Below are 72,089 nucleotides of genomic sequence, written 5' to 3'. Positions count from 1 at the left end.
TTTTAACTGTTAGTTTCTTGTGTACAATTTGGAGTTTAGTATGGCGTTCATTATCACTAAATTGGTATATATTTGTTTAAGGGGCAAGCTAAAGGACGCCTCCGAGTGCGGGAATTTCTCGTTGCATTGAAGACTTGTTGGTGACCTTCTACTGTTGTCTGCTCTATGGTCGGGTTGTTGTCTCTTTGGCACATTCCCCATGACCACTATATTTTATGTTATTTCTAACTAGTAGACAGAAAACCAATACCGACATTCCTTAAAATTTAATTACAAATTTCATTTAAAATCATGAAAAACGTTGTTAACCCTCACATGACAGAACTGTGTATGAGCTGATAGACAAAACATTGTCAGGCAACCTAAAGACGCGTTATATCCCATTTTTGTTTTGTCCAAACCGTGTTCTATTTGGTGATAAATCTGTATATAACACAAAAAGTCAGTAAAATTAAGAAGACATTATGAAGTCTCTAAATTTAAATAAATGAATAAAATATAACCTATCCAAAATTCTCCATTAATGTCTCCAAAACCGGCTTCATAATTCTGCCAGCCCCTGAAGAAATGTTCGCTACCATCAGATCGCCTCTGAAACACCTAAATGTACAAAAAGCGATTGCCAATTAGTCTTGTTCACATTGCGGTTGAGTATTAAATAACAACTGTATACCGTTGTTTAAAAGTCATCAATCGATTAATTGAAAACAAATCCGGGTTACAAACTAAAAACTAGACAAACACATCAACTACATGTAACAGAGGGAAACAACGGAACAACAGAAATACTAAAGTAAAAAAAAAGCAAATGTCAACATACATAGAAACGAACTATAAGATAAGAACTGTAATATTTCTGACTTGGTACAGGGTATTCTAAGGTATAATACCACTATTGATTTCCCCCTATTAGTCTTTTTGTTAAATTTGCACTTAAAAAAATGTGCAGAATTTATCTTTGTATCAAATAAAGAAATACTTGGCATGAGTAAAGTTGTATCCTTAATACTATAGAAAACATTTCACATAACATTTCATTGCATAAAAGAAAATCACCTTCACTGGAAGTTAACCAATCAAATGACTCCCTTATTTAGACTGTGAACAAGGTATAGTAACCATGTTACCTCAAGTTTACGAAATATTCGATAGAAATCCCCCCCAAAAAAATAATGGTGCTTAGAAATACCCAAGACATATGTTTATGAAACAGAAATGTTTTACTGCAACTGTCAAACCCTCGTATACAACTGGATGTGATGCACCATTCTTGGTGGTAATACACCTTAATAAAAAAAAGTGCATTGAACTTTGCTTTATGGCTAGCCAAACCTCTTGCTTATATGACAATTTTAAAAATGTCGCTAAATAACAACGTGACAGAAGTATCCCACACACACCAAGGACAGAGAACGCACAAATAATTAATATAATTGTCATTAAACTATGTAAGCCGTAGAAAAGCAACGAATATCTTCCATTAACGACATCACAGGAAATCCCAAAGAGTGACGTATTTCTATAACGAATATATCATTGTATATTATCTTTAAATTCATACAATTACTTTAACAATGCTAGTCCAAACAATTATTACTAATATGACGGTATTAAAAGGCTAATTTAAATAAATGCTGTGACGACATCAGAACTATTTGGACTATTTTATCATGTAAAATGGAAATCAACTGGACTGTACTAAAAAATACAAACCACTAACGATAAGACATAACAATATATCCATCTGAAACCACAACAGAAACATTATAAATAAATACATGCAAGTCGGATGAATAAATACCCAGACAAGTCGTACAGCAATGCAATGCAAATTCTTCCACCGACATAGCAGTCATATACGGGATGAGGTCACGTTCGGTACTTAGCAGACAGACGACATAGATATTAATCCTCACCATCATTATCACCTTACACCGATCAAGATAGATTTCACAATACGGAAATAGAACATACTGTTATCCTTAACTGACAAAATTCAAATGTCAGTAACATCTAACTCAGTTACATCATACGTGTAGATCATTGCTAATTGAAAACATTTGTTTCTATAGAATCATTGTTTAGTCTTTCACGTTAACGACAGTAATCTTAAGTGTTGTTTTGTTAAGTTAATTTGAAAATTGATTACGTGGTCTGCATTAAGGTGGTAAATGTCCCTACAGGGAGGTAACTCTGTAAAAATCAGTTAAATGTTTTACTCATGTCTTTTGGTAATTAGGAAATATTAAGCTTCTCAATGATCGACAACAGTAATTGCCAAACTTCTATATACTAGTATTCAATGATATTTTCCCGATAAAGAGTGCGGTTCAAGTTGTTTGAAATTTCCATATTTTTGTCAAAAGGTCTAAGTGAATATATTGTCACAGTTTAGATAAACTATTGTTGTTCAGCAGAACCCCTACTTACAAACAAACCTTTTCAGTCTGTTGTCATATCCCAATATACGACTTATATCATTGTAATATTAAAAACAATACTTACGACCCATCCTCCTCCGTCTGTCGTCATATCACAGTATACATCTAGTATCGCTGTATCATCAGGATTAATACTATATACCCCATCGGTCAAGCTACTATTCTGTTTCCACGCTAGACAATCCCACATTTTGTAACATATATCTGTAGGTTGTATTTGCTCTGGAAATTGAAAATTAAGTGCGAGTATGTATATTGCAAATCAAAACTTGTTCCTTTGGGATTTAGCTTAAGAATAAGTAGAGAAATAAATATATTACTTAGAGTACTTTAACATTAGTCTAGCGCTCGGTCTTCACTTATGATAACACAGCTTGATTAATGTAAAGATTTAGTAAGTGTAAATTAATGGTCATGTAATTTGTGTCTGTTTTTTTAAATTTTTTCATAAATTATCAATCAGCATAAAACAAACTTCATAAAGCAGTATTCTGCTGTTGTCTGCTCTTTGGTCGGGATGTTGTCTCTTTGACACATTCCCCATTTCCATTCTCAATTTTATTAATATAATAATATCCTGTAGTTGTAACTTACCAATATGTCGAACTAGAACGAGGTCTGCCTTATTCATCTTTTTAAAGCAATAAGATCGAAACTTTGATAATCAATTTCAAGTGCCTATCAAGAAGTTAAGAAGAAATAAGAGAATAAGTGGATGATTGCATATCAAGCACTTTGTATTAATTCGGTGTTTCCCCCTGTAAGTTATCTGTTTTGACTTATGGGGTTTCCCACTTCCTTATTGTGATCTAAGTTAAGAATACAAGTTTCTGAATAAATCGAAAGTGATGAATTTTGATATGATCCGTAGGTGCACATACATATAAGATATACATCTCCAGTACCATGACGGTTTTATATCCGTTAAAAGTATCATGCAAAAAAAACTCGTTTTTGTTGCCAGCATAAATTATATGTGTTGTTTGAGACGAGGCGACTTGTTTGATGGTATATCGTTGACCTCGCCGTCATGTGTTTTAGGAAAAGGTTAATTGATATATCTGACAATTAGTTACGTTAAGAAATATTATACAAATATAGCCTTTGTATGAGGTCTATACAAGGATATATTGACCTGAAAGAAGTATATTGACTGAGGACGAAGTCCGAGGTCGATATACTTCTTTGGGTCGATATATCCTGTATTGACCTCATACAAAGGCTATATTTGTTATATTATTAATTTCCGACCATGTTTGTATCAAAATCGTCATTTAGGTTTGTTGGAATTTTATAGATATTACATTGTCTCCTTGACAATAACAACATATTAGTTGTTATTTCATTTACTTTTTTTTTGGACATCTTATGTATTTGAAGATTTTTTTTAGTCAAATAATCGATCACAGATATCATTTGTTTCAAAACGTAAAACAATATCCTGAAATTCATTACATGACGTCACAAAGTATATCGGTTTTTAGATATTCTAAAAATAACCGTGCAATATGCATTTTGCCGATCAATATGCTTTTTGCTATCCGCCGTTTTCTCTCTACCTTCGAAAATATAGTTTAACATGTGACTATCCCTAAACGAATCCAATTTGTTAAAATATACGAATTAATAATATAAATATATATCAATTTATTAATTATGTTAATTACATATCAATAAAACTTAATTAATATTTTCGCCCTTTTTTCTCAACATAAGGATGAACACGTGTCAATCGACTATAAAATAGAACCCGTGATACCTCACTTGCAATACAATTTTGACAAACTTTTCAAGTTGGAGTTAAATAAAGCCGTCAGTAGTTTCGCACTCAGCAAAATAATCACAGTTATCTACTACATGACATCAAATAACGAGGAAATTTACAAAAATTTTATAGTGTCTTACTTATATTTTTAACGCAATTTATGACACAATTCGAGCGAAATGTTAACGATAAATCGAAATCAATGTCAAAAAGTTTCTATAGTGTAATCTTAATGAGAAAACAAGCTTTTTAGTGGAAATTGGTATGTCAAACTCTTCACCGATGATAATTCGGTGTTTTCCCTCTATAAGTTTTTAATTCAGTCAAAAATAGATGTTCTTGAAAAATTTGAAAGCAATACAAAAGGAAAACTAACGTCAACAATGTATTTCACTAGGGGTAGCTTTTCTCATGGTCTTAACGTGTACTGAAATAGTAAGAGGTACATCTCTAATGCATTTACGATTTAGTATCGTCAAAAGAATCATGCCTTTAACTCGTATGTGTTGTTTGAGACAAGTTGGTTCAAGGATTACAATTATATATACATGTACATATTTTTATCATATATAATTACATCAACTGATGTTTATCCAGTTAAAATACCTGTTGAAATTAAATTTAGACGGAGAGCAATTTTTAGCATCGTTGTTAAAATTAAATAAATCTAAGGAAGTAGAAACTACAGGGTTAATTGACAGTTACCTTAGCATTTTAAAGTTAAGCATTGTTTTTTCCATCAAAGTTGAAAATCAACCAAAATATTACAAAAAAATCACCATCACAAAAAGGAAAATTAATGATAGGAAACGAAATATTGTCCCTTTTGTTTTAATTTTTAGTGTTTAGTTTCCCGTGTAATACAAAAATTTCTGAATCTAGTAAAGGACAGTTATTATCGTGTATATTTGATTTATCTAAAGTAAGTTTCTTTGGGTAAGTTCCTGAAGTATATTTATAAAAGTCTTCATTATATAAGGAAATAATATCATCAAGATAACGGTAAGTGTTGATGCATTTATCAATTAAATGTAATTTAAACGGGGCTTTACTTAGTTTGGACATACACTGTGATTCATAACAGTACTTAACAATTAATGAGTGATTATTTAAAGCTCCCTATTCTATTATGCTTATCTACAATATTTATACCGACGCATACCTGATTTGTCAATACATTCTGTAATGTTATCCCCGGCCACTCGCCCTTGTAACTCTTCCAATTTATCGACATCATTCCTCAGTTCTTCTATACTTTCGTTTAGATGATTAATCTCCGTGTTAGTATCAGTCAATGTGTGTTGCTGTTTGTTAGTGTTTTCATGTAACACGTTGATTTCACATGACAATTGACGCCTTTCGTTTTCAAGTTTGTATGTCAGATACTGATTTCCACTTTTAAGTGAAGAAATTTCGTTTTCGTTTTTAATAACTCTTTTAAGTAGCTCATGCATATCGTCTTTCAAAACATTAATGTCCGATTGGATGCTTCTCGTCTCCTTTGTGTTTGCCTTCACAAAACTGTGTGTACTAGGACCAAACACATTACCGTTGCAGATACATAGCAGAAAAGATAGTATCAGTACTACTATGAATTCCATTTCATAAACGTCTGCTTGTAAATATGTATTTTTTTTTAAATATAAGATACACGTCAAAAACAAAATTGACTGTATCAAAATGAACCAGTGAATGACTTAAACGGAGGGAAAATATTATATTTAAACTTAAGACATTGTTTTTATAAGATTTCCTCCTATAAATAAATGAGGAAGCTAAACTTACACAATGCTTATTGTAAGACATTTAACTTAGTTAATACAGTATGCAAGATTTCAAAGGATGCCCTCAAACAGAGGAAATGTCAATCTAATTAAAAACCGATCTCTCATTGCGCCTGTTTCTGATATGTCGCGTGGGAGATCTTACGAAACCCGCTTTGAGGTCACATGTGAGTGACCTCGTAGGTGTGTTTTCACGGAGTTCAGTATTTTTGTGTTTTTACTTCTTTTTTTTCGACCAATGTAATTGAGTCTTCTACGATCTTGAAAGTTTAACCTAAGGTAAAGGGATGTAACTCATTTTAATTACGACGAAATCATCAGTCAAAATAATTCATAAACTTTTTTGATTGGCTTTTCAATAGGTCGTCAACTCATTTGCATATAATTATAAATTCATAACTTTTAGTTCACTCACATGTGACCTCAAAGTCGTTTTCGTTAGATCTCCCACACGACATTTTTGTTAGATTGACATTTTCTCTGTTTGAGGGCATCCTTTGAAATCTTGCACTGTAAACACTTTAGTGTATTAACTAAGTTATTTTGGTTTTAAATACAAAATAGCTTAAATGGGTTTGTTACAAAAAGTAGATTTTTTAAAGTAATATATACATTTCTGTTAACCGTGGTAAAAGAGGGACGAAAGATACTAAAGGGACAGTCAACACTACATTCAATAAGCAGTTTGTAAAATGCTATGATTTTCAACCATCTACTATTTTATTTGATAACTTTTGAATTTCATAGATAATAATTGGCGGACATTTACATTTACCCTTCTGGAGCAGCTGAGATTAACCCCGTCTTTCAGTGCGCTTATTATTTGCTCAATTTGTTTTCCTTTTATATATTGTATTTTGAAAAGTATTATGTCCTTTGGTCATTTTTCTATTTTATATATAATAGCATTGTCAGTTCTTTTTACTTACGAGTTTGATTATCATTTGGTATCTCTTGCCTCTGTTTTAAAATAAAACATTAAGAATACTTAAAAATCAATTGTTCCGAAAACAATTGAAGGTCTTTTCACGTCAATTTTTAAATTTACTGAAAAGATGATCGTGTTTACTCAATATTAAAATTGGCATCAAATCATCAGTTTATTCCTACTGATGAGATAAATAATATATACTTTTTGAGCGAAATAAGGGAGATAATGTGCTACTTCCGGTGAAGTAAATGTCACTTCCATTCTCATATAACAGCTTTTTGTTACACTGATTCAAAAATATATAGGTTCTCTATACTTTTTTCAGTAACCAGTCTTTCTAGACCTTAGTGATAAGTTAATGTATATAAATTACCAAATTTACTGATTCCGGGTACTTGTTCATGAAAAAAGAACAAAGATGGCTACTTCCAGTTTTTTCAAGTTCACAACACTTCCGGTTGTCATTTTTCAAGATCATATGTCAACCAACCTTTTGTAAAACGTCATTTGACTTTATAATAAACAAAGTTGAAATGATAATCAATCAACTTTATAATCAGACATTTCAGGGGCACAAGCTCCTATAAGATGCCATTGGATTGTTTGTGATTAAAATTTTAAAAAGTCAAAATTGAGAACTTGACCTTTGACCTTGACCTCTTTTTCTAAGAGAGAACCTAAGGCTTATACAGTTAACGGTTTATGAGTTAAAAACACATATCGATAATTGTATTTGGTAATTGTAGATAACTCCTACAAAATATCATCGAATGTCTTCGATCCAAATTAGTAAAAAAAATTATGAGGATGTAACAAACAATTTGTTAAAAGAATTTTGTCGATTTCTTTTTTTGTTCCGAAGGAGATGCACATACATTTGTATTTTATAAACAGTGAATAGGGTGATACTGTAAATCTTACAGGCAGACATATTCGTACCTTACAATGAATCTACATATAATAAAGTGACTTACAAAACTTACATAGAAGGAAAATCACGATGTTACTCGTTAATGGATAGCACTGTCGTGATACCCAGACAGCAATGTTTACAAATCAATACTCATAATGATATATTTATTGATTATTGACTTTTGACGAGGTAAATATGTTATGCATGTCTGTTCATATTATATTGACCTAGGACGAAGTTTAGAACGTGTAAAATGAGTGAAAGTCCTCTATGTGTATGACACAAATGTGAATAGTGCAAGTTTGAAAATGACATTGATCCGATGTTACTATTTTTGGAAAAGATATTGGCTCGATGTTACTATTTTTGGAAAAGATAGTGGCTCGATGTTACTATTTTTGGAAAGATAGTGGCTCGAGGTTACTATTTTTGGAAATGATATTGGCTCGATGTTACTATTTTTGGAAATGAAATTGGCTCGATGTTACTATTTTTGGAAATGATTTTGGCTCGATGTTACTATTTTTGGAAAGGATAGTAGCTCGATGTTACTATTTTTGGAAATGATATTGGCTCGATGTTACTTTTTTTGGAATAGATAGTGACTCGATGTTACTATTTTTTTTAAATGATATTGGCTCGATGTTACTAATTTTGTAAATGATATTGGCTCGATGTTACTATTTTTGGAAAAGATAGTGGCTCGATGTTACTATTTTTTGAAATGATATTGGCTCCATGTTACTATTTTTGTAAATGATATTGGCTCGATGTTACTATTTTTGGAAGTGATATTGGCTCGATATTACTATTTTGGGAAATAATAGTGGCTCGATGTTACTATTATTGGAAATGATATTGGCTCGATGTTACTATTTTTGGAAATGATATTGGCTCGATGTTACTATTTTTGGAAATGATATTGGCTCGATGTTACTATTTTTGGAAAGGATAGTGGCTCGATGTTACTTTTTTTGGAAATGATATTAGCTCGATGTTACTTTTTTTGGAAAAGATAGTGGCTCGATGTTACTATTTTTTTTAAATGATATTGGCTCGATGTTACTATTTTTGTAAATGATATTGGCCCGATGTTACTATTTTTGGAAAAGATAGTGGCTCGATGTTACTATTTTTGGAAATGTTATTGGCTCGATGTTACTATTTCTAGTCACATGAAGTCAATATAATTATAAAACATTGTAACATCAAGTCAATATTTACAATAGAAAAAAAAAGAAATAAAAACAAGATTTATAGATAGCATATATAGGGAAACAAGTGACCAAATGTTAAAACCAATGAGAAACATCAAACATCAAACATCAGACATCAAACAATTTTTTTTTTCTTTTACTCTTATTAACAAAAAACTTTTTCTTTTTTAGTCTTTGAACCATGAAAAATTTCACAATTGCCAGACAGTCAATTTAGTTAAAGCTCAAACATTATTCACAGTATGCATTATCTTGTTATCTACTTTCTATATATGTCAAGCATATTATTTTTACATTTTGTAGGTAAATTGTTGTGTGCTCTTTAGTCGACTTGTTGTCTCTTTGACACATTCCCCATTTCCATGCTCAATTTTATCTAATAGATATCAAATTATATTAATAATTTAAATTCATATAGTTGCCACATTTTACATTTAACTATTACTCTTACGATCCTGAACATGGTTATTCGAAATTCAAAACATAATAATAAAAATCAATCTGCCCTTGGTGGTTGTATATATAAAGATGTTTGTATGAGAGCCAATGGGACAACCTTCCATCCAAGTGACAATTTATAAAGGTAAACCGTAATGGTGTATCTATTCAGGTTTTCCTTCAGAAACCGACCAAGTTCTTTGGAAAAAGTCTACCAACGGTATATTATGAACTGTTCAAAATGTCGTTTAGAGGTCAATACATTTATAATTCGTTAACCTATTTCTCTGACGTCAGTCTATTGTTCTAACGGTGAATTATTTTTCAAGAATCCACTGACCACCATGTTAACTTAAGATAACTTATATCATAATTTTTAACTTACGAGATTGTATCCTCTTAAAAAACGAGTGACTAATATAGGCTCGAACTCGCGCGTATTTTCGACAGTTAAGTCTGTAGTCTATGCATGATACCACTCGACCACGAGTGCTGATATAAATTGTTATTTAAATATCACTCTTATAGCGTATATCTGTCAATGCATGTCAATAAACTGTATTTCTGTATTTTTGTTATCCAATGAAATAAATAAACACTCTAAAATCAAAGAATTGTAGATATTACTTACTAGTACAATTCATTGATGAAACATACATCCATGTACACATTACACTTATCACTTTTAAAGTACAATGCCTTTCCCTTTTCATCATCTTTTGATTTTATGATTTTAATGATATCATACTATGATCACTTAGTTTCTTTGTTTGATTATAAATGGTCCAAATATACATCAACATTTAACTGACTTTTATGTGAATAAAGTGGGATTAACTACGACTGTACAACTACTTCTTTGACGGTGAAACCAGAAACAAAATCGTCAACTTTATAGTAAAAATGAAATATAGATACCTCATAGATTAAAAACAATATTTTGGTACAGAAAAACATTACAAAAAAAAAATCATTCCGGGTACTAAGCTTGAACTTGGCACTGTTAATATCACAGTTTTATCTTTCTGTACCAACGACTAGACGATCATGGCTGTGAAAAACTTACATGACACATTGCAAAATTTACATAATTATATATTGTACATTTGAAGCAAAAGCAATTTTGCTTGGGTTTAAGGATGCGTACCACAAATTATATTAGTTCATTAACTGATTGACGATGGATGACCAATGCAATAACGTTAAAAAAATCAAATCAAAAATAGAGTTTAAACAAAATGTATATATAATATTTCATTTATGACAAATGATATTATCTATTCTATCAACAACTGGTATCTAGTGAAGTGGTGTTATTGTGAATTGTATACTTCATTTAGTTTGTTTTAAATTAGTTTAAGTAATTTTAAACGTGTTTTGTGAACTCAATCTAACGGAACATTGGTTTGTTAATTAGGTAGCTAAATACTATATAATTATGTAAATATTAAAGGTTTCTAAATGTTGGTTATTAAAAAAATTTAACTTTCCACAAAAGATTTTAAAAAATCCATATATTACTTATATGTCTTTTTGAATGAATTATAATTACTAAAATCTAGTCAATATGAATTATTTGTAATGATTTAACATTGAATGAAATAATCATTTACAAATTCAAAATCTGGTAATAAAAAGGGAAGATAACTACACATTTAAGTTAATTGAACTTATATTAAGTTTAATGTAAATGTGAACCGTGTGGATCTAGTCAGTTCCAGCTATTAGACAATAAAAAAGACAAAATACGAAATTATTTTCATGAAATTCAGTTTATTCATTGTCAGATCATGAAACAGATTGTCATTTTACTAGAAATGGGTTAAGCTAGAGAATTGATAAGTAGTGGATTTGAAAACGATAATCAACTCGCGACCAAAGTCGCTTGTTGGTTATCGTTTACGAATCCACTATTTCTTATCAATTTTCTACTACTTAACAATACAATTATTGACTGGTTAATGTTTAATTTCCAATAATTCTTCTTTTTCGGAAATTGTAGCAAAATAAAATAATGTTATTTTAAAGCTGACTAGAATAGTTCAGTGGACCAGAAACTGGCAATCATTTTATCGGTGGGGTTTGTGCTACTCAGTCCTACGATTTTTTTTCATTTTGTTAAGGGATTGGCGTTTGATTTCTTTTATTTTCAATATATGATTCTGACTTTTTTATTAAAAATTTAACCACCAGATTTGTTTCCATTAAAGTTCTTGTCGTAGGGAGGTATATATCATATTTAAAAAAACCACACACTCTGATTCAAACAAATAATTCGCTGAAACATATGGTTGATTTCTTTATTGACAACATAGTTGTTACGTTTGTAGGACTTGATTTTTTCAACAAACAATCTGCATCCTCATGGGAACTTACTGTTCTGCTCTTCTTATTGACTTTCTCCATGTGAAACCGACTTCATGCAAACACGTTTTTTTTTTAGAAAGACAACAATCTACCAATATCCTTTATTTCATCTTCTGATATATATTTGATTTTTAGAGACTTTGTCAAACACAAACATCTCATCTAATTTTGGATAAAAGATTACAGTTTTTAGAAGTCAAGACATGATGCCGACTAATTTGAGCAACATGCAACATGCATCATCTTTGTTGCTCAACCATGACTTTAGAGTTCCCATAGATGTCATTTAGACCAAAATGCATATGCCTTTTTCTTGGTAACATTCCAAGGTTAATAAATCATCTATAATATTATATATCTCCAAAAATAAGGCGTGGTTTGAGAAACAGTTGTATTTTCAAAGTGCAACCCTTTTATTAAGAAATAATTCATGGAAGCCATATATTTGTTAGAAGTTTACATGGGCCGTGATATTCGAATTTTATCATGAGCTTTAGCGAGGGATGAAATTAACGAATATCACGCCCACTCCATGTGTAATTTTAAAAAATGGCTTACATGAATTATGTTGATTCTAATAGGACAAATACGGTAATTGGAAACTGAAGCCAGAGTGGGTGTGTCGTATGTTGGGCTGTTACTCTGTTAGATAAAGCTAAAACATTCTAATAAATATATAGCTTGCATAAATTGTTTCGCAAATAACAGCTAGAAATTAGTTTTAATTCTTTTAATTTTCAAAACAACAATTGCCATTTTTGATTGACATTCTTTTTCTCGTAGGCTTCCGTCGTCTCAAATGATGTGCAAGTCGTCATCTTGAAACTAATAACTACGGATATATAATTACAACAAAGTCCTAGTACGTAGCATTGCACATAAAAAAGAAGATATGGTATGATTGCCAATGAGACAAATCTCTATAAGAGACCAAAACGACACAGAAAATAACAACTTTAGGTTAATATCGTACGGCCTTCAACAATGAGCTAAGCCTATACTGCTTAGTAAGCTATAAAACGCCCCGAAATGACAACGTAAAACAACTCAAACGAGAATGGCATGTCCGGTAATTAGTGTAAAAACGAATTGTCAAGGTTATGGATGTTCTACCCGACACAGAAATGAGAGAAGCCTACATAGTTTTAGAGATCATAAAATCAAGTAATGCTTTACTAAGATTGATTAAAATATATTAAAAAAAATACTTAACAAGACATCTTAATTATTTTAGTGGGTTTATATATATAAGAAATATTCAGCGTATAATGCTTAAGTCAGGTTTAAGAGCTCTCAATGACATACCATCGTACTTTGGTTTTGGCTCGTCGTTAAATTTACATTTTTGCTCTGAGATATAGTATCGAGTATGATATACGAATTATGCTATAATAATGTTACATTAGTCTCAATAAAGTGAAAAATGTCCGGAGATACTTATTCAGGAGGAGTAATAAACTGAGATGTATCGTTATGCTTTCGTTAAGATTTAAAAAAGGTGTTGATTTGATATCTTTTTAATGCTCTTCAACTTTGTAATTGTTTGACTCTTTAAATATTTTGATATGAGCGTCACTGATGAGTCTTGTGTAGACGAAACGCGCGTCTGGCGTACTAAATTATAATCCTGGTACCTTTGATAACTATTAAAAAAAAATTAAATGCCTTTTTCTAACGTATACTTTTTGCTTATTTTGGGTTTTTACCTAACTTGACCAACGATAAAAAAAATGTCTAAGGTAAATCAGCATGGTTTCACAATTAAGGGGTTAGTGTAAAAGTGACACATTCGGGTATTCTAACTTCCTGCCAGGCTTATTAATTCAATACACAATGAACAAGGTACATGTATCACGTGTGTGATCGCGAGTGAACCAGGTGTGCATAGGTAAAATTTATAAAATATGCCATACCAATAATGTCCGTGATTTACATCATGTGTACAACTGTGTGTCACGTTTCTGATATAAGTATATAACATATACGTATAACGTCAAAGTGTAGATGGTAAAATAAAATAAGCGTTCACCTATATATTGCTTTTACAGTTTAAGTTATATCTTTAATTTGTTCACCTTATCAGTCTTAAAAAGTATATATTAAAACAAAAAAATAATAATAAAATTGGTTTGTGCTGTCTACAAAAATAAATCGAAATATATACGATAAATATAGAAATTTGGCTCATGAATGTAAACAGTTGCATGTCTGATCGTTTAATTTTCTTATTATCACATGTTAATTAGACATACAATTAGTCATCGGCGCATTTACGATTACGTTAAAATATGATTAAAGAATAAGACTGTAGGTGATCGTATTCCAAATCCCGCCATGCAATACCAGGAGAAAACGTCAATATTTTTTGTAATAATTCTTAATTTTCTTCTCTATTACTGCATGTATAGCGATACAACTTTGTGAATATGTATGTATTGTAAACATATATAAACTATAAGTGAAAAATCGCGAATTTTCCCTTGAATTGAATTTTATTTTTATTTTGGATTTTGTTTCTTTTCCCAAACACTTTTGCCTTCATTCTTTTTGTTGTGCATCCGAATCCAAATAAAACTTCTGAATTATCTTTTTAATTGCAATGTTTAAACATAAAATCGGCATAGCGTTTGCAAATAGGTTCCGATATATGTCGATTTACGTGGGAGGTATATGGTAACATCCATTATATCTTAATCCCTGAGCCTGCGCTAAGTATAGATATATGGAGAATATTATCATGGTGTTGTTTGAAAAGCGAATGAAGCACGTCATATTAGAATGTCAATTATAGTCTGTGTGATAACATTGCTATATTTCATTAAAGCTAACGCTAAAACGTTATATCTGAAAACTTTATGTTTGTCGCAATTATATTTGTTTACAATTTACTATTTCTGAAATACCAAGTTTTTGGTAGGGTTTGTCTTGCTGTGTCTGCAGTTTTCTATGTTGTGTCTATAGCTAGAGAACTAATATTTTTCTGTTTGTCTTTTCTCTTTTTAGAAATGGCGTTGGCAGTTTATTTTCGATTAATAAGTTTGACTGTTCCTCTGGTATATTTCGCTCTCTTTTCTGAACGTTAAAACTAAATACATGTTACAACTTATTGGACGCTTTTCGTGAAATTCATATAAGCTCTTAAAAATTTAAGATGATATGATGGTGATATATATTTTTTGAAAACTCCTTAAATTAAGAATATATATTTCAAAGCATTAAACAGATGTTTTATATCATAATAAATGATTTCATGACAATATACTTCAAAGGTTCGGAAACAAGATTCTGATAATTATCACGTTTATCTATTTATCGAAACAAGACATTCTTTAATAATCAACTAAGTCTCAAGTGCAATTTTTGCACAAAACAGACTTGTGTATTTCATTGATTGAAAACTACAGTATGCTGCTAATTATTCTTCACAAGAATCGATATAGAAACATTCATCATTTGCATTATAATTTGCATTATAAAATGTTAATATTTTTTCTTAATAATCCGTGCATATCCGGTTGTTGATTAAACCTTGAGTCATAAAAGTTGTAAATTGCTTTCATTTTGAGTTTTATTGCTTTTTTTTTAGAATTGGTTTATTCTTACATACTTTTGATTACTTAACCCTGTATGCTAACATTGCCTATGTGAAATTTTAAAATTGTTTGTATGTACATTGAACGACAAATATATGTGACGTATAAAATTTTCTGACGTCAGACATGCAAATCAATCAATGTGTTTGTAGATAGATGATTTGTGTTCTGTTAAATTGTTCCTTTTAAAATTGTTACACGATGATGACTGCTGTACCCATATTTTGACTATATTATTTATTGTGAAAATGCCTGTACCAGGTCAGGAATATGACAGTTCTTGTCCATTCGTTTTTTATGTGTTTTGTTATTTGTTATTTGCCATGTGATTATAGACTTTCCAAATTGATTTTCCTCTAAGTTCAGTAATTTTGTGATTTTACTTTTTTACAGTACTTTTCCTCAACGTTTGTTTAATTTTATCCATCACGGGTTTTCCAATCAGAAGTGAACATTTTGATTTCCAATTTCTAGCGAATGGTCACAACATACGGAAAAGCTGTCAGCTAATTACAGAACAAAATAAAAAATAAATCAGCAGTACATATATGATGATTTTAATATGATAAAAACTTTGCATTTGAAGCGTGTTTTCATGTTTTTTATAAAAGGTGCCAGGTAATTATGTATACCACATGTACATTAAGTTAACACTTAACTAATCAGAGTTGTAAAAATTGAACAGGTCTAAACAAGTTGACCTGGTTTACTGGTGAAATGAAAGCAGTCCGGACATATATTAAATGTGTTGTACAAAACCGTTCTTGAATAAACAAATTTAAAATGATGAAGAAAGTAATGTTAATATTGATATAATAAATTAGATAGTTAGTCATATTTGCAGACATCTTGACGTTAATATTACTTCATGTTAGAGTCAGTTGTAAATGAATTCACGGTTAAGTGTTCTCCAAATCTAAATTCTAGCTACATTCAACACCAACATCTTCACCATGACCACAGTTATGTGTTCCCCAACCACGATGACCACATTCTGTCAATGATTTTTCATTCCCGTTGCACGATAAATCATCGAGCCATATTTGTCCATCACCTGCACCATCCGTATAATACTCTACTGCCGAGCTGGAAGAATATGAATATTTTTTATTAAAAAATGTTGATATTAATTTGATCTGATGAATCAATTGTTACAAGAATGAAGAGGAAAACTCGATTATGTAATTAAACTTCTTTTGAAAGATTACAAATTTATCACAGTAAGTCAATTTTTGAATTTTCTTTTGAGTTTTTTATTATGACTTTTGTAATAGTACATTAATATGAAACCTGTTTTTTATATATTGTTTTTGTATTTAATCCATCTAATGCGCTATTCGTATATTAATTGATTTTAATAGTTTGTTTTTATGTAGTGCTATTACATTACTGATCAAGATTAAAAGGAGTGTTGGGCGCCCGGTAATTTGCCGGTACCTTGACATAATATACAGAATGATTTATTGTTAAAACTCATATATTTACCTCCAGATATTATGATGAAATGTATAAGGTAAATAACGATCATGTTACATTGCCGACCATTTCACAATGCCGACATAATACCTGTCTACACTCCCAGAACACTCGAGTCTAACCATAGCTTCTTTTAATTGCTTTTGTTTTAGTTTCTATGCTGTGTTTGTGTTAATTGTTATTGTCAAATGTAGTTTGGTACTTTTACCAGCATTACTAACTTCATATATATATATGTATATACTTTGTCCAGCAAATTAGGATTTCATAATTCATAATTCATACATGCATTTTTCTTTTTGATGAAATAGTAAAATAACACAAATACCGAACTTCATTGATTTATATTTTGATAACTACTTGAGATAAGAAAAAAACCTGTTGCATTTCTCTCTCTACTGCACTGTGGCACAAAATATGACAGTTCAAATACCTTATTTACGTTTCCTTACAATCGAACCATGCATTTCTATCAAAAAATATGATACATTGATAAGAAAATAAGAAAAGAAATTTAATGAATGTTATTATCCAATTCATTGTAATCTATTGCCGTTACTAAAGAAAATAAATGATCATGTATCAATAAACAAATAATTTCAATTATAACTTACCCGAATCCAAGCATTCTACATACTACTTGTGCATCGTTCAAATCAAAGTCGTCATCACATACGGTTCCCCATTTTCCACCGTAGTGTATTACAAGTCTACCTCTTCTTAAATCACCAATTAGTCGGGCTACAACCATTGAGTAGAATTATTAATCGGAATACATCTTTGTACTTTTAACTTTTAGTTTTACATGTATACATAATAAATAATTCGAAAGACCATAAATACATGCACATGGTTATTACTGTACATATTAGGGTGTACGGAAAGACCTTATCCTTCAATCATGTGTTGCTATCATGTGTAAATCAATTAATCACTGACCAAAAGTGAAACTCATTGTATTGCTCTCAAAAGTAAATGGTCAACTCGGTATGCCTTCCTAATGTTTATAATGATCACAGTCTCGGGTAAGGAGCATTTTTGTAACTTGAAAAGATGATAATAGATTCTAAGATGAGAAAATCATTCTTCCTCTTCTAATCCTTATAGTAGTTACACTGGTCGTTTACATGTAAGATTGATCTTATATCATATTTTTATAAACATAACGAGGGAAATTGCAGATGTGATACTACAGGCATACCTTCTACGCAATAAACACCGATGTCTTCTGTATGACCACAGTTGTGTTCCCCCCATTCCGGATGAGTACAGTCGTCGAGAGATAACTCATATCCAGAACAAGCCATATCGTCAAGCCATATTTGACCGCTGCCATCACCAGCTGTATAAAAACTATCTGCGGAACTAAATAACATATTGTTTAATAAAATGCATTAGAAAAATATATTTTCAAATTAAAATAATATTTACAGAGAAACTGTTGCTTTCATTAATTGTTTCAGTTTTGATAAAAAAAACAATATCAAAATTAAGCATAGTTTTAGCATCCTTCATACAATTTAACAACTAGAACGTTCTATATTCATTGTGAATGTTAAAAGCGCAGTACTGCAACACCATAAAAAAAGTAAATCATAAAAGTACCGAAGTTCGAGAAAAATCTGAAACTGAAAGTTCTAATCAAATGGCAAAATCAGATGATTAGACACATCACACGAATGGACAACAACTGTCATATTCCTGACTTGGTACACGCATTTTTGAAAGTAGAAAATGGTGGATTGAACCTCGTTTTAAAGCGCTAAACCCGTCGCATCAAGTTTCACGACCTCAGTATGTGTTTATTATTTCAATTGATCAAATATTCAATATTTTTCATATGTTCAGTATAACAATGCAGTTATAATAGAAGATACCTGAATCCAATCATCCTGCATGCTACGTGTGCATCATTCAAATCAAAACTGTCATCGCAAATAGTTCCCCATTGTCCGTTATGAGAAATTTCAAGTCGACCATTATTCGATCCTCCAACGATGCGAGCTGTTAAAAATTTAAAGTTAAAACCATTACTACATAAATTAAATTTGATATCAGTGTCTTATTGATAATATTGTATACAACGAAATAATAGCAAAACATATAGTATTTGGTTAAAAAATATATGATCGGGGGTATAACGGTTTTGACACTTTAAGGGTTTTGTATTTACTAGTCATACCGTGTCCGTGCAAAAAACTTGCATTTTTAGATGTGTATGCTTTGTTTAAAAAGGAACAACGAAGGGTTATATTTGAGTACAAAACAGTATTTTAAAACGGTTTTTTTTCATGACTTCAAAAAGATTTATATAATTGAAGAAAGAATATATTATATTTATATATTTTTATATTCTTTGTATTTTCCTGGAGACTCAGAAAGAATTTCACATGGATACTTTATTGGGGCTTGGACAATGAAGTAAAATTGTAACAAGTAATTTGAGAAATATTGATATATATGTATTTCATACAACATCATTTAATTTGAGATAAAGCTTTTTAGAATTAATCTCTTCGAAGATCAAATTGTACGAAAGAAAACGATTGACTCAAACACAAGTAAACAAAGGAAATCGCAGTACTGAAAAGTTTTGATGTCCATTTGTTTTCGCTAGAAATCCTAAATATCAGCCGCAACTGTTAATGCTCATTTTGTGTTAGTTACCAATGAATATATGTAGCACTCTCAAATGTTTCCATCCCCTAAATTGTGTCTTTTTCTGATGAAAGATGGCACTTCGTTCAGATGTGTCTTTCAAATCAAGAGTCACATAAGTGTGTCATACTGACATCCCTGAATTTTTTTTTCATTTAACACTAAAACGTATTCAAGCATCAATATTGATGGAAATGTGTAAACTTTTCAACTGCATTTTCCCACATAAATGATTCACGATAGGCCTTATGATGTTTTGACGTAAAATAGGACGAACGTGTAATTAGTTTGACGTTGACGTTGATCACTAAACCTTTTTGAATCCTGAACAAAATATCAACTCATACTCTCATGAGATAGAGAATTACTTTTTTAAACTTATGTTGGGGTCGGTTGGGTGTTTTTAAAATAGAAATATTTTCTTGAAAGTTATGAAATGCGCATCTGGTGCAAGAAAATTTGTACCGTAAATTTTATTACTACCACTGGAACAATGCCTCTGCTGGTGGACTAGTAGTCCATGAGGGTATCACCAGCCCAGTAGAGTAATGAAAATACGGATTTTTGTGCTATTAAAATTTGCTGTTACAAAATGATAGAAATTATTACAAATTAAGGAATGTATCTCCCTCATGCAAAGCTCTGATTCCTTCCACGGATTTGGCTATACTTTTTGGACCTTTTTGATTATAGCTCTTCGTCTTTTATATATAAGATTTGGTTTTCAAATACTTTGGCCAAGAGCATCACTGAAGAGACATGTTTTGTCGAAATGCGCATCTGGTGCAGAAAAATTGGTACCGTTAATGTTATTAACAAGATGAGATGTTCGTATGTACAGTGACGTCACATGTATACCTTTAAAGGAAAGGATATGTGTCTGAGTCTTACATTTGCATTAATACATTTTTTAAAGTTATACTACGAGGATAAATGATATTACCTCCACTTATCCCACAATCAATTCCTACATCGTCTTCATGAGCACAATTATGATTAGCCAATGACTGGTTTGGACAGTCGAACAAAGAGAATTCATTCCCATTACAGTACATCCCATCCTGCCATATCTGTCCACTTCCATCTCCAGACGTAAACGTGGATCCAAATGTACTAATAAATATCAAAAATATTGGAGTTCGGTAGAATATCTCTCTACTGTCACTTTAATATAGTGGTATATATAGATATTTCCAATGCATCGAGTGTGATACGATATTTTTCCTTTCGAGACAGTTATATTTTCTAATTTAAAACGCGAGGCTCGCGGTGGAATCAGTTTCTCTATTTTTTTGTAATCAATACGCAGTCAAACTCGTTACTTCTTTTCTGTTAATCTGCATACATGAAATTTTTTTATGCAACGTCATCAGATATTGTAACCTTTTTTCATGACGTCACAATAGCAAATTCAGAGGAAAATCAAGAAAACTGACGTCATAATCGAATTTTGAGCAATGATAGTCCAGTGGCGTAGCCAGGGTTGAAATGATGTGGATGCCTTCGCCGAGCGGAGAGATTTAGACTATTTTATGCAGAATTTTTTCAGACATTGTTCCTGTAAGCACATGTACTCCTCTAGAATCCGACACTGGTTAGATTTTTGTTTAATTTCAAAATACCCCCAATTCATATAATTATATTTCAAACAAAATTTTAATGTTTTCTCAAAATTCTCGAAATTGAATGTAATTCATAATTTTTTTATTTGATGTAAAAGTTTCCCACCAATCTTATATTTGACATCTCATAAACGGCCCTAATCACAGCGGCACTTCTGTATAAAGGAACTGAAGTGATCCCCTTTCCTAGCATTTCTCAAAAAACGGTCCCATCACAGCGGCACTTCGAAATACAGGAACTGAAGTGATTCCATTAACGCGTCGCAGGGGAGACCATCGAAATTGCTGGTGTCCGTCAATCCGGTCTTGTTTACACTCTCATGTGTACAATTCTTGCCAGATTTTTTATATCATCAGCAATGACAATTTCGAAAATAAGTCCTACGCTTTGACCTTTTGAAATATAAATTATAACGGAAATCCCATTGCATTTTCTCTGAAGCTTTTATTTCTCCATTAAAAATAAAAGGAAGAGGAAAAATATTATTTTTTATTAGTTATTGCCCTTGTTCCTTGTTACATGAAATTTGTGCAATACAGGGGACATAGGAACTTTGTTCTTTTATTGAAAATGAAATTAATATGTGGACCTAGATAGAAAGTTGAATTTACTGATAAGCCTGGGAATGATCACACTCTATTATAGATTAGTTTTTTTCACTTCGTCTTTCATGTCACAGGAAACGATATCAGGATATGGTGGTTTAGTTGTCAGTTATGTTGTTAGTCAGTTGTAGAAGTCATCGCTCCGTTAGGCTCAATTTTAAATGAAACATGTCCGAGAATCTGTGCATCGTCCTCTGCACTTGCCGTAGCCGACGACGTAATCTTTTTACGAAAAAAATCGAGAACACTTTTCTGCGATTTATCCATCTTGTTTTATTACATGAACTAAATTATCCTTAATAAAAGACCAAGCATACTTCATCAGAAATAATTGGATGTTATCCTCATATCCTAACCCTTGTTACATACGGATACGTTTAACTGCTGCGAACATATCTTTATTTATTTTTTTTAAAATGATGTGGATGCTTGAGCATCTGAGCATACATGAAAGCTACGCCACTGATAGTACATTACGTAATAGATGATGTGCTAGATAAATCATAATTCAATGATATATATAAATGAAAGGGCTTTATGTATTATTTTTAATTGTATAATACTAACATTTATATAATATTTTATTATATATTCTCCCTGGATGTATAATAACTGATATACAGGGATACTTAGCCTAAAGCTGTAAGCTAGATAAATTGTTAAACAGCATTTAGTACAAACAAGGTGATTTAATTGTTTCAAAAAAAAAATGAAAGGGCTTTAGTCGCATGCTTTTCATGTATATTTCTCTTCAAATGGTCTAATGTACAATTCGTTTTAATAAATATTTGTCATTACATACATTTCTTTCGGTACTTTTTCAGAATATGGAATAAACAATTACTGTCTTTTGATTCAGTATGTGTGGTTTAATTGCCGCCGGCCGCAGTGAATATTAGTTTTGCAAAAATAAAAAAACCCACACCTTAACCTCATCAAAGACAGCAATTATATAGTATTCCCTGAAACTAGAATGTGTATATGAATGTAGCTTGTTGTGAAATAATAATGTTTTGCCTACATTCATGTTTGATACAGAATTTTTGAACAGGGCGAGTACCTACTTTTGAAAGGTCATATTTAATAGAAAACTTAAAGAGCACTGAAAATCGAAAATTCAGAAAAAAAGATGTGTCTAATATGAAGGTTCTTCCTTTCAAAAAGACATATCCTTTATCCTTCCTTTATCATGTATTCCGAAAACAGATCCTTAATCAAAAGTACACGATTCTCAACGTATTTACTCTTTAGAAGTGTCTTGCAATATGTTTTAGTGTGTTAAGATTTCACCTCGAACAAATTTACGGCGATATCATGCCAAAGCATATAACAAGTGCTGTAGCAATAGTTTCTTACAAGACGGTTAGGTCAAACGAATTTTCGATAAAAAGCATCGGAGTAAAAATCTTGTTATTTATCTCTATCGCAGTCGTGCCAACTTACCCACTGTATAAATAAAGGCAACAGTAGTATACCGCTGTTCAAAACTCATAAATCCATGGACAAAAAACAAAATCGGGGTAACAAACTAAAACCGAGGGAAACGCATTAAATATAAGAGGAGAACAACGACATAACACTAAAATGTAACACACATAGACAAAATCCCACGAGAATAACAAATATAACATATATATATAACATCAAAACCAAATACATGAATTTGGGATAGACTAGTACCGTGACACGTCTTATCGCAATGTGAATTTACACTCAAACATAAGAGAAAACAAACGACACAACGTTATAATGTAATACACACAGAAACGAACTATAATATAACAATGGCCATATTCCTGACTTGGTACAGGGCATTTTTAAAGGAAAAAATGGTGGGTTGAACCTGGTTTTGTGGCATGCCAAACCTCGCACTTTTATGGCCATGTGAAATATAACATCAAAATGACAACATAGGACTACAATATAAATAAATTGGAGAACACAATTGACAAAGAATCACACGAACAACAGCCAACAAAAGGCAACAAGTTCAAAATTTTAATACGCCAGAAGTGTATTTTGTCCACACAAGACCTACGTGTGACGCCCAGATACAAAAGTTTGAAAGCCGAAACGAGTACAAAGTTGAACAGGATCGAGGACCAAAAGATCAAAAAAGTTGTGCCAAAAACGGCAAGGGTTTTCTGTTAGTTACCAGAAAATCCCTATAATTTAGAATAATTTATACTTTTGCAAACAGTAAATTTTATAAAATTAATATTCAAAAGTTGTACATGATAAAACTGAAGTATTAACTAATTACAGAAAACAACTGAAATACATTTACATAACCAGACATTTGAAACACAAAAGTAGACACATCCGAATAAGTTTAAACCTCTACGCCAAGTGACGTCCTATTTGAAACTGAAAAATGACGAAAAAATGACGTCATTTGAATTTGTAAAACAGATCATCAAAAAATGAAAAATGACGTCACATAAGAATGAATAAGATAGAATTAGGATTGATTTAAGATTATATATTTGAACTAAATACTGATATTGCATTTAATAACGAAGCACATTTTAATACTTTTTAATATCAAACTAAGGTAGCAATTAACTATATTATAAAACTATGTCCGGTTTGTTTTGAATCTAACTTCAAACGTAAAATATCGTACTGATTACGTTGAACGAAATCAAATCTGATGAATGAAGGCGGTGATTAATTTTCTTTACCATAACACATACATATAATAGAAAAGACGTCAACACATTTGACAAAATCCGATGAGAATTACAAATATAACATAAAACATTTAAACTAACTACATGAATTTGGGATAGACAAGTACCGTACCACGTCTTATAGTAATGCGAGTTCACACTCGGCAAAACAGTCACAATCGGGAATAAGTCACGTTTGGTAATTAAAAGATTAGACGACATTATGACAAAACACAATCTACCATGTGGTAAAAATGTCCTTAGCTAGTTTGGTCAACGACACATCGTATGGATCCACCAAATCGTGATGGTGTCCATAAAATTTACAAAGTGTCAATTTTAATCTGTCCTCCTCATAACTTTGTTGGAGCAGTTTCTGCGTAAGGAGCATACTCCTGTATATGAAGTCCGTATAGTGTGAACAAGCACGAGAATAACGTATCAATTGTGATATGTAAACACAACAAGTACACACCCGTGATTTCGCGGGTCCGTGACTGAATTAAAGTATATAACTATGCCTAAACCTTATTTTAGTAATTGGTATTGTGATATGCATAAGTCATGTCGATTATAAGATACACAGTTTTCTCTGCTTTCAAATCTTTCTGTTTGAACCCGTCGACCTGGAACTTATCAGTTATTGGAAATATTAATTATTTGGAAAACAAAAGGTCCTGGCTATCCAGGAATAGAGTATTTTTTAATCAACAGCATTGTCCTATATTAGTTATCTGAGAAAGTCTTGCTGATTGCTGAATAAAACTACAATAGGGAACAATTTGACAATGATTGAATTTAGTAGTGTCAGTCCATTGATTATGACCCGTGTATATAGCAAAATCCTAAATACACCGTTTGGTGGTGCGCCTATCAAATGCGGAACGTACAGATAAGGTAATAGCTGAATATACTATTTGTATCGGTATCGGATTCGACCCGGAACTTGTTAATTATTGTCAATATTAATTATGCTGAAAACAAAAGGGTCTGGAGTGGTGTAATTTTTAATCTACACCATTGTCCTATATTAGTTATATATAGAGTTGAATTCCTTGATTTGTCGTTTTTACCCGATGACGGCTGACAAATTGGACCTCGTAATTTTAGTATTATAGATACGAAGGGGCAGAGGGTATGTTACTGCTGAGAAATGGGAAATTGATAATTGGGAAGTTGAAATCGTCCCGTTTATCATAGATTTTCGTGTGAAGTCGTCCATCTACGTCAATATTGAGGAAAAGATCAAGGTATGAAGCAGTCCTTCTAGTATCAGTGGTATCCTTAATTTCAAGTTCACTTGGATATATGAGATGTAAGTATTGGCTGAAATATGGGTTATTCAATGATAGAACATCATCAATATATATCGGAAAGTAAAATTAAAGAATTTCGCAAGGTGCTTTTTCTTCTTGTCTTTTAGAAGGTTATATCAGAGTATATTTGCATTATTTTTTACTCGCTGTTTTGGCTTTACTCAAGAAAATTTGATGATAATAGGTACATGTGCATAGCTTATAATTTGATACGCCAGACGCGCGTTGTGTCTGCTGTTTTCATATGTGTGTAATTGAGCTTTTTGCAACACACTCAAACATGTTAAATTGACATTGAAATATTCGGAATATTTGTGGTCTTCAAAAACAAGATTGAACAATCCTGACGTTTTCCGTTCCAATGTATTTTGTAATGATTGTGTCAACAGAAATACTGCTTTATAAAGGCGGAAATAATGTCAAAGTGATAGCTTAAATATATACCTTAATCCTAATAATGCACATACTACGATAGCTTCGCTTGGTCCAAAGCTTCGATCGCAAATAGTTCCCCATTGACCTTCACGGTAAATTTCTAATCTGCCTCTTTGTGCATCGGAACCGACTAATCGAACTAAAGAAAAAAATTTGATTTCATGTAAACACATTTTATATATGCTAGAAGTGTAATAAAATGGGTAAAAGACATATGAAATAGAATATGCAATGAATTTCAAGCCCACCAATGCACACCTGGATGCATACAATAAAAAACATCAGCTATGATCGATCGAAAGTTGTTATGTATCAATTAAATGATTGTGTACACAAATTCTGTTCTATTATCCCGTGACAATTCTAGCTAAATGGGCATATGTTTAAACACATTTTAAAAGCACCTATTTGCACAAATCTTTCATTTAATTTTTAAATTCAGCAACATAATGTCTTACTTTTTTTTTATGGCGAACGATTAAGTTCACCTTAATTATTAACATTAGTAAATGATTTATATTAAGAAAGAGTTATGAAATGTAAATAAAGCTAATGTATAATATTTGAAGAGTGTGATTTTATGATAAGGCCGAATTTGGCAACTAATATATAATGATTTTTTATGTTTAATAAAGTTATTGTTTTCAATGAGTAGGAATAAAAAAAAAGCTATTCATTTTAAGAAAAAATGGTGGGTTTGTGACTTTTGTCTCAAGATTGTGCTTAGAAGGATTAATGCAGATTTGCTAGAAGTTTGTTATATAATCAAACCTCCTCTACAGTCAATTCCGACATCTTCCCCATGGTTACAATTGTGTTGTCCCCATGGTGGATGCATACAATCTGCCAATGATAATTCCATCCCTTCACAAGCAACATTATCAAGCCAAATAGGATCAGCATCATGGCCATCTCCTGCTGTAAAGGGTGGCCCATATGTTCTGAGAATAGATATATATATTCTTCATTACTTAAAACGTCAGAAGACGTTATTCATATGTGCTCCTTTAACAACTAAGATACAGGAGTAAAGTTATATCGCAATATAGTTATTAATTTTCATATTTTAGGAATGCTAACGAACGATAAAAAAAAAATTTAAAACGCCATTTCATTTTAGTCATTTTCCATTAATCCTTATAAACCATGCATCTTGTTTAATGTGCGGTAAACATCTTAAATATAGTAAAAACCGAAATAAAAAAAAAATCCCAGATATTTTACGTGACAAAATACTGCGTCAGATGCGGGATATATGTCAGGAAAATGCAAGTAGAATAAAATTGCAAAAACATTACCTTATACATACAAAAAAATCCTTGGATATGATGTGGTTAGAGCCAAAACAGTTGTCTAGAGAATGACCGATTTAGTGGTTAACTTTTAACTATTGACACATTACTATTCTTACCTGAAGCCTAGAGCAAAGCATGCTACTTTTGCATCATTTGATTCAAAACCGTCATCACAAATGGTACCCCAAATGTTATCATGGAAAATCTCTAATCTACCTTTTTGATATTCAGATCCAACCAATCGAACTGGAATACATAAAAACCGTCCAGGTAAAAAAACAAGCAAAGAAGATATTTGATGAAATTACAACATGAGAAAAAAAGAAAACGTTGCCGAAAGTTTTCATAACTTTGTATCGTGATTTAATTGCATGAAATTTGATAGTGTATACATAAGTTTTCAAATGTAAAGGGTTACGCTGAAGTTACGGTCTCGATTGCAACCTTTTTTGGTTTTAAAGTAAATTGTACACTTTAAAAGGACAAAACAAATATTAAATTTCTGAATAATAATGTTGAAAAAAAAAATAACATTATGCTCAAGATGACGTATGTCAGATATCATGAATATCGGGAAGCTTATCTTTTATTTTCGTAAATTTATAAATAAAGGCAACAGTAGTATACCGCTGTTCAAAACTCATAAATCCATGGACAAAAAACAAAATCGGGGTAACAAACTAAAACTGAGGGAAACGCATTAAATATAAGAGAACAACGACACAACATTAAAATGTAACACACACACATTTATAAAAGTTTGACATAGTTGTAAACAAAAAAGGGAACGACAACAAAACAATAAAATTCAAAACTCATAAGTCGAATAAAACTGACATCCTAATGGCAAAACTAAGAATGGAAACAAAAATTACAAAAAGGTAAAACGACAGAAAGAAATTTCTACAAAACACAACACCAAAAAAACTGCGCAAACACACTTTATTAAAAACCGGATGTGAACCCAGGTGCTTGGACCCAAAAACCAATCAAACTTCATAAAAAGTATTCCAGAAACGTTATTGAGATTTTGTAACCTTAAAAGTCATATAATACTTGAAATGAAAAAAGTTTAAATATTTTTAAATCTAAAACACTAATTAGTTAACTTTTTTTTTTATGTTATCAAACATTATAAGTGTACCGATATTGATTTATTGACTACCTAGAAAATAATTTGTCTGAAATATTTCCGTAGGTAGAGACCTTAACTACGATACCTCTTTGGCTACTGTACATCGTTTAAACTCTTGTAAATAGTGGTCATATTGGTCAGCATACCATATTGTTTTATCTTTTTTTTTACATTAACATCGATATATAGTTTTATAAAACACAATCACCTTCCATAACTTGTGCAACGAACGATGCATCGAACCCTGTATTTGTTGTACTGCTATCTGAATGGAAATGGAGCAGCAACTTATTTCCTGTCGACTTTATTTGATGATTTGTGTATTCTCCAAACAAAAGTCTTATCATTGGATGGTCTTCCGTGTCTCCATCAAATATCTAATATGGATAAAAAAATAAATATATTTCAAAATTGATTCAAATGTCAGTAGACCCTTGCACTTACAATTCTGCGGTTGCTCCTTTTTTCCGAATTCGTTAGTGTTATTCCTTTTTTTACAATAAATAAGCGTAGAACCTTGATTTTGTCATTTGATTGGGGACTTTCCTTTTTGAAATTTCCTTGGAGTTCAGTATTTTTGTGATTTTACTCTTTACATCAAAATGATTTGGTATATTTGTTATTAATTATAGCAGTACGCAATACAGACAATGTAATACTATATGGTATATCACATTGTCTGTCCAATGACAATTCTATTATGACAACCTTTGTATATCGTCAATCAGTTTAATTACAATACGGCAAACCTTATTATTGCATAGCAATATAAAATTTTCCACTTAGTAACCAAAAGTTAGCGTGCAGTAAATTCTTATATTGCACTAGTTCAATAAATCTTCAAAATTCATGACGTCATCAACGACAAAATCTTAGTTTAAACCAATTTTACTTTAAAATATTATATTGCTATACAATAAAAGGGTTATTGCATGAATATTGGGGAATATTGTCCCTCGTAGAACATATATTGCACTCGCAAGCTCGTGCAATATAAAATTCTACTCGGGACAATATTCCCCAATATTCATGCAATAACCCTATAGTATTTCTAAAAAATAAAAAATGATGCTATCGTCTAAAGCTTATAAACAAACAAACGTCATATGTTTGCTTTTGGTATAAATTGTTATCTATGGGCGTTTTCTTCTTTCTTGTAATACGTTTCAGTTGAAAAGTATGTTTTCATTTATTTTTTACTAATATACTATTATTAATATCTTAATAAGGAGGTAAACAGTACAGTCAAAATAGTACCCTGTGTATAGGGTTTTAATGCTAATGTATCCCCTATACCAATATAAAAAAAATGGCAGTCATAGATCTGTTCGCTTTGGTCGAAATACAATAAATGAAATAGTTAGGAATTTTGGATGTTGTAATAGAGTTTCTGCCTACCTATCATTCATTCGGGCGTTTACTTTCATAGTATTTGATTTCAGAACTACTTCCGATGGATCCAGAACATTATAAAGAAAATTTTGTTTTCATCATGTCATTATTATACATTTTTTGAACTTAAAAAAAAAAAACTTGTAATTGGCAATCATGATAAAAGACTCACCATAAGATAGTCATTAGTGTTGTCAATATGCAGTTCTTTCAATGTCAGAGTTATGGAATAGCCTGTCAGAACGTCTATATAATAATAACAATCTAAGTTGTTTGAATATTCATTTGGGTAGTTGGGTGTGGAAAACGAGCCTCTTAAATCTGTGTAGAATCCTCCACATTCTATAAAAAAAAAACACTCTATTTAGGATCGTAAGATTAAAATACTAAGTTCAATATAGACCAAAAATGAAATATAGTTAAACAGGTGTATATTGTATTAACATTATAACTCAAGTAGGAGAATCTATAAAACGTATATGTGGTTAGCTCAGGCATTCAAAAATTAGAATGGCCCTCTGCGGTTTCCAAAAACAGTGAGTATATATGAAGTTTGTTTATACAGTGTAACCGGTTTAATCAAACAACTGAGTATTCCAACATCCTCCTTAAACTGACACATTTTCATGGTCCCAAAATATTCCTTACCTTGCAGAAAATCCTGAGTATTCCGACTCCCTGCTTAATCCGACATATTTTTCTGGTCCCCCAGTGTGTGGGAGAACACAGGTTTCACAATAAAACAACCATTGTATGTCTGGCGCATAGTTAAAAACATGTATATAAAACCCACTATCACTGAATATAAAGAGAAAAGTGTTTTGCTGTGCAAAGTTTGAATAATCATTACAAGTTTCAGCTGTTGATTACCTGTTGTAAGGGCTACATAGTGAGCATGAAATCCTGAATCAGTCACGCCAGCATCCGAGTGGAAATGAACCATCATCTGATGATCAGTTGTCCTTGCAATACCATTTTCAGGTACAGTACCTTGTAATGTTAACAGTGGTTGTTGATTTATTGAATAGCCATCATATATCTATAAGAGAAAATAAATGAATACGCATATATATCTGATAAGAACGTGTTCACACTGTTTTATTTAAGATAAGAGCGTTAAAATAGTTAATTGTTACATTTGTCTTACGGAATTAAAAGTTTTTGAAAAAAACATCGATATATTAAGAATTCATCATCAGCAATGGATTTTAATTTAAAAACATCAATACCTGAAATTATGTATAAGGCAGGAAATATTGTTTAAAGATATTTTCCCATAGTTTGGAAACAGTGAATATTTCTTGCTGATTCAGAGGACACGTTCATGAATTAGTCCAGGTATCCTGATAAACTAAACAACTTGATTGTATAATTGGATGAATGTAACTAACTTTCAGTAACTATAGGTTGTCTCAAATCGTACCTTATGTTCACTTATTTAGGGTTATATCTCGTCTCTCTTTTTTCTGATAAATACCAGTTTTGATAAGTATTTGGTATGATTATAAATTTTTACTTCTATTCTCGTACTATGAACAACAGAATTATTTATGTAGTATAAAGTATTTCTGTTTTCCATTTTTTCTGTATACCTTATAACAAATTTATTTAAATTTCCCTGTATACATTATTCTATTTAGCGGCATTTTGTTCTCTTAAAAGAGACCTACTGAGTTATCACATATTTCTCTCTCAAAACAATACCTACTGTTAACCAATCGCAACAGCTCTCTGTCTTGAAATCTTCTACATTTAGTTGTACAATATGATCAGGAGGTGCATTAATGAAGTAATAGCAATCAACATAATTTGGATAATCATCTGGATAGTTAGGAGAGGTGAACGAATCGGTCATATTTGTTAGATAACCACTGCAATCTGTGTAAACAGACACTGATTTTATTTTTAGACCCAATACAAAATTCAACTTTGATGCCGTACTCAATGTATCAGGCAAATTTTTTACAATTTTAATAAGACTATTAATCTTTTGCTGGTTTATTATCATAATAATTTGTTTTTTCTATAAAAAAAGTAACTAAAAAGTTGTCATAGTTGCCCTATCCTTATATTTATATTTGCCAATGCTTGCTACTGTCACCACATTGTGACATTATCATATTCTATTTTAACATCAAGATTTACTAATTGCCTTTGGGTTTTTTTTCAAAGTCTGGTAATTGTACGTTTCATGCGTCCAGAAAACGAACGTCTCTCTGTCTGTCTCATTTTGGTCTTTTGTGGATAGTTGTCTCATTGGCAATCATACCACATCTTCTTTTTTTATATCATATGCCATTAGGCGTAAATCAATCATTACTTACTCCTTATATATTAATGTAATTTTTTTTCGACAAAAGACAAACGCGTGTGTAAAATTTAATTGGAAAGAAAAGACGAGGATTGAATAGTTAAATTGTAGTTTGTTATTTTTCCCCTGTCCATGTACAAAGAATAATAGAAGAAGATACACAAAATTATTGCACGACAAACGACTATCAAATTCGTTTAAATCGATTCAAATACAACTTACTAGGGTTTACTGCAAAATAAAATGCTTCGAACCCCGAATATAAACTACTGTAAGATGTGCTGAAATGCAAGATGATCTTATTCCCTGTTGAAATAATAATTTCATTGGAACCAGATTGCTGCGATTCTAGCAATGATTGTCTTGAGTCCATATTCCAGTCATAAACCTTTGAAAAGTTATAGATAAAAAAAATTCAGATTAGTTTTGCTAAAAGTTAGGTGACGACGTTGTTGTGATTTATCGAGAAATATGTAAAAATATACTCTTACTCGTAAACTGTATGTAGGAATGTCTTTCTTTGTGCTTTGCTTTTTGTGTCTGAAAGAACCTTAGACGAGTAGTCTTGAAACATGTAGAAAATAAAAAAATAATTTCGATGCATTCACCCACTAACTAAATTACAGAAATTGTAATTTGTCTTAATTGGTTGATTTTTGTGTAAGAAAAATAAACTGGTTCAGATTATGTATACAATGATTGGATTTATGTTATGTTATATTTACTTTAACCAAAAAAGGTTCTGTCATAATGAAGACAAATGATCGCAACTATCACATTTTAAAGATCGCAGCGTCACTTTTATTCTTGGTTATAAAACTCGAACAAACAATACAGTTTTTGTCAAAAAAACTTTGATATTTTTTATGATAACGAAGATGGTGTGGATAATAATAATAATAATAATAATAATAATAATAATAATAATAATAATAATAATAATAATAATAATAATAATAATAATAATAATAATAATAACAATAATAATAATAATAATAATAATAATAATGATAATAATAATAAGCATAATTATAATAATAATGTCATTATTATCACGAAAATGGTAAGTCTATTATTATTATTGATAATAATACTTTTAATAGAAGGCTTGCAGATAATTTAAAAATATCTAATATACTCACTACTAAAGAGTCACAACAACTTTGAAGTTGAAAATCCGTAAGAATTAGTTGAACAATAAATCCTGAGGGAACTGTGATATAATGATAACAATCAGCGAAATAATTGTTATTACTTGGATAGCCAGGTGAGGTAAATGTTCCTGAGATGTCTGTATAATATCCACTGCAAGCTGTTAATTTTGAAGAACAGTTGTAAATAGAATTCTTTGTATGGGTTTCCACATTAATAACACATTAAATCAATTTTATTTCTATTTACCGGATTTGTTATGACATATGCAACACAACGGGTGCCACTATTTACCGAATTTGTTATAACATAAGCAACACGACGGGTGCCACATGTGGAGCAGGATCTGCTTACCCTTCAGGAGCACATGAGATAACCCCTAGTTTTTGGGGGATTTCGTGTTGCTTATTCTTTAAGTTTATATGTTGTGTCATGTGTTTTATTGTTTGTTTGTTTTTCTTCTTTCATTTTAAGCCAGCCGTTGTCAGTTTAATTTCGATTTATGAGTTTGACTGTCCCTCTGGTATCTTTCGTCCCTCTTTTAAACAAGATCTTGTTCATTAATGTTCTGACTATAAGTACTTAGTAAACCTGAAGTTCACGAACAATTGCTTTAAGAACGTAGGAAACGGTGTCACAATCTAACATCAAGCTTAACGTCAGATTTAAAGACGGTCGGTTTTTGTAAAAATATATTTGAATTCGGTGGTAACGAAAAAGTGATTTGAAAGAAAAAGACACTAAAACTTATAATTACAAAGATGGACAGATGAAAAAATAGACAGAAAGACAGGAATAAAAGAGTTTTCCGCTGTTGGATAGATAATATGAATATGCATGTTGTTGTAAAAAAAACTAATATAATTTAAAAAAAAGGGTATGTTTGATGGTTGTATTTCATGCAAGAATTCCATGTATCTATCTGGGCAAAAACGGTGAACTTATTAAATAATTTGCGTTGAACAAATGAATGTAATTAACTCGTTTTTTGTTTCATGCAATTCCCTCCGTCTTAAACATAATATTCTACCATTGGTAAAGTTATTTTATCTGACATCACAATGATTATACTTACAAGTGCTCATAGTAAAGTAATACGCCAGGAATCCTGAATCCGCGATACTAGTGTCTGAGTGGAAGTACACGAGCATCATGTTTTGTGTTGATAAAGTTGATATGTTTGAATGCGAGCCTCGTAAGTCTAATAGTAACGATTGGTCATTTGTATTCCCATCATATACCTAGTTGATAAATATAACTAGCATAATTTGAAATATTCAAACAAGACTGAAATGAATTTAACTCATATTTTTATTACTAAAAATTAGGAGACGTTGCATAATATGTACATTGATAGATTTGTAATAAGAAAACCGGTACAATGTCTTCTTTTATAACATTTGTTAGTGCGTGTAGTGAGAAAAGTGTTTTTGTTTTCTTAAAAATCTCAAGTTTTACCTTTAATCTGGAATAAGCGTACATTTTACTCATGTACACATTGTAAACAATGTTGTAAAAACAAAGTAACAAACATACATACAAGACAACATATAGTAACGTACCTTTAGATAATCACAACATGATTCTGTTTTGAATTCCGTCACTACAAGGTTGATTAGATGTCCAGACTCCACTGTTATATAGTAAAAGCAGTCCGCACGATTAGGGTAGTCGTTTGGAAAATTTGGAGAATTGAGAACACCAGTCAGGTCACTGTAGTGCCCACTGTACACTTTGTTGATATACAAATGTAATCAAAATGAATACAAATGGTAAAATCAAGACGTTTGCAGTCAGTTATTTCAAAACTATTTACTTTTTATGGCAATATTTTTTGCAAATTAATCCATAAGTCATTTATTTAAATTTTTTTGACAAATGTCTAACGAAAGTACAATTTTATTTTTCTAGAACTAATACTCACATCTAAAACAACATTAAAGATGTTTAAAGAGGGACGAATAACATAAGCCAAAAGTAGAATTAAAATTTGTTTCATAAAGTATCAAAAGTAGTTGACGAACAGTAACACAATTTATAACTAACAATTGCACTAGGTATTGAAATGTTTTGGTTGCTCCTTTAACTTTGTCTATATGACGTAATATATAATAACCACCATACAAGTAAATCAGACTTATTACATAATCGCTTTAAATTCTGTGTTTCCAATGTTATTACATACTTTTAAAGCTAGGTTAGAAAAGTAATTAAATGTTATTCTGATAATTGACGTGAAAAGCAGAAATTAACGTAAGTATTGTAAGACATGTATACCATATCCCGTTCGATTTATTGATCACGTGTTCAACTGCGTATTTTTCCATCATAATGAAGTACTCAAAATGTGACTTTAAAGTTTAAAGTACCAGGATTTATTGCTGAATAGTATGCACGAAATCCATAATAGCTGTTTGCGCCATTTGAATGGAAATTAAGTAACATCTTGTTCCCCGTTGACCTAGTAATTTCATCTCCAGATATTGATCCACGTATATCAAGTAGAACATCTTGACTTATATTTTCCCCATCGTAAACCTATGATAATGTGATATGACAAAATATGTTAAAAAGTTCAGTTTCTTTTACAAAAAAAGATAGGTATATACAGTATAAAAATTACCCAATACATTGATTACTTATTTGTTGAAATTGTCATCATGCTCAAACATTGAAAATACAAATATGTCTATAATGTAGTCATTGCAGATACAATTTGCCTTTATGTAAAAAATTGAAAACAACACTTTTAATAATTTCATGCATCCGAAAAGCTTCTCTGGATTTCCCTTCATCAGTTACGCTCAAAGCCAAAATTTTGAAATCCGAGGATGTATAAGTACCGAAACCGTTGAAGAGCTCTATGTAAAAAATACCCAACATGAATAGCCAAATTCATCTCAAGTCAACTTTGCCTGAGGGAGTTGAAACTTTAGTTTCTTAATAATTTCAAAATTTATAAACGGACAATTTTGGAAAGTTTGTTAAATGTAAGTCATGTCAGTACCGAAGTACTGACTGACATGACTTACATTTAACAAACTTTCCAAAATTGTCCGTTTATAAATTTTGAAATTATTAAGAAACTAAAAGTACTGACTACTAAGCTGATGATACCCTCAGGAACTGATTGTCCACTAGCAGTGGTATCGACCCAGTGGTGTCAAAATAGAAAACAATACGTTTAATAATTGTAATTTTCGTCTTGCTTCGATAACTTTTATTTATCTCGTTTATTAACCGACATTTGGTGGTTTCATAAAGTAAAAGAAAGAGTGAACAACATGCTTTGCATAAATAATTATAAATATTAAAATAATGAAAATACTAGACTCAAAGGAAACATGACCCACCATAATAATCAACAATCGGTAAAACCATTACAAGAGGAAAAAAGGATAAGTAAATGATGTTTCTTATATCTTAACATTGATGATGGCGAAAACATGTTGCATGTGAAGTTGAACAAAGACCTGATTTATTAGACTTAGTAATACAATAAATGATTACGTATATTTAATGCATGTCAAATAATATTTTTGAGGTTTGTCCCTGTTATCACACATTTGCACGTACCGTTAGGTAATCACAACATGCTTCTGTGCAAAAATCATCAACAGTAAGCTGTATAATATATCCTGCCGTGACAGTTATATAATAATAACATTCCTCATTATGTGGATAGTTGGAAGGATAGTTTGGTGAGGTTAATGTTCCTGTCACCCCTGTATAGTATCCACCACATTCTGAAAAAAACAATATATTACTAAATAAACATGTGTACGTTATTTATAGCAATTAGAGTAATTCAATGAAGATAATTATAGATTTAACCACTGACACCTAATTTTTATAACGTTGAAGTCGATAGTTTAAATAAGACAGACTGACTGGATTGAAATCACTAGAGCACTAATTATTGCTCATAAAGCATTAACATTGTGCGTGATAAAAACGTTACAGTCAGTATACCACGCTTAGTTCAAAATAATTACATTTGATGATCAAACCCGTTTGAAAATAGTAACGAGATTTGATTACTTCAATTTTTTCTCGTTATCTGATCAATTGTATGCTTTTAATATGTTACCAACTTTTAAAAATGATGTGTATATCTCTCCTTCAAACATAAACTCCAAAATCATGTGTTTTCTTTTCTGTTCATTGGGGGAACAAATCTTTTAATTCATCTTATTTTTTCTTATTTGTAAAAAAAATAATACTAAATGATTTTTTTTCGTATGTTGCTGTTGGGTAATTGTGTCTTTGATGTACACCAAATATCTCATTTTACTCAAATACCTGAGCTTTGTGCCATATAATGGGCTGTAAATCCGGAACCAGAAGAACCATCAGCAGAATGAAAATAGACCAGCATCTTATTAGCAGTTGATATGGCTGTCCTGTCATCTAGAATTGATCCTTCTAACTCCATGAGAGATTCATCGTTCTTTGATATACCATTATAAACCTGTTATTGCAAAAATAAATTGGAAAATATAAATCGTTTAGTTCATAACCAAACATGATGGATATCGAAACGAAACAATATAAAAATAACAAAAACCCATTTGACATTGACTGACTTATACATTCAATGTCCCCCTTTTTTAAAGACTAGAGATGTCAAACAGTACTTGAGTACTCAAGTATCACTCGGTAGTACCAAGTATCGAATACCAAAATGATACTCGACTAATCGGTTTCCTGTAAGGTACTCAAGTATCGATCGGTAGTAACGAGTATTGAATACCAAAATAATACTCGACTAATCGGTTTCTGTTTGAATGTTGGTGCCTTTTCAAAATAAAATGTTTGTTATCAAACGTGCCTCCTGTGAAATTAGATAGTTTTCAAAATTAAGATACGTTTCGTGTGTTTGCGTTTAATTGTCATTTAAAGTTCACTCGAACAGAGGTAGGCTATGAAAAAGTGGACATTGACATTGCTTACACTGATAGTTAATATTGCCTTAGTCATTTCATCACCTTTGTACCGTCGAAGCAAATATTTGTTATCAGCAAGACTGATAGTTTCGTGACAAAGTCGAGTAATAGACTAGTCCCCGAAAAGTTGGAAAGATAACATTTTTAATAAAAACAAATTTGTTGAAACTTGTGTCGACCCTCAGAGAAGTGTAAACGCCATTAGTAAGTCCCAACAATAACACCTTTGTAGAACACTTAATGTGTTTGTATAAAAAAAAGTTTCAATATACTGTTGTTTGAGTGTACATTTTTCTATATATGTTTATTAATTAATTGATCAGATTACTGTCAGTATACATAATAAGTGCATGCAATAAATAAGACTATTATCTTGTCATTGCTAACGATGTTGAGAGTTTAACGTCCATTAGACAAAAAAAAACTCACAACAGTTAAATGGGTATAATTTTGTGCTTTCATTTTGTAAATGTTTTACAGAGTGAGTACTCGAGTATCGCTCTGTATATCGAACGAATAGTCGATTAATAAAACTTTACCGAGTTGACATCCCCAGTAAAGACCTTATAGAAGAATGTATAAAACAGAACGAGTTTCTTTGTATCACCAGATTCTATGGCCAACATTATTTGTTTTGATGTCTGAATTTTTGACTGACACGTATTGTGGAGATAGATAAGTTTTGATTTTTCTTTTTTTAGGCAAAATTGCTTTTCTTTCTTTAAATTTTAAATGGTTATGCTTCATGGCAATATTTAAGACGATATTTTGACTTGAGAGCCACAGGATATGGATTGTCGAAATATAGATGATTCCTCATCTTTAACATGTTTAATTTTACATAAATATACAAAATAAGAATAGATTAAACCGATAAGACATAACACAATATCCCACGATGCCACTTCTGGTGGAGATTTATTTCCCCGAGGGTATCACCAGCCCAGTACTCAGCACTTTTTGTGCTGACATGAATTATTATTGATATAAATTAACTGTTTACAAAATTTAGAATTTTTGAAATACTAAGGCTATTCTACCTCAGGCATAGATTACCTTAGCTGGATTTGGCAAAACTTTTAGGAATTTTGGTCCTCAATTCTCTACAACTTCGTACTTTATTTGGCCTTTTTAAATTTTTTGGATTCGAGCGTCACTGATGAGTCTTATGTAGACAAAACGCGCGTCTGGCGTATATACAAAATTTAGTCCTGGTATCTATGATGAGTTTATTTCCAGCCATTATTTCAACATCATAACCAAATACACGAAAATTGGATGTATAAATACCGAGACGCGTCTAATAACAATACGAATTCACAAATAAAAAAATTACAAAAAAATGATTTGACGTATAAAACCATAAAATTAGAAGAATAAAAACCCCACTTCATTAAACATGTTAAAGTATACTTACTTTTAGAAAATCAAGTCCACTTTCCGTCTGAATGTCCCTAAATATTATACGAATAACAAATCCAGGTGTAACTGTTATATAGTAAAGACAATTACAGTTGCTAGGGTAGCTGCCAGGATAATTTGGGGAATTAATTAATCCAGCCATTTCGGAATAATATCCACCACAACCTTTGAAAAGTAGATAATGAAAACGATGATTATAAACAAAATTACACTTATGAAAAAAGACAAGTTAACGACTTTTCATTTTACAACATAAATAATTCAATCACTAGAACATCTTTACATTTATTTTAGTGTCATTTAATGAATGGATGGATGGTTATTTAACATTGGTTAATAATCTTCCAAGACAGCACATCATACTATAAATATTGGAAGATGTGGTGTGACTGCCAATGAGACAACTCTCCATCCAAATAACAATTAATAAAAGTAAACCATTACAGGTCAATGTACGGCCTTCAACACGCTTCAAATTTGGTTTGACCATAACGGGGATCAAAACGGCGACCTACAAAGCATTTAATTAGATTTTTTTTTTGGTGATTTAACGCGACTTTTAAGCTTCTCTTTTAGGTTTTGTCGTGGAGGCCACTTTTAATTGTGGCAGAAGCCGGAGTGCCCGGAATAAACCACCGACCTTCGATAGGACTACTGGCATCGTTAGTCAATTGAGATAGGAATCGATTGCACCTAAAAAGTAAAATCACAAAAATACTGAACTTAGAGGAAAATCAATTCGGAAAGTCCATAATCAAATGGCAAAATCAAATAACAAAACGTATCAAAAACGAATGGACAAGAACTGTCATATTCCTGACTTGGTACAGGCATTTTCAAATGTAAAAAATGTAGAAAATCTAAACGAGCGTAGTTCGAACTCATAGCCTTAGCGCACGAGATCATTGCGGCAGTATATTCATAAGCGGTAAATAGTTTTATCCAAAAAGACGAAGTTCAGTTAAGCTGATCAAGAAATATTTCTTTTCTTAGATTGTTCTAATTCGTTGAATAAACGAATGAACTTAACATCAAATGCAGTATACATTGTAGTTGAAGCAAATCACATTTGAATTGCCTTTTTAAACAGAAAGTGTAAATCCTGTGTAATTTTTGTCAATTTGAAGACATTTCTTTTTCATTATAAGCTGTAAAGGAACAGGTCGAAAAGCTATACTTATACTAATCATGATTTATACCAACAGGGCGACGTCATCAGTATTACACAAAATTTGTCTTTAAGAGAACTGAGTTTTCGATATCATTTTATAATATGTTTCCATTCTCAATTTTATTTAATTTGCCATTTATGAACTACATGGTAAGATTCATTTTTCGAGGCTTAGTTCTATAAACGTACTTTGACTTAACGTTAAATACTGTGCACTAAAACCATAATCAGTTATGGTACCATCGGAGTGGAAATGAATCATCATTTGATTTGTTGTTGAAATTCCTGTAGTATGTTCAGAAACGTGTCCTCTTACGTCTAACAACAATTCTTGGTTGATTGTAGATCCATCATATACCTGTTACAAATTATTTGGGATATTGTGTGAACGTATGTTAATACAATATTCTTACATATGTCAACATTTAAGCACAACTATGTTTTTAAACGGCGTTATTCAGGTCAACATGCTAAGTACTATATAACTTATAATAATTAACGACTAAATTCTAAAAGTATCAAAAGCTGTTATAATTTTTTTCACAACGTTTAATAAAATAACTATCAAAATCCATGCAACCTCTAGCTCTAGAAACAAATATTTTGAACAATCGCAAAAGGAAGTCTGCAAACTCTATGCACAGTTTGATAAGTATTGAATGTAACTGGTTTCTACGGTAGCAAATCAATACATACACCATGTTTTAAATGTTATGTTTGTGTTTCGTCTTCTAAAAGCTTTTTTGTACTTAAAAATTTACAAGGAGTGACACTGTTTCAAACAATGCATGAAAAAATTACTAAAAGAGCTACCAGGCTTCTCATTTTTGAATGGTTAAAGAGTATAACGTCTACTTAGCACTCATCATGCTCATATGAAAATAAGAATCTAAATAAAAAAAACTGAGAAGTTGCCACATATTTACTTTAACATTACATATGACAAGCATGAATGTCTTTGTTATTCAATATAAAAAGAAGATGTGGTATGAATGTCAATGTGACAATTGTCCGCAAGAGACGAAAATGACACAGACATTAACAACTATAAGTCACCGTACGGCCTTCAACAATGGGCAAAGCCCATACCGCAAAGTTAGCTATAAAGGGCCCCGATATGACAATGTAAAACAATTCAAACGACAAAACTTACGTCAATGTTTACCAATGCATATTTATTTAACTTTTACAGTAAAATATCAATACATACAAATGCTGATACTTTATTAACCGAAAGACCATCATTCTGCATGTCAAATGAGTCCGATTCAAATCAATTACATTACCTTCACATAATCACAACAGCTTTCAGTACCAAAATCTTGGACTATAAGTTCTATTATATATCCGGTAGGAACAGTTATGTAGTAATAACAGTCATCTAATAAGGGATAGTTGCTGGGATAATTAGGTGAGAAAAACGATCCCGTCATATCTGTGAAAGTTCCTCCACAACCTGTGTTAAAAAAAATTGTTTCTGTAACACCTAAATTCTGCAAATGAAAATTTAAAAAAGAAAAGGAGAATTATGCTAACAAATTACCTTAGATTTGATACATATGTCTAACTTGACTAATTTTGTGAAGACAGTAAATAAAACGTGTGAAAGTTTCAATTTTCATAAATCAAAAGCAATATTGATGTAGTGGTTTGCAATTGTTGTTGACGCATTTTCAATATTAAAAATGAAAGTTAACAAAGGGTTCTTTTAACATGTCTCTTCTATAATAAAAGCAAAAGAAGTTCACCGATAGTCAAATATCTTAATTCAGTTAGGACACGACAAAAACAATGTTATAAAACAAATCTAAGAGAACATGCATAAATCACTCAAAACTGAAATGTTGGTTATATATAAATGACTCATGTAAATTTAATATTACTGAAAGATATGGGTATTGTAGTTATTTTATGTATTCCTTTATAACTTTGTATTGTATTAACCCATAAAATACATTTTAACAGCTGTATGATAATCCTTTAATTCTGTTTTCGAAAACATTTAGAATAGTCAAAACATAACAAATCAAATTCGGTTATCTCGAGATAATGTAAGAATAAGAAAACAAACGAAGTGATAATTGCCAAACTTATAATCAAACGGAACGTTCTGTACTTCAGAAACAATATACGGTGGATCCATTTATTTTTATGGGTACCAATTTTTGTGAATTAAGGAAGACTTGTCTTTTCATTGATATCTCGTTGTTTTGCCAAAGTCTTCATACAACCTGATAAATTTTGTTATTCGCTGCATATTTCAATTCGTGGTTCACCGGTATCCACGAAAACTACAAAAATTGGTATCCATCGAATACTAATGAATTCACGATGAATATCTCATGTAGTTGAAACGCGCTTCTGGTGTATCAAATTATAAGCCTTTAATCATGGAACCTTTGATAACTATTTATTAGTTCTCATTTGTAATAAAAGAACTATTAATCTTAGTCTCTATTACTTATGTATAAATAAATAGAAAAACAATTCACATAACCTGAACTTAATGCGACATAAAAAGCCTCAAATCCAGAATCGGTCACACTTTCATCTGAATGGAAGTAAATTAACATTTGACTTCCAGTTGATCTAGCAACACGGTCTCCCGATTGGGATCCTCGCAACTCTAACAAAGATGGTTCGTCGATCGTACTCCCATCGTATACCTGTAAAAAGTAAAATCACAAAAATACTGAACTTAGAGGAAAATCAATTCGGAAAGTCCTTAATCACATGGCAAAATCAAATAACAAAACGCATCAAAAACGAATGGATAAGAACTGTCATAGTCCTGACTTAATACAGGCCATTTTCAAATGTAGAAAATGGTAGATTAAACCTGTTTTATAGCGCTAACCCTCTCACTTTGATGACATTCTCATCAAATTCTGTTATATTTACATTGATGCGTTAACTAAACAGACACAATAAATAAAATAGTCAAAATATGGGTACATCAGTCATCATCGTATAAAATGACGGTAACGATTTTTTGTGAAATTATTTTGGTTACTGTTCTTTTTCAAAAGACGGAATTTGAACTTAATAGCAACACACTAGAGTTTAAATTTCAATTAGATTTTTTTTAAATTTTATGTCCGTGACTTTCCTAAATTCATTAACTTAGTATTAGCTGACGCAATGATATCTATACACACACAGTAATAACATGTTATGATTCAACCTGATTCACTGAAGCAATCATAAACAATCTGACAAAAACTTGTGTGATCTCAGGTGGTCCTGCTTATGTAGGTTCAAACCCGAAACTAATAATCATTTATTAAAACACATACCTTCAGATAATCGCAGCAACTTTCTGATCGGAAATCCTTCACTATAAGGTTGATTGTATACCCAGCTGCAACGGTTATATAATGGTGACAATCTGCCTTGTTAGGGTACTGACTGGGATATCCTGGTGAGTTAAAAGACCCAGTCATCTCCGTATAGTATTCATCGCATTCTGTTATAAAAAGTGAAAGCCTCTTAAATAAACATATAAAATATCTGATCTTGATCGTGAATATAGTGAAAATGATTTCCCCGTCAAATGGCGTATACTAACATTTGTTGTGTTTACATTTGTATTCTGTGTTCATGGTATTCTAGCATTCTTTTTAACACGTGATATTTTATTGTTTATTATTCTAAAACTTTTTTTTTCAGCTGTTTTTGCGACAGAAAAAAATATCATGAACACATTTCTCACTTTTGCTTTGTGTTACTACGACTTTTAGGAAATACAATTTTGGTGACATTTGAAACTATAAAATGCATCGACAAGAAACGAATTAGTATATTCTTGTTTGATAATTTAAGATACGAGTACTCATTTAATTTCTTGACATCTTCATGTATATTCCAATGGTGGATAATCAAACCAAGACTCATTATCATTTATCGTTCGGACACAAGCTAAGTGTATTATTACGAATAGTTACAGGTTAAGAGTAACTTTATACCTATTTCTTCTGTTCCCGGTAGTAACGCAAACGACGCATCTAAGATATCTGGAAATAGATAGAATAACCAATGATAACGTTTAAATACACTTCCTTCCAAATGTTCACCTTTTCCGCTCCACCTATTCAGAAAGTTTCTTTCCTCTAATTTTTGGTCAAACTAAACATTTGAAATCTTTATTTCATAATCTAGGTAGAGTAAATGGTCAAAACTAAAACTGTTTTCTGTGCGACAAGAAAAGACAAAATTGTATTTTTTTTTTATATATATATGATCTATTATTTCTTTTAATTTTTCCTAAATATACTGTACAGATACTATAAAAATATATGGATATACATCTATATAAACCATACAATTGAAAGAAAATATATCATGACATCACTTTAGGGGGGAAAGGCATTTTCGACGCCAAAATGATCTTTCCAGAAGAAATTTATATAATTATGTTTGTTTTTACCTGTTTTTATAGTTGCATGTATAATCCACATGAATTATTTTAACACAAATCGTTATATATATTGTCAAAAGATATGTTGGCTTTTTTTATATATAAATTCAAAAAACGTGTAATTAAAAAAGGGGTTTGATTTACATTTCCTAAGTCCATAAATACGGACAGCTGCATTATTATGAGGCTGACTTCATACAGGAACTTCTTAGGAAGAAAGATAAGAATTAAGCAATATCCTTTAACTCTACTTTTCGCTATATAAATGATGTTCTTTCACTAAATAATTCAAAATTTGGTGACTATATCGAACGCATCTATCCCATTGAACTAGAGATAAAGGGTACACCAGATACAGTCGAGTCGGTCTCATATCTTGACTTACATCTAGAATTTGACAATGAGGGTCGATTGAAAACAACACTTTACGACAAAAGAAATGATTTTAGCTTTCCAATTGTGAACTTTCCATTTCTAAGTAGCAACATTCCATCAGCACCTGCATACGGTGTATATATCTCCGAATTGATACGATATTCCCGTGCTTGCATTACCTATCATGACTTTCTTGATAGAGGGTTGTTGCTTACAAGAAAGATATTAAATCAAGAGTTCCAAATGGTTAAGTTGAAATCCTCTCTTCGTAAATTTTACGGACGCCATCACGAGTTGGTTGACCGTTATGGAATAACCGTTTACAAATGATATCGGATATGTTCCTTACGTCGTAACTACAATTCCCTTCCCTTTCATAAATGTGACCTACCGAATTAGACTATTTACCGAATTTGTTATCTCATAATCAACACGACGGGTGCCACATGTGGAGCAGGATCTGCGGACCCTTTCAGAGTACCTGAGATCAACCCTAGGTTTTAGTGGGGTTCGTGTTGTTTATTCTTAAGTTTTCTATGTTGTGTCATGTGTACTATTGTTTGTCTGTTTGTCCTTTTCATTTTTATCCATAAGGTCAGGTTTTTTTATGAGTTTGACTGTCCCTCTGGTAGCTTTCGTCCCTCTTCATGTGTCACTGTTTTTGTCCAAACATTAAATTTCTTCAACTTTAGTAATAATCAATATTTATAAAATATTCGCTTTACTACAAGATGTAAACTTATCATTTATCCCCTTCATATACATTGCAATATTTTTATTTCATTTTCTCTGTATTTCGATTAAAATGAGGTGTTGATGATCTGAAACACTAACAGCATCATATTTCATACAGTTACTAATAATCACCACTGATATGAAATAATTCTTGAAAATTATAACAGGCCTGTTAGAATACATTTAACTATAAAATAACACTAGAAGATGAATGAAAGTGGATCTTATGGATTAAAGAACTTTTTTTAATCAATTTGCTTATTTAAAAAAAAATCAAAATAAAATCAGTTGGTTAAATCATTGCATACTCAAATGTGACTGTTCAGAATCATTTCGAGGTGCACAGACCACAGCTGAAAAACAAAGTATCACAACCAAAAAAGTCAGCATTCCTGATTGAACTTCACTCCGAAATCTGAAAATATAACAATAAAAATGTATGGATAGAATTAATGGAAAATCGTCTTTTTTTCTCTAAAATTTCAAAAGTACACAATGCTGGTTAACCGAGAATGGATATGATCCTATACAAAATTCAAGTGTTCAAAACGCTTCTGTGCACTAATTAAGAAAAACTCAATTTCGAATGATCGAAAAATTGCATAGTTCCCGAACCCTTACAAAAACACCGAATCCACGGAATACTGTAACTATTTGGCTGTGTTTAAGCATAGTATGTTCCGAAAGAGATATTTCGTTTCATAAAATGTGATTATATTACTATACATGCTGTACGCCTTCATGGCCTTACTATGTATTACTGTTACTTAAAATTTTAAAATCCATCAATGTATGTTAAGGATGTTCGCTTCTCTGTTTGAAACAAACAACTTTTTAAAAGCTTGTTATAAATTGATAGTATATAAAATAAGGCACTAGATCAGCAGAACAAAATTAGGGTAACGTGTTCTTGTTTTTAAGATACAAGTCATTTAAAAGTTGACTGGAAATAATTCTCTAAAGATTTTTCATATATTTAACATTGGTGACCTTTGTCTAAAAAAAATTATGAAAAATAACAAGGATTTTATAAGATTTTTAAATATGGCTTTTAAAACGATATGTAACAAAATTACGCAAACAAAGTAAGGATTAGCGGACAACATTTTTGAATGACAATACATTTATAAAACAAGAGGTTGCTGAACATCTGACAAAAATGTAAAAAAAGACAAGAGGGAAAACTCTCTTATCTATCAGTTCTTACCTTTCTCGGTTGACTTCGACTGGTAAAAGATTTCAATTAGAGATAATAGTCACCTAGTAAATTGTTTGAATAGAATTATGTTGGTCGATTTGCTATTTATATTAGGTGAAACGCTATATGCAATTATCGTATTACCCATTTATATAGTTTGTATACTGGTTCGTGTGTTTGAATTGTTGTGAATAATTGCACTATAATGAATAATAAGTTTGCCCTTCAAATGCGACATTGTTTGATTATTTAGACTATTTCAATCTGTATCTGTAAACTTTATCATTGACCAGTGTGGGAAATTCGGACGGCGTTTGACACAAGAGATATCAATTATAACATCGCAATAAGTTTATTTGTCATTATTAATACTAATGATAAATAAATATGTATATATATCATAAACAGTTCGTGTTATATAACGACATACAAGCAATTATGTATTATGTTCAAAACAACTACATTTTACGTCTATACATTAATGCATTAAATCAGTATAATTAATACAAAACAAATTATGTAACTTAATTTTTAATTAAGATGTACTTGATATGTTTACTTCAATATCGAATTATTCTGCGTTTTACATTTTATTTTTATGCAAATTCCATTTAAATGAACACAATATTCGTTGATATGATTTTTGAATAGAACAAATGTGATATTATTCATCAACTTCGAATAAATACTTGTTTCAGAAATATGATTGAACAAAAATATGATTATTAAAACAAACAAGAAAAATACCAAATTTCGTGAAAAAAAATTAACATTTAAGATAAGTTCATTGCAACATAAAAAGCAAGATAAACAGAATTTTCCAGAAGTCTTATTCTTAAAGGATTTGCCGTCTTGACAAAATTTGGTCCTTAATTGGTGGTATTAACATAAAACGTGTTTATTAAACGATTGAAGAATTAACAAAACCATCTAAGAGTATTGTTTTCCAAAAATAGCTTTTGAATTAGGATCAACTCGTTTTTTGTTAATTTTTGAAATGAACTGTGGCATTTACCCCACGAGTTAGCAAGAAGTCAAACAAGAAAAATATCGAGCTTAATCTAAAAGTCGAGACGAATGTCCATCAACAAATGGCAAATTAAAAAAAAATCAATTGCATGGAAAACGCCTGCTATATAACTGATATGATACAGGCGTTTCCTTACGTAGAAAAATGAGATGACTGTAGGCGGCTGTCATTCAACAATAAGATATCTTTATATTCACAAAATCATCGTCTTCGGTACCATTAGGCCTGTCAAAATTATTGCAAACAAACGGACGATATATCCGTTTTAATTTTTGAACAACAATGTTTTCTTGACATGTTAGGCTTGTGCGGGGCTTAAAAGCGTTTAACAACCCATTAGTTTGGTCTGTCGTTGATAGTTGACTCATGATCAAACAGCAAAAACACACTCTAAAATATAATCTTAAAATAAATCTCGTATATTTACTTTGGACATAATACACAGTAGTTGCAATTGTATTTCCCTGATCTTATTGGTAAGATATTTGATGTTTCTAGCTATATGGTTCATTTATATATACACGCCACCTTATAATCACTGCTTAACAACACTTTCACTCAGTTGAATATTTAAAAATAAATATTCAGACGTTTGGAGTTTCCAAATTTTTTTTAGTCAATTTTTGTATACTTTTTGAAATTACTAAAGACTGGAATGCTTCTTTTATAATTTTATTGCAATAAAAATGCGTCGACCGAAGCAAAGTTTCTATGAAGCGAGAATGAACTTAGTTCTATTAACGATGTGCATACGATAAACACTTTTACTATCCCATACATCATTATAAAAAAGTAGCATTGTATTCTTGTAATAACATGTGATACTACAACCATTAAATACAGAGTTATATCAAGCAATACGGGTTTTGTTTTCTATAGATATAGGAAGATGTGGTGTGAGTGCCAATGAGACAACTCTCCATACAAATAACAATTTAAAAAGTAAACCATTATAGGTTAAAGTACGGCCTTCAACACGGAGCCTTAGCTCACACCGAACAACAAGCTATAAAGGGCCCCAAAATTACTAGTGTAAAACCATTCAAACGGGAAAAACAAACGGTCTAATCTATATAAACAAAACGAGAAACGAGAAACACGTATATATTACATAAACAAACGACAACTACTGTACATCAGATTCCTGACTTAGGACAGGTGCAAACATTTGCAGCGGGATTAAACGTTTTAATGGATCCAAACCTTCTCCCTTTTTCTGAAACAATAGCATAACATCACAACAAAGAAAAACATACGATAAAATATCAATTGGCAGACTTAACTCAATCAAAAAACGTATGATTAAACAATGAACGAATAAATTTGATCTGCGATATCTGAATACAAATGCACAGTTAATTAAATATTAGAGACAAACATTCATGACCAAAAAGCTAACAAACAAATTCAAAAACAGGACATGACTGAGAAATATTTAACCAATCAATGTTCACTTTAGAAAAAAACCGGTTTTTTTATAATCTTGAAGTTTATACAAATGTTGTAAGAATAAGTGAAGATATTACAAATAATCAAAGCTGGTGTACAGACACGATCCGTATAAATAAAAAATGACAAAAAAGCATTATAAACAGTATCAACAGGTCGAATTAACAAGAAAATACGATTTGAGAGTACTCGCAGTTACTGACAGCTAGTTAAAATCCAAAACCAATTAATAATAAAAAATCATGCATCAGAGACTAAAATCGACTAAAACACATCACAGGGATTTAGTATTTTAACGTCATTAATAGTCAAAGAAGACATGACTTGTGCAATGCCAAAAATAAATGTATCGACAGGTAGTAGTATAGTGAAGAGCGACTTCTATAGAAATAAAAGTTAACGTGTCTGTGTCTCTATACATCTCGCCTCAAAAGATAATGAAATTTAGTTATGTTTTAATTTGCTAGTGACAATATCAATATTAGTGCCAATGTGAACTATATTCAGAGATCTTATTACAATATCGGTACGATAACCCTTACTTATAAGTTTGTTTAAAGGTTCGATGAGTTTACAAGGATCACATAGTGATTTCCTCGCTTTAAGTACAATATTACCATAAAATTTAGGATGTGAAATACCATTTTTAATAAGCTTTCTACAGGTATAGCCAAATTTACTAATCAAATCTTTGTATCTATGAAAGAATTTAGTAAAAGTTTTAAGTAATTTATGGTATCGAAATCCCTGACACAACAATTTACCAGTGATGCATTGATTACGTTCGTTAAAATCTATGACATCATGCATGCATTGTTTTGCCCCTTATCACAGGTCTATTGATAGCTGTTGTGTTTATACAGGGATAACATATGCTATTGAAGCGTCTCAAATTTTGGTCAGCCAATATCAAAATGAAACCATGCAATTATATGAAACGTCTGGCGCAAATAAAGAATGTTAATTCTGGTCTCTAATGATGAGTTTATTTACAATCACTGGGTCGATGCCAATGCTGGTGTTTTTTCCCGAGGGTATCACCAGCCAAGAAGTCAGTACTGCTGTGCTGACATGAATTATTATTGGTATGGTAGTGTAAATTCACATTACTATACGGTACTTTTCTATCCCAAATTATTGAATTTGGTTTTGATATTATATTTGTTATTCTCCTCTAATTTTGTCTAATGCTTAGTCCGTTTCTGTGTGTGTTACATTTTAATGTTGTGTCGTTGTTCTCCTCGTATTGTTAATGCGTTTCCTTAGTTTTAGTTTGTTACCCCGATTTTGTTTTTTGTCCATCGATTTACGAGTTTTGAACAGCTCTATACTACTGTTGCCTTTACTTATTCATAAATTAACTGTTAACAAAACTTTGAAATTTTGAAATACTAAGGCGTGTCTACCTCGGGATTAGAATACCTTAGCTGTATTTGGCATAACTTTTAGTAATTGTGGTTGTCAATGCGCTTCAATTTCGAACCTTATTCGTCCCTTTTAAACATTTTTGAATCGAGCGTCACTGATGAGTCATTTGTAGACGAAACGCACCCTTAGCGCAATTATAAAATATTAATCCTGGTGTCTATGATGAATTTATTTCGTACTTAAAAGCAAACATTGCAGGGCACAATAAACTTGAATCATATTAAAAATGTGTTTTCCTTTGAACTTACAAGTGATTAAATATAGTAAAAGATTTGACGATTTGTACAATGCTTAGTTACCTTTAAGTCGTGATGACTTTTACAGGCCAATAAAAGGGTAATAATTAACGTGACATATAGTATATATATATTTATCAGATTATGCAAACATTTAATTTTAAAAACAAATATTGAAAATGTGAAGGTATTTCATAGGATGGGAACAAATTAAGACAGGGTGAATCGGCTGTCATCTGTTTTTTTTTTTTGTATTTTTAAATAAAACTAGAACATACCCGTGATATCGCGGGTCCGTGACTGAATTAAAGTATACAACTATGCGTAAGCCTTATTTTAGTATTGGTATTGTCATCTGATAAAGTCATGCCGATTATTAGATACATAGTTTTCTCTGCTTTCAAAATCTTTCTGTTTGAACCCGTCGACCTGGAACTTATTAATTATTGGTAATATTAATTATTCGGAAAACAAAAGGTCCTGGAATGGAGTAACTTTTAATTAACAGCATTGTAAATAAAGTTGAATTATTTTATTCGCTGTTTTACGTCATGTCCACTCCTAAATTCACCGTTTGGTGGTGCGCCTGTCAGATGCGAAACGGACAGATAAATTAATAGGTAACAGGTGAATATTCTCTTGGTGTCGGTATCGGATTCGACCCGGAACTTGTTGATTATTAGCACACCACGCCCGAAGGGCCAGGTGAGCTTTTCTCATCACTTTGCGTCCGTCGTCCGTCGTCGTCGTCCGGTGTCGTCTGTTAACTTTTACAAAAATCTTCTCCTAGACTACTAAGCCAAATTAATCCAAACTTGGCCACAATCATCTTTGGGGTATCTAGTTTTAAAAATGTGTCCGGTGACCCGGCCAACCATCCAAGATGGCCGCCATGGCTAAAAATAGAGCATAGGGATAAAATGCAGTTTTTAGCTTATAACTGAAAAACCAAAGCCTTTAGAACAAGTCTGACATGGGGTAAAATTATTTATCAGGTCAAGATCTATCTGTCCTGAAATTTTCAGATGAATCGGACAACCCGTTGTTGGGTGGCTGCCCCTGAATTGGTAATTTTAAGGAAATTTTGCTTTTTTTGTTATTATCTTGAATATTTTTATAGATAGAGATATTGTAAATTTTTACTAACATTTTCCACTGAAACTGCTGAGCCATGTTCATTATAGATAGAGATAATTGTAAGGAGTAAGAATGTTCAGTAAAGTAAGATGTACAAACACACCACCATCACCAAAACACAATTTTGTCATGAATCCATCTGTTTCCTTTGTTTAATATTCACATAGACCAAGGTGAGCTACACAGGCTCTTTAGAGCCTCTAGTTGGTAATATTAATTATGCGGAAAACAAAAGGGTGTGGAGTGGTGTAATATTTAATCTACACCATTGTTCTATATTAGTTATATATAAAGTTGAATTATTTGATTTGTCGTTTTTACCCGATGACGGCTGACAAATTGGACCTCGTTATTTTAGTATTATAGATAAGGTCTAAATATGCAGATAAATAGCAGCTGAAAGCTTACTATGAACATGATGAATTCAAACGCTGCTAACTCAGATGCCTGTTGAAAAGACTTTAGAATTTTTCGAAATGACAAATGATTACATCACTAACTCTCGCCCCAAGCCAAATGTGGCATTTGTGACACATTTATGAAAGTAAAGTTTGCTCTGCTCTTCTATTTTCCCTTTTTTGATGTGGAGTTTAACATGTTATGAATGCCTTGATCGACATCGATGTGTATTTTGTTAACCCAAAACACCTTTGACAATTTGGATTTTAAACGAAATTAAATTGCTTTTGAATTCGTCATGAGATATCGGTTTTCCTGATTAATTTGTTGTCTTTGGTGTCAAATTTTTAAGCTTCTATTATACTTCTATTTAGCATTCTAATATGACGTGCTTCTTTAGCTTTGTAAAGAAACCATACTTTATTATCCAATAAAATTAGTTTACACATGCGTATATTGACTACGGCAGAAAAATGAATTTTATCAAATTGGTATACGCATTTAATGTATTTCATTAACTTGGGACACTTTCAAACACTAAAATGATACACATGCATTTTGTTACTAATACTTTTACAATGACAAAAATGTGTTACAATTCGAAATTGACATATTTGACCTAGATACCGCAACGTTCATGTTGGCTGTTCTAACTTCAAAACCCCTCCCTCTGAAAAACACGTTTCATCTATCCTGTTAAAAGGCATGTATATAATAATTTCATTGAAACATATGATCTGACGATAAAATATAACATAAGTATAGGTTATTAATTATAACTGTTGTACTGAAATGACAAAATTGTGTCATATTTATGAAAAATGGATTGACCCTAGCAGGGAATCGAACCCCATTCTCCTATAAAAAAAAATAGGCGTAATTACCAATATACCACCAAGGTTTCCAATCCATTTTACAAATGCAACAAGATTGTCACTCAGTATTAATTTTAATCATCATGTAAGACAGAATTTGAAATCGTCGCAATTATTTGGACTTAACCGTAAGTATAAATGAATTTCTGTCAAAGGGCCCCTCCTGCCGAGTCTCGAATGTCAGCAAAACTTTATCAAGGAATCCTCTATCAGATGTGAACATATTTACCAATGCTACAATAACCGGCGGAACATTTACAATTAATTAAGTAAATAAAAATCGACCTACCCGATTCTCCTTGTGCATCCACCGCCATTGACAACTGACTTGAAAATGTGCGTGTCAGAAATTGACCTCAAAGAAAAAGACGTTGAATGTATAACTTTTCTGTTATATTGTGACACAAATATTGTTTAAGTTAATAAATTTGATAATTTCTGTTTCAATTTTGAATTTTACAAACTTACAACTTTGCGAATTTAAACTGGTTTGAACTAGTTGAATAACAATCGACAGGGAGGTTGATGGAAGAGCCTACACAAATACTGTACACCCTATACACAGCGAACATAGAAATTACCGTAATTGTCCTAATCAGAATCGAAATAATTGATGCCAGCTATACTTTATTTTAGTTTTAACATGGGTAGGCATTATATTCGTGTTATTTTAGCCCTCGCTATCGCTCTGGCAAAAATAATCACGAATATAATGCCTACCCATGTTAAAACTACAATAAAGTATAGCTGGCATCAGTTATTTCTTAAACATTCTAGAAGCAAGTGCATATATATTATGTATACTCCAGAAAATAAACTATTTCAGGACTCGCTTTTAAGGAACTTCATCTTTTGCTGAAAAGGGATATTCCATTTCAAATTTCATCGTTGTTCTGTTTTTTTCCTTATCCTGATTATCTTTAAGAGGTTTTTCAAATCCAATCAAGAGTTCTGGGTATTGATTGAGCTTGCTCTCATCCCTTGAACAATTTAGAAGATTTATCTGATACCAAGAGTTCAGAGTATTGAGTTTGCTCTCATTCCTTCTAAAATTCGACTTAAAAATTTGCAATTACGATAGCGAATGAATTGTTCAAATTTTCGTTAACACAAACCCGTTCTTTAGCCCTAATATGGCCTACCGAAATAGATTTATCTACGGGTTTGTACTTGCACAAACAACAAGAAAAGTGACACATTCTGAATTGAAATCTGCTTACCCTTCTGGAGCAACTGAGATCACCGGTGTTGCTCAGACTTAAACGTTTTATGTTGTGTTTTGAATACTGTTAAAAATAAGGCAACAGTAGAATACCGCTGTGCGTAAGTCATTTGAAAGTCTTTGGAAAGTATTTTGACTTTTTCGTATTTTCCTTCAGATACTGCAGGAGTCCAAATACCTATAATCCTATACTCGTGTGACATATTATAATTTTCCGCTTTTCGCATTATAGAGGACAATTATTGTACTAACGTTCCGTCTGATTAATGTACATTGTAATTTACATGTACATATAATAAATGAACGGGAAATATGCCCGCGGAGTAATCACTCTCTACCCAACTTGGTTACAGTCAAGTTTCCTAACCATATTTATATATATATCGTTTCTTTGCAATATTTCAGAGCTAGATCTTTATTAGGTTTTTATAATGTTTGTGCAAAGTATTTGCTCATATATGAACTTTACGTTTTTGCTGAATGTACTGATGCACATACTACAGGGTTATTCTAATTTCATGTTTCCCCTTTATAACATTTGTTTGTTGTTGTCATATGTTATATCTTTAAGTATAATGTTAAAGTATGACTCCGGAAACAGCATTTCGAGCAAAGGTTTTGGACACAGGTTTCCGACATTTGTCGTTTTTGCCTGGCCGGCGGGATCGTTAAAGATGGACAAATTGTGATAATTTATTATTAATTACTGATTAGTAATTTATGATTCATGGTTATATCATACGTGCTGTTATATTTCACATTTTATTATGTTTATTCATTCGTAATCAATCCGGTGTCCTCCAGATTACGTTTGGCAGTCAGCAAATATATATTTGTGTATTGTATTAATGATAAGTATTATTGTGAGATGTATGGTATGAATTGCAATAAGATTACATCAGTAAAGTGTGTACTGTTATTTATTTGCCCTTTTTCTTAAAAAACAATGAGTGAAAACCTTTCATCTTTTAGTTTCAATGTAAAATATCATCTTGAAATCTTAATCTTGTCATGCCTTAATGTAAAAATTTTTTTTTTTTTAAATGCGGACAATAACCATTGTCCTTTGTTTGTTTTGAGTCTCATAAATCTGATTAAACGGAAGTAATGTAATTCGATTGTAACAATTATTTTCATTTGATGTTGACAGGTATTATGAAAGGTAAGATTCCACGCTCTTCTAGTCCGTAACCTTGAACGCTACCATATTGAATTCCGAATTTGCTTGATATGTAATTTCTCAAAACAGTAAGTCACAATTAGGCCCTCAAAAACTTCTTTTTGTCTATATTGAAAGCATTCTGAAGCGTACATAAAGTTTAAATGATTTGTTTTAGAGGACTAAGTAAAATACTCAAAATAAAGTGCCGATTTTTTATAAGTCCAACATTGAGCATAATGAAGCTTCATATTAATATGTTAGGAAACAAAACTACAAGTAAATGTATTCAACTTGGTAATTTTTTTAAAAGTTTACCAATTTCTGACGGGTGCATATTTTTTTGGGAACTACTGGTGTATTGTTGCAAATTAACGGAAGGTGGTGTTTTTTAATTATTCTATGGTTAACATGTTTTAGTGTACTTTTATATTACATATACATGTAGTTCTCTGTCGTGAGAGTTCTTGTGCTTATTTATGCTGTATTCCTGTCACATATTCTTGTCATTTTAACGGTTTAGGTGGCATTTTTGGCTAGCCATTAAACCAAGTTCGACCCACCAATATGAGAAGAATCTAAAAGTTTATTCATGTAGCCTAGCTTATACGGTTGAGCAATAAAACCAGTATAAATAAGAGACAATACTAAGAATGTTTTCAGATCTTCACTTGTATATAATTTTGCCTGATCCACTGAAGGACTCCTCCTGGTGCGGAAGTTTTTCGCTACATTAAAGACCCATTAGTGGTCCTCGAGTGTTGTCTGCTCTGTGGTCGGGTTGTTGTCGCTTTGACACATTCCCCATTTCAATTCTCAATTTTATTTTAGACAACAACAACAAAATTTAGTAGTCATCAAAATGCAACCTCAATCCACGAAATTTGGTACCCACGAACAAAATTAATCCACAGTGTGTGTTTAACATTACATAGAATCATATTTTATTTGAAAAAAGAACTTTTCTAAAACAGGTTATCCATAATATTGTCTGTGGTTTTTTTATCAACAACAATTTATAGCGCTAATCGTTTTATATTAAATGTACAAAGCATTAATGTGTACAAAAATTGTTCAAATGAAATTATTTGAATCTGATAGTTTTTGTGTTTAATATGAGAACATAACACAGGTGATACAATGCAACTGCCATTCTCAGTTTCCGACCCATCCCATGCTAGGCTGGACACAATTCCAACTGTCGTCGTTAGTTTCTCACCCATCGCCATGCTAGTATGAATACAATTCCTGAAAAAATTCCTCCGATTCCGCCAACAATACATAGTCCAAAGGAATAGTGAAACATGGAACCATCAAACTTAAAATCATCGTATGAAAATGTTGCAAAGACAATGACTCCGATCAAAGCGGTTATTCCTGTAAGAAAAAAAGAAATGTCTTAAAATATTTAACAATTTGCTTAATGATTGTTCCAAGAGGTCAAAACTCCACGTTGACTTACTAAAATATTTCCATGGATTGTATCAAAAGTCTTATATACCTTATAAAAAAATATCTCACAAAATTGATTCCCAATCCTAACCGTGACATAAGTGATGTGCATTTTTAAAACTCTATAGTGATATTTTCGATGAACGCAAGCTCCAATGCACTAACATTTCAACATTTCATAAATTTCTAAGAGGAAAATACCATAAAGATATTCCATTCTGCAGTTAAAAACCCTTCGAAACAAAACCATACATGACTTATAACAGAACTTTGTGTAAAATCATTGACAAAAAAAATAATTTGAGAAAGTATTATTTGGTACTTTTGCTCATATCAGTCATATTATGATAGGCCGCCAATGATAGGCTGTTTTACCGCATTCAATAAAAAAAAAACCAGTATAATGTATGCATTTAGGAAATACTAAAAATTGACATACATTCAATTGAAAATATTATAACAGTTTTTATTATTTTGATCGAAAGCAACAAGAGAGATACAACAATTAATGCACAGTACTTCAATTATCCTTCAATTATCACTTTCCAAACACAGTTTTCATTATTGTGTGTCCGTGTTTATTTATAAATGCGTTTAACGTTGTAAATTAGTGAATCTAAACAAAATATGACGTTGTCGATCAGCAGATTAACCATTCATTTGTGTTTACCAAGGGTAATATGACCCGAAATAATTTTTAAGTGTAAATCTACAATATTATCAGAATTTTATTTAAATTCAAAAATCACTCCTCAATAATGATTTACCTGAAATCAAATTCAGGAAGCCAGTAACAACAAACATCATTCTTTTTTCCTTCAATACAAAAACTTTCAGGAAAGCACATACCACAGCTGCTACAAAGGCTAATAGTGCAAGACACTCCAGAGCCTGTGCGGCTTTGTATTGTGAATTATAGCTGGGTGCATCTACAAATAAACATAAAAAAATCAACTGAAGTGGTTAATAACAAATTCCCTCACAGCAAGTTCTGATAAATATTGTTTCGTTTTTTTGGTAAGATATAAGGTTAAGATCTGTAGGCCAGACATTGCATGCGTCATGACACGTATCATTGATGTCACTGTCGGCCCGATCTCTATAACAATATCAGAATTGTCACTGGGGTCAATATCTATTATTTTATCAGAATTTTCACTCGGACCAAGTTGTATTATACTCTCTGAATTGTCACTGGGAAACAGTTGTATTATACTGTCATAACTATTCACTGAGGCTAATGTCTGTTATTCCATCATCATTGTCAATATTTATAGCATTATTAGAACTGATATGCATAAACAAAAAAATCTGTCTTTATCTTGTTATTGTTGTATTTGTAAATAAAGAAATAATTGATGCAAGCTATACTTTGTTGTAGTGTTCACTTGGGTATGCATTTTATTCGTGATTTTGTTATACCCGAGCGATAGTGAGGGGTAAATTACAACACATATAATGCCTACCCATGTTAAAACTACAATAAAGTATAGCTTGCATCAATTATTTCGATTCTGATTAGGACACCTAAGTTAATTTCTATGTCCGATGTGTAGTAGTGTAGCTCGTTTTTGTAAGCTCTATCATGAACCTCCTGGTTATGTTTGTAAACAAGCAAACGACTGGCAATGCGATTTTTCAGAGGGAGGAGTTTTGAACAACCAGCATGAACGGTTGTCGTAGCTAGGTCAAATATGTCAATTTCGAATTGCAACACATTACAATTATAATGAATGAATTAGTAACAACATGTGCATCATTTAAGAGTTTGGAAGTGTTTTAGTAAATGAAATATATTTCATGCAAAAGAATTTGATATAATTCATTATTTTGCAGAAGTTAATATACGCATCTGCAAGCACATTTATTGGATTTAGAGCATGGGATTATTAACAAAAAGACAAAAGCTCGTAATATTAGAATAAGGTTTATTGTGTGGTCACTGAATAACAATTGTTTGAAGGTTATGAATGTTTTTTTTATAACAAAGTTCATACTGTAAATATTTTACAAGTTCTAAGTGTCATTTTGGTCTCTTGTGGACAGATGCCTCATTGGCAATCATACCACATCTTCTTTGTAATATAAAGCTAAATTGTGTACAAATTATAATGTCAACAAGCATTTCTTTTTTAGAAATAACAAATTATCATATGTACCATTGTTTTCACAAATAAGAATACAAATTGTGATTTGTACAATTTATAACTTGTACACTTCATACATACTGATAACGTTTATCATTCTTGTACTAACAAAGAAGAACTTTTAACACATATAGATGGACAAGGTAATTTTGTTTTTCAGTAAACATATTTGTAATGGTGACTCATTTTACATGTATTCCACTTGACCTGTATACATATATTTTTGATATGTCTTTTTAAATGGACAATGTTATCTGTTAAGTTTTCGAAAATCTTTAAATTCTTAGAGACTAACACTTTCTGAAAATGAAAATGGGGAATGTATCAAAAAGATAACAACCCGACCTAAGATCAGATAATTTATTTTGATGATTTCTACGGCAATAACATTATAATTATTATACCATATACATGATGATACTGAAGGTTTTCTTCAATTCCATTCACTTTGCTCAACGGTTGTACTATGTGTACCTGCAATACTAGAGTTGTTTTGTATATTAAATAAAGGAAATACCTGTCATGTCGACACACATTTCCACAAGGCCTCCTTCCGCTGGAGCACAGTATTTCCATAGTCCTATATGAGCTATTGTACCGCCGTCCTTTTTTTCTAAGTACCAATATGTGGTTGAAAATCCTATAATATGAAGAATCAACGATACAGCACTAATAATGCTCCCTCCAATAACCATAGGTGGAATTTCAGATAAAGCCCCCGACATTTTATCTGGTTTTGAGTGTCAGTGTTGTTTAAAACCGGGAAAAATATTAAGTATCACGTGATTTCATGAGATCAAATAGAAACATTAAATAGTGGTCTTCAAGTAGCAGAGTTTTAAATGCATTGTAAATAGAAATCCAATTATGTCTTATCAAGAGAAGATAGTATTAAACATTTACCTAACAAAAACCATTCATATATGTTTATTGCCAGGAAAGCTGAATTGGTTTATATAAAAACCTGTTTATTGATGAAGTTTATAGGTTTATTGGTAAAGTTGGTTGACAAGGATTGAACTAACTCAACGTAAGTTATGGTAACTGGGATTTTTTATACTGTTTATTTTTGTAATAAGCTTTTCTGTCCATAGTTTTCGGTCGTTATTCTTTTACATTTTTGACTTCTTAGAGTACAACAGAATGGAATGATAGTAAACTTCTGTACAAGGTTAGGGGGAGGGTTGGAATCCTGCTAACATGTTTAGATCTGCAACATTTTGTATGTGTGTGCCTGTCCCAAAAAGCTTTTTAAAAAAGATGGATCTAACAACTTCAAAAGTTTGCGATTTGTTTTTAAGGATTAAATTGTAGGTGCATTGTAAAGTGTAATAAAGAAAAAAAGATGCCTGTATATATAATGAAAATATTCATTACTGCGTAAACCAATACCAGATCTAGCTGTAGATTGTTGCAGACATTACACCATACATGCTGCAAATAAAAAAAAACACTCCATGAAGAAATGGTCAAAAGATACATTGGAAGCCTAGTTATCATAAGAGCTACAGTCCAAAAATTACAATTAGAAACTATACCGTTGTATACATATGAAGATGTGGTATCGGTGCCAATGAGACAACTCTCAATTCAAGTCACAATTTGTAAAAGTAAACTATTTTAGTTTAAAGAACTTATGTCCGGTTACTCTAGAAGGAAATTGATATCAGAGTCACAATATGGCCACTTAAGTTGCTTTATCGTAAAATATATAATCAACACATATAGGAATTGCCTATATAGTTGTCGTAGATTTTGGTGGTTTGATAACAAGTGCTGAATTAAATGTTATGTTTAGGTACTTTATTGTAGTAAAAATATTTGCTGAACACTGAGCTAACATAGAAAAAGGTATAATAAAAGTTTGTTTATGGCTATTAAAGTTACACAGATAACCAGGTGAAATTGTAAATAAAGTTTTAAGTATTATTTGTACTTGTACGTTTTATGAATAAGATAAAAGATATTGAAGTCGGATCGATGTTCTTTTGCATTTCCATTTCAAGTTTTCTAAAGAAAGGATGAAGAATGGAAACCTGCTTTAAGTTTAACAGTGATATGTTATAGAATGTCTTTCTATGTGGTAATATTACACCTTTGTTTCAGGGTAGAGTTGAGGGTTAGCGCCTTTTATAACGTTTAAACCCGCTTCATATGGTTGCACCTGTCCTAAGTCAGGAACCTGATGTTCAGTGTTTGTCGTTTGTTGATGCGATTCCTAATTAACTCATCACAGATACAAAGATTAAATATAGTATTTGCGCCAGACGCTCGTTCGTTTACAAAAGACTCATCAGAGATAATAGAATCAAAGATGAAAAGGTCAATTAAGAACGAAGTTGAAAAGGTCAATTAAGTACGAAGTTGAAAAGATCTGGGTTTGTGTTACCTTCGAGGAATAAAAACTCTACCAGCAGTGGCACCGACCCAGTGCACGTGGTTTTAAGTATTTCTTGTTTTAAGTTTTTTTTAAAGAGATCAGACTGATTGTTTCTTGTGTGAATTGTTGTACGTTAGTCATGGTGTGGCCCTTTATAGCTTGCTGTTCCTTGTGAACCAAGGCTTCAATCTAAGGCCGTACTTTGACCTATAATATTTGACTTGGGTTGAGAGTTGTCTAATTAGTATTCATGCCACTTTATTTTATATCTTTTTACAATAAGATTATTGTATTTTTTATAGATGTTATTGATGTGTTAACTTTTACGTACATTTTGCAGATGTATAATAAATCTATTTGAAGTTTTCCGCTGAGCAACTGCAGTTTCTGATCAACATCTTAATTTCATTCTTATAAACCTCACTCGTAAAAGATAAAATCACAAAAAGTACCCCAAAGAAAACTCAAACGGAACTTCCATAGTCATATAGAAAAAACTGAAGCAGCTCGAATATATTAAGCGAATCGATAACAGCTGTCATATTTATTACTTGGTACAGGCATGTTCTGATATAGAAAATGGTGGATTAAAACTGGTTTTATAGCTACTTAAACCACTCATTTGTATGATAGTCAATAAAATCCATTATTGTGAACAAAACAAACAGACGAAATGCACCAAATATAAAAAAAGGGTTACAAAGGTCAACACTGTGTAATAATCTTAATCACTATAAAAACAAGAGATCAAATTTCGATAAGGCTGCTTTGTTGCTCATATCCCGATTTCATTGAGCCGCAACTGTTCTGAAACTATATAAAGTCTTGACAAGAGGTAAATATGAGGTGCTTTGTTCTTCATCACTTTGTTTTTGAATCAATCTCATTTTTCATAAGAATATTCAGTTACCGATCAATCTCTTTTACGCTTTCATGCATACTCAGGCGTGTCCAAGTGAAAGTTATAAGAAAGAATAGGAACAAAAATTGTTAGACTATAAGGACCCTGTATTGTTTTGCAAATGCACAATCTTGCTGAATAAAACGTCCGTCCTTTCAACTTAGGCACAGAACTGGCCAACAATGAAACGGACTAATGTTTCCCCGAAGCATGTTTAGCATGGATAGACGCCATGCCATTTTTAAATGACGTCATGCTTTTTTTTTACTTCTTTGGATGACACCTTTGTCCCTAAAATTAAAAGTTGAACGTATTGAAGTACTACTCCCCCTTTTTATGTGTGAACACAGACACCTGACGTCCGCATCCCTTCCCTTTTGTAGGTTTACACAGACACACTTCTTGTCTTGTTTTATTACCGGCACAATTGTACCGCGAATTCGCGTGCATTTTCTAGATAATGTCAAGATAATAATCCGTATCAAGCTACCTTTTCGACCGTAATACGTGTTTGATCTAAAAGGGAAGGTATGACATGAGTAAGTTGTTCCCAAAAAGTGCAAACTTGCAAACTAATTCGAGCCTTGCAGGTGCAATGTATATGTAATGTCATGATGAAAATACATGATCGCAATAAACAGGACACTAAAGAGCAGAACGATTCCTTGTGTTTGCATTATGAGTACTGATGCATTTTCTTATATACTAGGTACTTGGTCGAAATAGCCATTTTATTCTTAGTTTGGGGAAATAAATGACAAATAGCTTTCAAAAAATATCAAAAGTTTAAAGCAAAACAACAGTTGTCCTTATCTTGGTCACAACATTCATTGGCATGTTAAACAGATATATCATGTTATGAATCAGCATGGCAAATTTGGCTAAATACGTAACATAGTGTTTACAATTACAATTACATCGTCACTCTTTATGCTGTTTTACTCTGTATCTCAAAGTGTCAAAAATAATACAAATATATCTAACAAATGTTTTTTTTCTCCCAAATGTTTTGGTGCCGCGATTGGTCGAAATTGTCTACAAAATCGCAAAGTTTTAGTGGAGATTCCACAATATTAAATCTAACAAATTTGACAGATTGCATTAAGACATCCGAATTAAAACAAATAGTTATCAAAGGTACCAGGATTATAATTCAATATGCTAGACGCGCGTTAGCTATAGATTTATTACATCTGTCGTTTAGACAAATTCGAAAGATCATTCAAAAATAAATGCAGACTATGTTAGCTCTACCACACCTTTCAATACGTTTCACTTATGTTGTACATTTTATAACAAGTCAGAAACTTTCATTAGAGACATGGGATCACTATATGACGTCGTGAATCTTATGTTGCAGTATTCATACATGTTTTGTAAATGCTTAACAAAAACTTATATACAGTACGAAAAATATAACATGTGAACATACTTTAAAACGCTTACTGTAAATTCAGAACTTTTTGTGTGCATTTATGTTTGCGATTATTTTTTTTTAAATGAAAAAAAAATGCGATATTGACTATTTATGTTATTGCGATTTCAGTAAAACCTGCATACAGATATATCTTTCAAATATCTGAATGCAGGTTCTTATTATTGCAATTATTACCTAGTCGCATTATTGCGATTTTTTTAAATGAACAAAAATGCAGGATTAATTATTGCAATTTCTGGAAAAGCTGCATACAGATATTTATGTCACAGAATGCGGGTTCTTATGACTGCAATTCTAAGCCAGTTGCATTATTCGCGTTAATAAAAACCTTGCAATTATTTCTAAATTACAGATGAGATAAGTATACAAGAAACCGGACGAAATCTAACATTAGATGGATCATTGTATAGCATAGTATGTCTTTAAAATTAACACACGACACAAAAAGTCACATAAAAGTGAGGTAGACGTATTCAAGAGAGAACCGTGTATTTATCCCGGAGAGTCACATACTTCAAACACATGTATGAAAGTGTTTGATCTTGAAATTTATAAGCAAAAGAAAGCTTGTTTTAATTGTCTTTGCAACCCCCTCCCCCCCCCCCCCCCAACTTTCTGAATGTATGGCCATGGGTCATGTAAACAGTGTGGACGTAAACACCATTCCACTTTCATTTCATGAAATAAACAGACTTCGGTTTCGGGTACTTTTAACTATGATCCTAATAATATAAAACCTACCTCATTAAATTATCACCATCAATGCATCGCCCAAAATAAACAAAAGCAGCTCTAACGACCGCGATATCTACGGTGCATTCAAACGCACAAATGAGTATTGATACAAAGAAACACTTCGATGAAGGGATTGAGCTCTCGTCTTTTACAGAAGATTCAGCAGAGAAAGAGAAACTGGAATTGAAAACACAATAATCAGAAGTCATATCCATTTCTTGACTTAGAGGAGGCAATAAGTCAAATCGCAATTTGTAAAACGCTAAAATATTTGTACACATGGATATCGACAACTGCATATAGCTGAATGCGTTTTTCTGAAATAGCTTCATCAATACAGATATATACCACCGAGACGAGTACTATATATAACTTACCGTATTTGCGCTGATTTAAATTGGTGCACCCATCTTCTGGATATCATGATTACTCTGTGAATTCGTTGATAAGAGCTGATCATTATTGGGATTTCTTTGAGGATAAGACAAAACGAGGCAACGATCCATCTGTAAGAAAATGTTATTTGCTTTAAGGGTCCAATATCAAATTAGCCGAACAAGAAATTACGTCCTTGATGAACATGCTTATTTTAAACAAAGAAGAAAATTCTGACTGAGACCAATTCTGGGGAATTGAGTGCTTGGTACTTACACTTCATACATGTCATAAAAGGGAGAAAAGTAAAGACAGGTTATACGCATTTCATCCCTCAACATTCAGTTAAGAAACATTCAGAGATTACACCCAATCGTATTGTTTATGCTTTTTGTTTAAGTGACAATATCTCAGTCATATATTCGAATGAAGTGACAAAATTTATAGTAGAGACATTATTTTCAATGAAAAAATTCCTTTCTTTTATCCATTTCAGGGAAAATCATATACAGTTTATTCGTTATATTAAGCCACTTTCTGCATCCTCGGAAAATGGTGAAAAACACATGAACTACACGTAACGTTGTGTGGACGTTGATGGATATAATTAGGGGACTTATATTTAAACGTCATTCTTTGTGCTGTTGAACCTCAATGTGGTTAATTTAATAAACACATATATCTTACAACTATTATGTGTCCTTCAAATATATCTTGAAAACTAAAATATTTGATAGGCATTTTTTAAATGATCAGAAAGAAAAAATCAACAAACATTTCAGCATGCATATAGAAAATTTTACCTTTAAATGTCAGTTTTATTATTTTTTGTGTTTGGGCAAAAAAAAAATATGAAAAGAAACTATCAGCAGAAAAAAAGACAAATACCAACATCACATCTTTAACAAAAAATGATTTTCGTCATGAATATCATTCTAGTGTCTTATATTGGAGACTGTCTATTGGTAAAAATGAACATACATCTTCTGATCAGTATAAGTTATTCAAGGGATCTAGTTATCGTTTTGAAGTTGATGGACACAAACGAAGTTTAAAACGTCTTCAAACAAATGACACTTATTCCATTTACTCACTTTTGGATGAATATGAAAAGTCTGATAGCATTGCTAAAAGGCTGTAGATTAATACACTTTTACACTTAGAAACATCACTATAAATAAATGTCTGGTTATACAGATGTTCCCTTCGATAGATAAAGGGTTGACAGAATACAATACATTTTAAATGCTTCATCTACAAGAAGATATTTAACCGAGAGTTCCAAGTGGTGAAGTTGAAATCATTTCGTCGAAAAACAAATTAACGGACGCTATTAAAAGTTGGTTGGTCGTTAAGGATACCTGTTTCATATATTACGACAGATATAATCCAATATAATCCAATCATCGTAACTACAATCCCATCCACCTGCGCCCGATCTTTTTAAACAAACGCTAGGTTTTACTTATATGAGCAACACGAGGGATGTCACAAGTGAAGCACGTGAGATAACTTCCAGTTTTGGTTGGGTTCGTGTTGCTCAGTCATTGGTGTTCTATGAAGAGTTTGTATACTGTTGTTTTTCTTTTGGGTACTTTTTTTCTCTCTTTTTTTGCCATTGCATTGTCAGTTTATTTTAGACTTATTAATTTGACAGCCCTGTGGTATCTTCCGCCTCTCTTTTGCAGGATTAAATGTTTGAAAACGCCTGGCATTCTATTGAATGACAGGTTCAAACAATGATATAATCATGCCATGCACGCTTTGAATGCAGTATTATTGAAATGAGATCACTCCCAATCCGTTCCAATATATTCGACCAGCCAAAGTGTTTCGGGTACCTATTAAGATCAATTATGTATTTTTTTAATTTGATCGAGGCCGTACCCTCATCAGCGACTCAAGCCTTGTATATAGGTTTTATTGTTCTTCCTATATGCAGAAATAAAGTAATCAATTGTTATTACACGGCGAGGTATAAGGAGTCGGACACTAGGTGGTCTTATATACATATCAGAAATGATGTTATGCATTTGTTATAACTTTTTAGAGTTATTTCTCTTTTTTCAGTTTAGCAGATGTCAGATATTCTTTGAGATTTTTGTGTTTTTTGTATGCAATCATTGGGGGTCTCTCATAAAGACTCTTAGCGGTTGCATCTCTTTCGATAATATTCCAATGCTTTCTAATTACTCTGTTCAATTGTTTAAACATTGGGTTGTATTTTGTACAAAATACCAAGGGAGCAGTTTTGTTATTGGAGCGTTGTTTATATTTTAAAGCTTCTGATCTTTTAATTGTTGTTGCCTTCGCTATTCAGTTATTCAATTCTTTGCTTTTATAACCTCTTTCTATTAATTTCTGTTTGAAGAACATTGTTTTTTAGTATGATTCTTATAAGTTCTAACATACTTTGTTCAGTATTATTGAAATGAGATCACTCCCAATCCGTTCCAATATATTCGACCAGCCAAAGTGTTTCGGGTACCTATTAAGATCAATTATGTATTTTTTTAATTTGATCGAGGCCGTACCCTCATCAGCGACTCAAGCCTTGTATATAGGTTTTATTGTTCTTCCTAAATGCAGAAATAAAGTAATCAATTGTTATTACACGGCGAGGTATAAGGAGTCGTCATTCATATTTAATTATGATTGCGTATTCAATCTATATAGAAGTAATATCAAATTTCTAAATTTATCTGTCTAACACCACACGAAATTGGTCAGAACACACCCCCATCATTTATTCTTCTGCCAGCAGCCAATAGAAATAGTGCTGTCTCATCAGATTTCTTGCTTACTAAATTTGCGATTTCATTATCACTTCTCCCTTAGGTAGGGATGAAATATGCGTCTTTCTCTAATGTAGAGATTATTATGACACATTATAACAAAACTCTAATGAGGAGTACTTATGATTAGCATTTTCTTTTATACAACTGTGGTCAAACATGTCAAAACGAAATAGACACTTCAAACGTACTGACAAAAACAGAAAAAGTACAGCAAGAAAAATACAAAGTAAAATAAAAAACAAAAAACGAAGACACAAAAAGAAAATATGTACACGTCGAAAGGCAGAAAATTATGTGAAAATGTTCACAAGAGAAAAGTTATCTGATTCAGATATTAACATATTATCCAAAGGGCTGAAATTCATTCCGAGTCCTGTTCTAAAAAGAGCAAAAAATGACCTTCTGTGTGACTGGGAAAATTTATCTCGTAGAATGAGATTAAATTACTCATTTAGAAACACTGAAAATTCTTCTGAAAAACATCCTTTCAAACGAAAGTCAGAATTCACTCCTGAATTCGCAAATAACGCTATTGAAACTTATTTATGGAAAACCAAGGTTGAACTTGAAAGATTACCTATGGTTAACAGTAGAAACAACCTGACAAAAAATGAATTCAATTCATTAATTTCGCTAAAGAAAAATGAAAATATAATAATTAAAAAGGCAGATAAATGCTCCTCAATAGTAGTATTAGACAAACATATGTATATCAAACAGGCAATGACACAACTCTCAAGTGAAATCCATTATCACAAGCTGTCAGAAACACACAGCAAAGATATTTACAACAAGATAATTGATATAATTATTCCTCTACACAACATGGGTCATATAGACAAACATTCTCTAGATTATTTGACATCTGGCAAGGAGTTCAAACCAGGTCGTTTATATATGCTTCCAAAAACACATAAATTAAGCATAGATCAAATAAATGACATCGAAAAAGACAAAAATCTTATTAAAGATATAAATATACCCGGCAGACCTATTATATCTATGTCAGGCAGTCCTACTGAGACAATTGCACATTTTATTGATTATTTCTTAAGGGAAATAGTCTTTCAACAATGGACATACACAAAAGACAGCACAGCGTTTATAAATAAAATAGAAGAACTTAAGCTTCCATTTGAATTTATCATGGCATCATTTGATGTAACAAGTATGTACACAAATATGGAACATTCCGAAATTGTTAATGCCATTGATGGAGCTTGGAATAAGCTTAGATCATGCAATTTCAAAATAAAAATTCCGCCTAAACAAAGTATGTTAGAACTTATAAGAATCATACTAAAAAACAATGAGTTTGAATTCAATGGTGAATTGTTTCGACAGAAAATAGGGGTTCCGATGGGAAGTCCTCTCTCGCCTTCTCTCACAGATATCAGGATGTTTGAAACTATCAATGAGATTTTAAACAAGTTTACGATGAGAGACAAAATCATGCACTTATCAGTGTACCGTGATGATGCATTCTTGATTTTCAAAGGAACTAAAGCAGAATTAACTGAATTCTTTGACATATCGAATAGCATACATCCTCTCCTTAAGTTTACTTTTGACATTAACGAGAGTCACATTACATTTTTAGACGTGACCGTTTTTAAAGGAGAGAAATTTAAGAAAGAGAGGACTTTAGATTTTCAAATATACAGAAAACCAACAGAAAATTATCAATATTTGCATCGAAGTTCATCGCACCCCAAATCAGTTTTCAAGGGACTGGTTATAGGCGAAACTGTTAGAATAAATAGATGCACCAGTGATGAGTCAAAAACTAAGGCTGAAATTAATTTCTTCAAACAGAAATTAATAGAAAGAGGTTATAAAAGCAAAGAATTGAATAACTGGATAGCGAAGGCAACAACAATTAAAAGATCAGAAGCTTTAAAATATAAACAACGCTCCAATAACAAAACTGCTCCCTTGGTATTTTGTACAAAATACAACCCAATGTTTAAACAATTGAACAGAGTAATTAGAAAGCATTGGAATATTATCGAAAGAGATGCAACCGCTAAGAGTCTTTATGAGAGACCCCCAATGATTGCATACAAAAAACACAAAAATCTCAAAGAATATCTGACATCTGCTAAACTGAAAAAAGAGAAATAACTCTAAAAAGTTATAACAAATGCATAACATCATTTCTGATATGTATATAAGACCACCTAGTGTCCGACTCCTTATACCTCGCCGTGTAATAACAATTGATTACTTTATTTCTGCATATAGGAAGAACAATAAAACCTATGTACAAGGCTTGAGTCGCTGATGAGGGTACGGCCTCGATCAAATTAAAAAAAATACATAATTGATCTTAATAGGTACCCGAAACACTTTGGCTGGTCGAATATATTGGAACGGATTGGGAGTGATCTCATTTCAATAATACTGTAATAAATAAAACATTAACATAAATGGCATAATACGATATGACAATATCGAGCTCAACAATTCATTATTCGAAATGAACAAAACAGAAGCATAAGTAAGAAAATATGAATATATCTTATATTCCTCGAGAAAAGCAATAAAGCTGTTTTCTGTGCAATAATTCCTTACAATATATTCGAATTTTCTTGTCACGGTCATACGATTTTACTTGACAATAAACTCATCAGAGATACCAGGATTATACTTTTGTACATAACCCAAAGGAGTAAAAATGTTAAGGACGAATCCAACCTTATGCCACCAGATTAAATCGATGACAGTACTATTTTACCAATAAAGGCAAGTCCTCCTATCAGAGCAATATATTATATAAGACTGGGTAGTTTGCAGATTGAGAAGTAGTTAGCATCATGTATCTGTTATTAATGAAGTATTCAAGTACCAAATCGATACTGTGTATATAATGTCCGACATCATGCTTTTGTTGACGTCAGCATTTAACTGTTTGTTCAACAGCTGGCACCTTTATTTATTTCTATTTCTTCAGAATTAAATGGACATGTAGACGAATCCAGATCGTCAAATTTAGAGGCTTGGGACTATCACAGATATTGTATAAGGCGCCCATTTTCACACAATACTTGTATTTCTAATGCAATCTTTATGTAACACGCTTTCTCATTGGCTCTTGTCAAGCGTACAATTACAATGTACCCGTCGGAGCCGCTTCACAAAATTC

The 72,089-nt window shown here is 31.6% G+C and overlaps 4 protein-coding genes across 4 annotated transcripts in view; 1 reads left to right on the top strand and 3 right to left on the bottom strand.

The window, feature by feature from the left end:
• LOC139499556 (microfibril-associated glycoprotein 4-like) overlaps positions 1 to 5,863 on the bottom strand; it is an 8,936-nt gene extending 3,073 nt beyond the window's left edge. Inside the window, exons 1-3 of the mRNA XM_071288283.1 lie at positions 5,369 to 5,863; positions 2,506 to 2,663; positions 504 to 600 (exon numbers count right to left, since the gene is read on the bottom strand). Of these exons, the coding sequence (XP_071144384.1) occupies positions 504 to 600; positions 2,506 to 2,663; positions 5,369 to 5,807 (694 nt within the window). The 5' untranslated portion in view covers positions 5,808 to 5,863. The remainder of the gene's footprint in view (positions 1 to 503; positions 601 to 2,505; positions 2,664 to 5,368) is intronic.
• Positions 5,864 to 16,038: 10,175 nt separating this feature from the next.
• On the bottom strand, positions 16,039 to 47,857 carry LOC139499551 (cubilin-like). The gene is made up of 27 exons (XM_071288275.1): positions 47,793 to 47,857; positions 46,894 to 47,000; positions 45,024 to 45,071; positions 44,355 to 44,524; positions 43,556 to 43,724; positions 42,345 to 42,514; positions 41,248 to 41,416; positions 39,883 to 40,052; positions 37,822 to 37,990; positions 37,096 to 37,265; positions 35,889 to 36,057; positions 35,082 to 35,251; positions 34,595 to 34,760; positions 33,510 to 33,679; positions 32,590 to 32,755; positions 31,765 to 31,934; positions 30,927 to 31,095; positions 30,229 to 30,398; positions 28,873 to 29,041; positions 27,646 to 27,775; positions 27,006 to 27,175; positions 26,244 to 26,373; positions 20,527 to 20,696; positions 18,803 to 18,929; positions 18,127 to 18,290; positions 17,540 to 17,666; positions 16,039 to 16,535 (listed from the first exon to the last, which is right to left on the bottom strand). The coding sequence occupies exons 2-27, from the start codon at positions 46,973 to 46,975 to the stop codon at positions 16,373 to 16,375; spliced, it is 4,017 nt and encodes a 1,338-aa protein (XP_071144376.1). The 5' UTR covers positions 46,976 to 47,000; positions 47,793 to 47,857; the 3' UTR covers positions 16,039 to 16,372.
• Positions 47,858 to 57,703: 9,846 nt separating this feature from the next.
• Positions 57,704 to 61,057, bottom strand: LOC139498879 (lens fiber membrane intrinsic protein-like). The gene is made up of 3 exons (XM_071287467.1): positions 60,835 to 61,057; positions 58,938 to 59,099; positions 57,704 to 58,095 (listed from the first exon to the last, which is right to left on the bottom strand). The coding sequence occupies exons 1-3, from the start codon at positions 61,040 to 61,042 to the stop codon at positions 57,926 to 57,928; spliced, it is 540 nt and encodes a 179-aa protein (XP_071143568.1). The 5' UTR covers positions 61,043 to 61,057; the 3' UTR covers positions 57,704 to 57,925.
• An 8,187-nt stretch (positions 61,058 to 69,244) lies between these two features.
• LOC139499347 (uncharacterized) lies at positions 69,245 to 71,068 on the top strand. The gene has a single exon (XM_071288017.1). It carries the CDS (start codon positions 69,245 to 69,247, stop codon positions 71,066 to 71,068), a length of 1,824 nt encoding a protein of 607 aa, XP_071144118.1.
• Positions 71,069 to 72,089: the final 1,021 nt, after the last annotated feature.

The sequence above is a fragment of the Mytilus edulis genome, chromosome 12 (assembly GCF_963676685.1).
Source record: "Mytilus edulis chromosome 12, xbMytEdul2.2, whole genome shotgun sequence".
Classification (NCBI taxonomy): domain Eukaryota; kingdom Metazoa; phylum Mollusca; class Bivalvia; order Mytilida; family Mytilidae; genus Mytilus; species Mytilus edulis.
Note: the sequence above shows the minus strand (reverse complement) of the source record. Positions and strands in the feature narration are given on the sequence as shown.

Coding starts and splice junctions, on each gene's coding strand:
- LOC139499551 (XM_071288275.1), bottom strand. CDS start 46,975: ATGCTGACTTTTTTGGTTGTGATACTTTGTTTTTCAGCTGTGGTCTGT. Junction 45,072..46,893: donor TTCTGAACAGTCACATTTGA/GTATGCAATGAT, acceptor ATCTATTTCCAG/ATATCTTAGATGCGTCGTTT. Junction 34,761..35,081: donor CATGTTGTGATTATCTAAAG/GTACGTTACTAT, acceptor TTTATCAACTAG/GTATATGATGGGAATACAAA.
- LOC139498879 (XM_071287467.1), bottom strand. CDS start 61,042: ATGTCGGGGGCTTTATCTGAAATTCCACCTATGGTTATTGGAGGGAGC. Junction 59,100..60,834: donor AATGTGTGTCGACATGACAG/GTATTTCCTTTA, acceptor GTTTATTTGTAG/ATGCACCCAGCTATAATTCA. Junction 58,096..58,937: donor CTTCCTGAATTTGATTTCAG/GTAAATCATTAT, acceptor TTTTTCTTACAG/GAATAACCGCTTTGATCGGA.
- LOC139499347 (XM_071288017.1), top strand. CDS start 69,245: ATGTTCACAAGAGAAAAGTTATCTGATTCAGATATTAACATATTATCC.